This window comes from Odontesthes bonariensis, chromosome 3 (assembly GCF_027942865.1).
Source record: "Odontesthes bonariensis isolate fOdoBon6 chromosome 3, fOdoBon6.hap1, whole genome shotgun sequence".
NCBI lineage: Eukaryota > Metazoa > Chordata > Actinopteri > Atheriniformes > Atherinopsidae > Odontesthes > Odontesthes bonariensis.
The window spans coordinates 41,683,736-41,737,703 of record NC_134508.1 but is presented as its reverse complement, the minus strand read 5'-3'; the positions used below and the strand labels follow the sequence as shown (position 1 = coordinate 41,737,703).

The window sequence follows — 53,968 nt, the reverse complement described above, 5'->3', positions numbered from 1 at the left end:
TAGATAGATAGATAGATAGATAGAGTCCTGACAGAAATAATTACACTTTTTTTTTAATTTTGTCTTTATTTAGGATCGTTACATGTCAATCATACTATTTATCACAGGTTACATCCTTACATCCATTTTTTTTAATAATTAGAACAGAACATGATATGATAAAAATATATAATATATATAATAATATATAATATAATATATAAAAAATAAAACCACAAAGGGAAAAAACAAACAAACAAAAAAAACTTTTGGCTGCATTTTAGACACCTACTGGGATGCAGCACAGCTTATTTACTCCGTGCTCTGTGACAGTCGGCTAACTTCACACGGAGTTTGCTACTGATAGTTTTGTGCAACATGCAAGGAAATTTATCAGATTTTGACGACGTGGACGACAACTTTGAGAACGATGGACGTCCTTACCGGAGTGAATGAGCTGTGCTGCCAATAATGTCAATGAAGTCATCCAAGTAGCTGCGTGTGTAGAAAGCCCCCTATAACAACAACACGGCAGCTATGAACTAACAGTGCAATAGTACACGTTCATTCATTCATTCATCTTAAAGTATTGGTGAAATAAAGACAGATAATGCCTTATTTAGAGGCTGTATTGTCAATGCCCTGTTCTCTCCCGTTATATGGATATATGCGGATGTCGTGTGATCTACATATCTTCCGAAAGACTCCGACTTTCACAAAACTGTTAAGGGTGAGTAGATGAACGTATTTTATGCCAGAAATAAGGTCCAGGTTTAAAAAAAAAAAGAACTTCTCCTTTAAAGCTGCAGTCGGCAGGTTTTCAAAATTGCGAGTCTAAAGTCGGAAAATTCGAACTGATACAACTTTCAGGTCCCTCCCCCAACCTCTAACAAGCTCCGAATCGCCCCCCAAACCCCTCCCCCTCTGTGGACGAGGTTGTGCACGTGAGTTCACACCAGTGTGAGCCACACAAGCTGGGGCAGACTCACGCTCAGCAGCGTGTGCACAAGCTGTGATTGACAGGTAGGATTCCTCCACCCTAACTTGATTGGTTAAAAACAGCCGGGAGCGCTCGGTTTTTGCAAGCATGATTACAGGCTTCAGAGGGAGCTACAGATTTCGTTATTTTTCCTAAACAGCCTATTTAATATTCTACTTCCAGAATCCCATGACAGTTCAAGCTAATATGACTAAAAAAAAGTTGCCGACCGCAGCTTTAAACAGTGAAAACAAAAAAGGTTGACTTTTACCAGTAATTCTATTAATATAATTTAAGGGTAAAATAAAACAAGCTGCATATTGCTCATTTAAAATAAATGTAAGAAGTCATTTAAATGAATAAAACAACAACAAATAAAAAAACAAAAATCTAAATATCCACCAAATGATATCTCATTACAAGTTTGATTTTTTTTTCTTCTTTCTGCAATAAAGACAAAACTGCAATGTTCCAAACAAACAAATATAATTTAAAATGTAAAACATGTATTGGGTGCTTAGATAAGTTGACTGGAAAACATTTTTGTCTAATGACAACGAAAAAAAAGAAATAGAAAAAACACTTGCTGGCTATTAGCGGTAGCAGCCAAATAATCTTCAATCAAATTTGCAAAGCTGGCGATACCTTGTCTTGAGTCAGCAGCTCGTGCCTGAAGCGCCTTAATGCTTTCTGCTGAGATGTTGGGACATAGAAGTTGTGCTATTGTGAAACACTAGCTCAGCCTATCAGTGTGCGCATTGTACTTTTTTTCGTACAATGCATTATTCATTTCAGCCCTAGAAGGGTGCTGTATGAGCAACTCTCAAAACAGCCATTTACTGTGAATCTGATGTACATCACTGAGAAGGAGATCGAGGTAATGGACAGTCTCTTTCTGATTTCCTTCAACTATCCAAGTCACGATGCAGATACATCAGGTCATTTTCACCACATCCAGATCATTTCTTTTTTTTATGAGAAGATTGTTTTATTTGTGTAAAACATTTACGTTTAGCTTCCTCCCACTGTCCAAAATCAAGGATGTTAGGTTAATTGGAACCCCTTGAGCATTACTCAAGGGGTTGATGTGGTGTTTTTCAAAATGAGACATCCAGTTCAGAGTCTATGGACAATTATCCCCAAGTGTACATGTACATTTAGGCTATGGAAAAATGTTCGGTTTACTCGTCGGCCTCCACAGGTCCAGCAGGGGCCTGGATGCGTACATGGGTACAGTCTAGTGCACTGATAACATTGGGGAAGCCTGAGGGAGATGATGAACTTAAAGGTGCCATGGCATAAAAATAAATGGAGGCTTTTATATATTTTTATAGGCTTTAGTGGTCCCCTAATACTGTATCTGAGTTTTTTTCACCAAAATTCTGCCTTGGTGCAGAATTACAGCCAGTCCCAAAAATGAGTTTTCCTTAGGATCCTCAGAATTAGCTGTTTAGGGTCTGCAGCTTTAAATGCAAATTAGGAGGAGAAAGACGGGGCAAAGCGGAGGGGTGGGGGTGTGGCCTTACTTACGCCCTTGGTCCCATGCGCAAATGTTTTGTGAATCGCTATGGCACGTAGAACAGCAGTCGTTCACTTACTTACTCAACAGCCACAAGCTAGACACTAACAAGCCATTATATCATCGAGATCTCTGCCATCATACCTTTTTATTTTGTTTATATCCACCTACATTTTTTAGATAGGTGCCATTGTGGAAAATGTGCAACTATGCCCACAGAAGTGGAGACTATTTGCTGCCTTGAGATACCACAGGTAACATTCTCACCACCTCACTGGAAAATAATTTGTCTCTTCTTTAGGTAACTAATTTTGCTAAGAAATGGCACTTACCGTTTCTAATTCTAAAAAGGTTACTAAACGACTTCGGGAGGTCGAAGAACAGCTCCCATGCATGGTAGACCATCCTGGATTGGAGCCTGTCTGCCTAAATGTCTACTCACTTCAAAATGCCAGCCAAATATACAGAGCAGACTATGGTCCTCTACAGTTCAGAGAATAACACCGGTAAATTTTGCATTGTTAGATAAGTTAATAACAGAAGTTTAGAATTTTGACTTTTTATTCCAATAATTTATTTTTTTACAGCGGGGGGTGGGGTGGGGGGGACACAAAACAGACCGGATATGATCCATTGGTGCATAGAATAATTTTTTCACACACAATGATACATTCAGAATTTAATATCTAAAATATCTGAATCAATTGTTCAGTCGCTACAGGTATCTCTCCTGTCGCAGTTTTGTGAGCTGGTGGTGGGGATTCTTGGGACGCAGAATCCGGGTTGTAATTCCAGCCTGTGTGGTCCTGCGCATCCGCTCGGAGTTTCCTGATGAGGAAGGCCACTACGTAGGGTTTAAACGGCCCCCTGTTTGAACCTTGAAACAAACCTGTCAATGACCTCCTCCTTGTCCGGCCTCTCATACTGCGCTGATAGGTCTTCTGGGACAGAGATGGCCAACAGCGCATCGTTGTATGGCGTAGGGTTCAAAAAGACTTCATCAAAGATTAGGTCCATCATGTCAGAAACATAACCTGTATCATAAAGCACAAGCAGTAGAGTTTTGTTTTTACTGGGCATTTCGTGTATTTGTATGTAATCCATTTTTCTTCGAGAGAAATAAATGTTCAAATTCCAAACAATGTGTTGTTTTAATTGATTTGAACCATTACCAAAGGTCGCCTTTGTCTTTACTGGTTTAGCCCTGCACTCTCCCTTCCGAGACTTTGGAAAGGAGAGTTTAAAGAGGGGTACACCTTCCTCCGTTTCGGCCTGTGGTCGAGCCGCATTTTCATTGTAATGCATAGCAGCCAGGTAGAGTCTGGAAGTAAAAGATAAAAATATTTGTTCATATTGACAGATATTTTAAACTACAATTCCTAAAAGTATTGAATAAATATTTGTTTTACCTGCACATCATTCCAATAAAGGGAAACAACATTTTTGGGAGCAAAACGAAGGATGACTGCATGGAAAGCCTCCAAAGATGACGTTTGGTGGTGGGGGCTCAGTTTTTCCACATCCTTCAGCGTTCTTTTCTTTGTCAGCAGAGACTCCAACTTGTAGAAAGCTGGAGTTGCTGCAAACAATAACAAAATATCTTATTAGAAAACAATACAGTAACAAATATCACAGCAATGACCTCAATGTTTGCTTGTCTGTTTGCCGTTTTAACATTTTGCCTGCATATTGGTGAGATACCTGCTTGGAGCCATTTCTTTTTGTCTGTTGTTGTGCGGATTGCATGCTCACACTTGGGGTAAAGAGGATTCTCATGCGTGTGGATATCTTGCACACGGTTGAGGATCGCGTTCCACTTGGCAATTCTCTCTGGCCCTGAGGTTGAATTAGCTGCAGTCCAGTATATGTGGTTGTTGATGCTTTTCATCCACTTCTTCAGTTTCTCAGTCTTTCATCTTATTGAGGACTTCCAGTTTCTTTGAAATTCCTAAAAGGAAAGCAAACAACATTCCACTTATTAAAGAGTAAGAGTGACAACTATGCTGTAGCAATTCAAAAACAATTTCAAAGTATTTGATAATATTGACTCATAGTGTCAGCATTTGACTGTCCAACATCATTGCTGTCAATTTTTCTGATGACACGCAGTAGTTGACCTAATTTCTAAGAACAATGAGCAGGCTTACTTGAATGAGGTAGATAGACTTTCAAACTGGTGCCAAGACAACAACCTACTCCTATTGTTACCAAGACTAAGGAGATATATATAGATTTCAGGCAATATCAGCAGAAAGTATACCAACCAGTCCAGATTAACGACTGAGGTGGAAAGAGTAGATCTTGGTGCTGATATTTCTGAACATCTGACTTTGACCAAACATGTTGATTCACTAGTGAACGCCAGCGTCTTTTCCACCTCAGATGCCATAAGTACTTTAGGTTACCTGAAAATCTGAAAAGTTACCTTTTGCGAAGTGCCACACATCGTAGTACTGGGTGATGTTTCTCTCCCTGAAGAACTTCTGCACTTGAGGATGACGATCGGTGACAATGCAATCCAGGTTGACGTCACGCGACTCCAGCAAGGCCAGACTCCTCGTCAGGCCCTCTTTCTCCATATAGCAGCTACCACCAACCTCGTTGCTCTGTCACCACAGAAAAAAAACATTAGTAGACAGTGTATTATGGACCTTGATTTTTAAATTGCAACCAATAACCCCTTTACAGAGTCAATTTCAACAACTCACCTGGACCAACTGAATGTCCACAACGGTGTTAGTTTGGAGAATCCATCATTGTGTAACTCCCATATATAATGACCTGTTAAAAATTGGGTTTAAATAATGACATTTGGAATCCCTATTCAATACATATTATGTATTCTTAGATTTAGGTGCAATTCATAACTTCACATAACAACACACTGCTTAGAGCCATCAGACCTGGTCCCTGGCTTTTGTGTGTCTCAGAGCCAGCACTATTACACTCTGATTGCTGGCCTTTGACTACCGATAGTTGGAGCCAAACACCTTGATAAAACCACCCCCTGCCTGCTGTCATTCCTTTGAACTTCAAACAATATCACTGTACAAAATACAATCCTTCAGTCAAGTAACAATACCTGGAGAATCAGCCCTCATGTCACCACCGAGTATGACTTTTTCCTCCCGAGTAAGCCGCTGCAGATTCACATGCTGTGAGACTTTCCAGTGGTGAATAACTGCAGGTTCAATGAAGGCTCTGGAATGCCGGCGAAATGTTTCATACCGAAACAACTCCAGCTTCATTGCCTTGAAGACCTGGGTGTGGAGGGGAGAAATAATACATGTCATTTGATATAAATACAAGTAATTCAGTTACGGTATCTACAGTTGCACATACTTTACCTTTTCTATTTGTATGAAAGATGCACCACTCAGGTACACGGTGGCAGAAAGGTGCAGGTTTCCAGCTGGCGTGCTACCCAGGATAGGCTGGCTATTCCATTGTCTTCTAAATGTGCAGTGGGGACACCGCTGCTTTACAGACAGGAATGTCCCCAGCCTTTGAGTCCTCACATCACATGCCCGTGTGCAGACCGGACATGCATTAAACAACTGCATGATGCAGTTCTCGTACACTATGTACTTTTTGATGTGTGTGGAAGTGGATGAGTCCTCTCTATATCAAACCACAAAGAAAGCAAAACACATTTTGAGTCAATCAGATTGAGCTTTCATCTGGACAGTACTTTAAACCAGCACACTCCTTGAAGCCGGATGAATAATCTGTATGCACATAAATAATCCTAAAAGTAATGCTATAAACAATAACAGTCTCGCTGAGACCAATCCTTTATGTTGGAATGCCATACAATTAAAAAAAAATTATGAAAGTTCTCACAATCCCCACATTTTCTTCACACTCACACACAGATGATGATAACTTACAGCCTCAGTGTAGAGTTTCCGACGCTGTGACAGAGTCTGCAGGATCATAAGTGGAATCCTGTCCCTTTGGGGTATCCACTAAAGAGTTTCCCTCCAATGTATCATCTTCCTGCTCCTCCTCAAGATCCAATCAAGGTCTTTTGAATGGTCTCTTTACTGGTGTTGATGACAGGAACAAAGGGTCTACATTGGACGTCCCAACACCAAAGTCTTTGCAGGAGACAGTTGCCTGGACACCTGCAACAAATATCACCATTGTACCGTCAGGATGTATGTTTGTTTGATATGTCAAGTCATACATGTATGACATATGATGTATTCATACAGTGACAGCACTCTTCCAACCCGAGACCAATTTCACATGTGGGACAATAAAGTAAATCTCATCTTATTGAAGGTGGCTAGAACATACCTTCACTTCTGATGTGGGCCTTCAAAGTCCTAAAGGATAGCTGTGTGGCTACAGTATGCGTTTCCAGTTGGTCTGTCTGGCAGGCAACATCCCTTGAGAGAGGCAGGTGAATAAAAGCACTTGATGTGATGGCCTGTGTAGATACAAGAAGGTCAAATTAGTACAAGTTATTACTTTGTATATCTTCCAAATGCAAGTTTGAAGACGTAGGAGAAAAACATTTTTAGCAAAATAGATCATATATTTGTATATTTCCTAAAAGTTCTAACAATTCACCTCATTACGATTACGGCTCATCACCAAGCTCTAGAGAAACCGGCAACCCTATGCTAATCGCTAATCGCAAATAGCTAATCGCGATTTTGACATTCTCATCTGATTGCTCTGGTTTGCAAAGACGCACGTAGCGCTAGTCATTTCAATCAGGGGAAAGGCAGATATCAGAGCAAATGTTATGCTTTCGATCAGCCATGGTGTGTTAGATATCCTACGCAGAAAAATCAAGATGGCGTCGCACAGACTTTCAACTGATTTTATAATGAGCTGGCCAAAGAGCTGTGGGCGGGGAAAGGCAGTTTATTGGCTCTGGGGGGAAACAACCTCGACTTAATAAGAGGCGCCACGTCATAAGCGGCAGCTTTCCCGATCAGGCCATCTGCATGGTCACATTTCCAAAGGCGGAGAATAATTTCCATTGCATGGTTTAGGTCTATCGTCATTTTTAGCCACTGGGGGACCGCAGGCAGGCTAGGGGAACTCATATTAATGTTAAAAAACCTTAAAAAGTGAACATTTCATGCCATGGCACCTTTAATGCAAATACTTCAGCCAGTAGGTTGCTTTACATTATCGGCTATTGTAAATGTGGAGCAGCAGCCTGAAAGGACCTGTCCCCCATTTTTCTGAGTCTGGTCCTGGGTGGGTGTTGGTCGGGTGTTTGTGAAATGTGGGACGGAGATGTAGGTATCAGTTAGTTTTAATGAATACCATGTTCTTTTTATTTAATTTCATGTTCACTACTTGTATAGTTGCGTTTTTTTAGTTGCACTGACTGATTGATATTGATTTTCAGAGACAGTGAAAGTGGTGATATGATAATATATGCTACTTCTCCTACTACTCCCTCTACTCCTACTAACTTTAACTTTTTTTTAAGTTCCCGGATGCATACTAGATTCGCCGAAATGTTGGGTATGCATCATGAGGTTACTACTCATACTCAAACTACCCAGGATGCAACGTAACGTGACGTTGCTGATCGTCATTTCCTGTCAAAACGGCAGTTTCAAGGTAGCTACAAGCTTGAAAGCTAGCTACAAGCTAGCTACAGGGTAGGTTCACTTCCTGTTTTCAAAACAAAAGCGCCAATTGTATCGTAATGGCTTTCCCTATGATAAAAGGCAACAGGTTTTTGTGAAAATAACCGGAAGTGCGTTACTCACTGCGGCTAGCTTTAGTTGCACCAAATTTGTGGGAACAAAATTGTAAATAGCCGGTATTTTGTCAGATTTTCAACACGTTGGGGGTCTAAACGAATACTTTCTCGCCTGAAAATGTTTCAAATGCTGCTAAAGTTATATATTTACAGAGTTTATAGCTTAAGCGAAATCAGCTTCAGGCCGGCTGATCCTGCCGGCTCGGGCAGGAGCGAAGTGCACTGTGTGTAAACGCTCTGCATACTGTCTGATCGAATGAGTATGCCGTTTGCAAGTATGTAGTATGTAGTAGGCGGTTTCGAACACAGCCTTAGATAAGCCAGAACTATCGAGAAAAGTTAGGCTTTCCGCTAATCCAGCTTCGTGGAACACCCCTCTTGTTGCTCCGCTACAAATATAATCACGGTAAACTAACTAAGCAAACAAATATAACATAAATAATGAAAATAAACCTCTACAACGTAATTGCCAAGGAAGTGGAACATTTGCTTTTACACTGATATTTACTGAAAGAATGATTAATTTATTCAATCTACAAATTACATTACCTATTTTTTTAAACAAAAGTTTAAGAAAACACAGTTTATATGGAAGTTTTTCTGTGCCATCAGAGTTTGAATGCGAATTTCTAGTATGGAATTTTTACAGCATCAAAATCAGACTTTGAATTTGAAAACCAACAGTGGAAAAAAAATTCAGTGGAAAAAAATTAAACTTCCAAAAATTCAGTGGAAAAAGAACCAGACTTAACATCCGGGTAAACAGGGAGAAGCAATCGATCCCTGTCTCAGCCAATCAAGTTACGCTACATTGGACAGATCAGCCATGTCCACCAACGTGGATGATGGTGCTTCGGTGAGTGAGTTTACTTTATTTGCCATTTGTGTTAATAAAATTGAGTGATAGATATTACTCAATATCTATTGAGCTGATCTGATGAATTGAGACAGGGATCGATTGCTTCTCCCTGTTTACCCGGATGTTGAGTCTGGTTCTTTTTCCACTGAATTTTTTTAAGTTGAATTTTTTTACACTGAATTATTTTTTTTACACTGTTGGTTTTTTCTTCAAAGTCTGATTTTTTTCTGTTTTTTTCTTCAAAGTCTGATTTTGATGCTGTAAAAATTCGATATTAGAAATTCGTATTCAAACTCTGATGGCACAGAAAAACTTCCATAAGTTTATCAAATACACAGGTGCAGTGTTGTATAGTAACGAAGTAAAAATACTTCACTACTGTACTTAAGTATATTTTGGAATACTTTGTACTTTCCTCGAGTTTAAAATATTTTGAAAACTTTTACTTTTACTTCACTATATTTCCGAACTTAATTGCATACTTTTACTCCAATACATTTTCATTGTTTGGTTTAGTTACTCGTTACAAAAAAAAGAGAGAGAGAGAAAAGAAACGCAACAGTGTTTTGACCCCATGCATGTTATGCCTGCCAAAAGACGTAGAAATTCTATCTTACAGAAACTCCCCTTTTTTAGGTTTTAAGGTAGTTTTACAAAAAAGGTCTTCCTCTTCAGATGCCAGATAAGCTGCAGTTCCCTCCCAATTCTTTATTTCTTTTGTAATGACCGGTTGTGTGTGCACCTCCTATAGCTTGTGAAGTACAGTAATCGTAACAGCTTTTTTTCTTGATGTTGGCCGCATTTTCTGTACTGAGTTATTTTATTTATTTTTTAGAAAGGTTTACAAAAGGGGTTTCAAACTGGACTCCCTCTTCAGATGCCAGATAAGCTTCAGTTTTCTCCTATTTTTTTCTTTAAATTTTGTTTATAATGATGGCAATAACAGTAGCAGCCTCTTTTGTTTCATTTTTTTCTTAATGGTGTAATGTACGCCTCATTTTCAGCACTGACCTTACTTGAAGAAGAAAAACTTAAAGGTTCACAAAGTTTGTATTTTCTGTCTAAACCTGGTCTAAATTTTGCCTGCACTTGGTTGTGTGTAGATTTTAAGTGAATTTGACCTTCAAAGTTTACCAAAATATAAAAAATGTTTACTTTTTACTTATACTTTTCATTACATTACTTAAGTACATCTATTTTTACAGTAATTCTCATACTTAAGTACAAGACGTTTCGGATACTTTAAGACTTTAACTCAAGTAACATTTCAGTCAGTGACTTGGACTTTTACCAAAGTCATATTTTGGAGGGGTACCTATACTTTTACTTGAGTGTGAGATTTCAGTACTTTATACAACACTGCACAGGTGGGATAAAAGTAGTTCATGTAATCAACCTGGGATTTCCATGAAGACCCTGAAAGCGGCACTTGGCCTGCTTGTGGCTACTTGGATCATAACCAGCTACTAGGGCGGGCCTTTCAGTTACTGCTACAGGGATACCAAGATGGAAATTCAGGGGCTTTCTGATGGGCAAAACATCCACTCTCAACATGGCGCCCTACACAGAACGGCTTCATCTCCGCTTCGATCAATGTCAGAGTCGTTAACTCGTTTTGTTTCAACTGAGAATGAAGCTGACCGACAACTGGAGACGCCGGAGTCTGAGAGTGACAACAACAACAACACTAGGCCGAAGATATCGTCCTTTCGCCTGCTGTCGGAAAATGGCAGCGATACCGCACGTTCGCCTGTCAACAAACCACAGACAACCATCAACACCAATTCACCGGAAGACAGATCGGTTCTGGGACGTCATAACGTAAACACGGAGAAAGAAAATGATCTTAACACACTGTTAGGTTCACATGAGTTTTTTAGAGCTGCCTGGATGTACGAAGAGAGCGGGGACTCTGTAATGCAAATGGCGCTGCCTCTGTTTGAAGGGGCAGAGGAACCTATTCCGCAGCGGCAGCTAACGCTGCCTTTCTCCGTTTTACAGCAGCAGCGTGAGCACGGTGCCTTCAAGCAGCATTCTATAGACAACCACAGCACCAGTGCGCCGTGGAGCTTGAACAGGACTGACAAACAAACACAGGAATTGTATGTCGTTTTTAATGTCGTCCAAGATAATGGGACCGCCGATGCGAGCAAACACCGACCGGATGTGTCATCTGACAACGGGGATAAAATTAAAGGTAAAAAAGTAGAGTGCTCTACAGCAAGTCAAAGTGGATCTATGGAGGTTGGAAACAGTAGTAATATTGCTTTCTGTGAAACTAACGACAACCTGAGGTGTCTTAGCACACAAACGGTGAAGAAAACCGATCACGTTTGCAATTTATTAACCGATCATTCTGCCGTGGTTAATGCTAAACACACCGCCTATCACCACACTGTCGAAGACGTTGTTTTGACTAACAAATATGGCGATAAGATTTGTGGGCAGATCTGTACCGAAAACAACCACGGAAAGCTGGGCAGGGAACTGTCGCTGCAGAGCAGAATTGACGAGAGCACTACATTAATTTCGGAGACTGCGGGTATCGTGGAATCCATGGAAACATCGGACTATATTCCCGACGCAAGGGGCCTGCAGGACAGTGCAAACCCGGTTGTCGCATCCACAATTCCCCCTGCTAGTGAAACCTTTTCCGGAACCATCACAATAAACAACCAAAGCATCATAGTGACTATTGAAAATGGGATACTGACTCTCGCTGCCTCACCAGAGGGAAATGTACATAAGGAGGATGACATGGTCAGCTTAAAGGAGCATCTAGGCATGAAAGACCATGAGGATATTGTTCTTCTAAACTATGACAGTGGTACTAAATCCATCGGGAAGATAAGCACTCTTGCAGTAGTCAGCCCCGGCCAGCAGGAGGAGCCTAGACCTGGTTTGTCTGTGAGTGACTCTGAACTAGCTTTGGTGGATGATTGCTCATTGTCAGAATTGGGTACTTCACTAGATTCTTCTCCCATTGTCAAGCAGGAGGCAGGGGCACTGTGTGCTGTGACAGAAGCCGATCTAGTCTCACCATCACCCAAAGCTGCTGTGGCAGACTGTGACAATGAGGATTTAAACTCCGTACCACTAATCAGGTCAAAGAAAGACATTGTGACAACTTTTGCCTGCCCAGAACCAGACTGCTCCTGTACGTTTGACTCTCGTCAGAAACTCAAGGTTCACCTCCTGAACCATGCAGAGGACCCACGCCCATTTCAGTGCAGTGTGGAGGGATGTGGCTGGGCCTTTGCCACCTCTTATAAGCTGAAAAGGCATCTTCAGTCCCATGACAAGCAGAGGCCTCATACCTGCCAGTTTGAAGGCTGTGGGCGGCGCTTTACCACTGTCTACAACCTTAAGGCTCATGTCAAAGTTCATGAACAGGATAATACCTTCATCTGCGAGATCTGCAGTGAGAGATTTCGCAGCGCTTCAAGACTTACCAATCATCAAAGGGTCCATTTTGAGCCACAAAGGCCCCACAAGTGTGAATTTCCAGGTAACACAAACCATTTTTTTTATTTTTCTTTCCCAGGATTGATTGTTATTTTGTTATTGTGTATTTACACATGTAGTACATCTGCTGATGGTCTGATATTTTACAATCCCCTAATTTGTGTTTAATATGAAGCAAATTTCCTCAAGTTCTGGCATTTTTAAAATTTCACAAAGCACTTATTAAGGTGATGCCAGGAGATTGCACACACCAGAATTGTTAACATGCTGCGTTAGAGAGATGCTTCATGGGAAAGAATGTAGAAAAATACATATCTGGTCTAATGTTTTCTTCCCACATATTGCCTGCTCTGTCCTGCACAGGCTGTGAGAAAACTTTCATCACCTTCAGTGCCCTGTTCTCCCACAATCGAACTCACTTCAGAGAAACGGGCCACTTCACATGTACTTACCCGGGCTGCGACAAGACATACGACAAGGCTTGTCGCCTCAAAATACACATGCGAAGTCACACTGGTAAGCTGATAATATTTCTGAGTGTTAGTGATATTGAAATAACTTCCCATCAGTGGCTCTATTGCCGTTCATTCCAGCGTAAAGCTGCTGGATCAATCAATAGAGACTCCAAGTATACCTCTCCCAACTTTATAAAACTCTGCCTCGAAGCTTTGTTAAATTCCTATGACGCGCAGGGATCATTGTTCCACACTGACTGTTTTTGAGGAAGCACACCACTAGAGCGTGTTACACATAGACATATAAAGAAAAAAGTTTAAATAAAAATCTTTATTTGTCTATGGGCTTTGAGTGTAGTTGACGCTGCTTCTGCATCTTTGCGCATTTTCTGGCTATCTTCATACTTTGGTTTTTCCTTGTGTTTGAGGTGGTGTTACCTTCCCTTGTAGGCACTATTTGTTTGCAAAACTTGCACGTTGTGAATTGCTACTCCGCATCAGACTTTTTAAACCCAAACCAGTTCCAGATAATGGAGCTGGAGTTTCGTTTAGAAACAACCTCCTCGTCGCCCGGCGTATCTGCTCCGCTTTTAGTGTGGGATAACATTTTCTTCCCGTGGGGAATGTTTTTGACGATATATTGTAAACGATGACTTATCGCACATTGCTACTTGTGATACATGTTATTGTCCTCTGAACAAGTAAATACTTCCAGTGTTCTTTTTGTAGGTGAGAGACCATTTGTCTGTGACTCGGAGGGTTGTGGCTGGTCCTTTACCAGCATGTCAAAGTTGCTCCGACATAAAAGGTAACTTTTATTACTAAAACTGTTTTCTAGTCAGTGTATGAATTATAAATGGCCCACATTTAATAGTGCCTTTTTAACCATGTTGAGGTTCTACATGTGTTTTTCATTCACCAATTTACACAACCATAAAAGTCTTATGATTAGATATATGGAGTGGACAGAGCAACAGTAATGGTGTGATGCAAGTTATTCAAAGTAAAATTCTTTGTTATCATGCAATGTTCTGAACTTGCTGTTTTTGATGAATGAGTTTTTTCGTTTGTGTGTGTCTGTTTCACAGGAAACATGACGACGACCGTCGCTTTGTCTGCACAGAGGAGGGTTGTGGGAAGTCCTTCACAAGGGCTGAGCACCTCAAAGGCCACAGCATCACCCATTTGGGCACAAAGCCCTTTCAGTGCCATGCAGAAGGTAAACAAAAAATTTTAAAAAATGGGCATGAGCATGTAGTAGCACTTGCGCAGTAAGTTACTTAGCAGTAACGGTTTTCTCAAAGAAGGTGGACAATTTTTTTTAGATGATATTTTTAGAGATGCTTCTTATTTATTTGTTTATTTTTTTCCTTTGCACACCTTCTATTTTCCAGTATTGTTGTGGTTTACATCAAATACTTAATGAATTTGCCTGATAGGTGATTGCTTAAGTGATGTTTGTGTCATTACGCTCCTCAGGCTGTAATGCCAAATTTTCAGCACGTAGCAGCTTATACATACACTCCAAAAAGCATAAGCAGGATGCCAGCACCCTGAGGACCCGTTGTCCTGTGGCCAACTGCTCCAAGCACTTCTCCTCCCGCAGCAGCCTTAAGAGCCACATGCTCAAACACCACCACCTCAGTCCAGGTTAGTAACAAACAATGTTGCCTCTTGACCCAGAAATAATAAATTGTATCTTTTAAAATTAGGCCTAATGTATTTGTTGGGCTTTTGTTAAGTACTACTTTTACACAGCATAACAGATTGAGACACATTCATGTATGACCCACTTTTGTCGTGGTGCAGTGAAGTTTGTGACACGTAAGTACAAAAAAGATCGATCTCCAAAATATCATATTCCAAGTAAACAGCAAATTTTATGATTGTATTTATAAGGTTTTACTCCTGCTATTAAAGACTATTCTAGCGTCCCCAGTGTCGCCCGGCTTGAAATTTCCACACAGTTGTACTTATGTTGGATGACAACAGTTGGTTTCAGCTCTTTCAAGTAAAACTCTTCCTCTCCTCTCTCACAGATGCTCTTAGCCAGATGGAGACCACACCCTCCCTGACCCCCAGCAGCGAGCTCATCAGCTCCGCCCCGACGACGGTTGCAGGGCCTGGTATTGCCGGGGCTGACCAGCTGACTAACTTGGACCTCAGCTCCCTGTTCTCTGCTGTGCCTGGAGGCACTGCACCCACTGCTGGCATAGGAGTGCAAATTCCTGTGGCTGGAAGCAGCTCCAATGGCCCCTTTGCAATGGACCTCTCTCTGGTCAGCTCAGGCATTCTGACCATTGACCCTTCCTCAGTTGGCACTACACTGGTTACCAGCAATAGCGCCACATTGGCCAAGGCTTTGGACCCACTTATCATGACAACCAGCACTGACATGGCCCCTCAACGTGGTCTGGAGGGAACAGTGGGTGATGTTCTGCCCCCACAAGGTACCCTCAACCTCGATGATGTGCAGACAGTTACCCCTGAGGCCCTAGGAACACTCACAGCTGGTGCTTTCGTGGATCCCACTCTGCAGCACCCACTTAGTTCCTCCAGTGTCATGAGTGTTGAGCCTTCAGCTTCCTTGGCTGCTGCCCCTGTTGCTGAGCTGCTGGCCTCACCATCTAAGGGGGTTGAGGTGGGTGGCCAAAGAGGTGCAGGGCCTTTACTGGGCTGTGTGGAGGTGCTGGGCCCTCAAGAGGGGGGAAAAGTCCTCACACAGTTTGTTTTTCCCAGCCATAGCAACAGCTTCAGCCCACAGAAAGAACCGGAACTCAGCGCTGTATCACCCAGCAGCTTCTTGGTATGCAGCCACACAGTTAGTTCTTTATCATATTTAAAATTTCAGATGAAATACGCAAGTTAAACAGTTTGGAGGGGAATGCAGGATTCCTTTCGTTGTCATTAGCATTAGACCCCTCTGGGGGTTAAAGAGGCTGCCAGCTAGGGCACCCCCTGACTTATGGTTCAATATGGCAGTCATTAGCCGCATTCGCAGTTCCTATAACCTTTTAAGGAACGGGGCCGTCTTCTCCCTCATTCGCACATACAGGAACTTGTGACCATCGCCCTCAGTTCCTATAACCCTTTCAGCTCCTTCTCCGAGGCTGGGTCTTTTCTGGGATCTATAGGAACACATCTGACGGAGGTGTTTGGTGGTCGGTAGCTACGCCCCTTGTCATGTTGTCACGGCTGAAATGTTTACTCATACGACACGGACACAACCGGCGCGTGTTTAATAAGTTAAACTTACACGTGGTCTCCTTTGTCTGTGGCGCTCTGCTCTCCTTTCTTCATGAAACCAAGAAGTATCGCCTGCGCTCCATCCTTCGTCACCTGACTCTCTGTGAGCTCTTCCAGCCTCGATATTAGACGCCTGATGTGATCGTCCATGATTATTATCACCATCATGCAGACCATGAACACGGTGGCCTCCCCGCTCTCCATGTTAGCTTCTTGGCGGTGTTTTTTTCTTCTCTCCTTACTTTTACCGGGTTTTGTTTTGTTTTGTTGTTGAATTTGGCGCTAAAATAACACGTCACAGACGCAGACGGCTGCGCACGGCGCATCAGTCCCGACCTGGTCCCGACTCATGTGCGAATGCAGACTGAAACAGTTCCGCTGGGGAAGGACAGTTATCAGAACGAAATTCTAGGAGGACCGTTCTTAGAACTGCTCTGTCCGAATGCGGCTAATATTTGCGAGTAGACGTATTCATATGGGTTTTTAAAAAGTTAATTTATCAGATAATAAGATATTTGTTCAGATGGTATTTTTTGTGAGTGCTACCAAAGTCCCTAAAAACATGTTTGACATTTAAATCTTAGTTGTTTCCTATTAAATTTGAATCCGTTTCTGGATATTAATTCAGATCAGTCAATTTAAGAAATCCCCTTTCTATAATAATCTGACCAGCACTCTTTCCATGTTTTTCTAATGTTCATTTGAGCTCACACTGCTGATGATTAAATTAACATCCAGCATTTATGTACTGCATGTCATAAATGAAATGAGCCTCAAGTCCCAAAAGAAAGCCAAGGTACACTTTTTGGGTGAAAGAAAGAGTCTTTCTGTGTTTTCTGTTCACTTCTGTGTCCCACATATCGGGTACTATGGAGGATCTGCATTTAGGGTGAAAATTAGGGATGTCCCGATCAGGTTTTTTTCCTCCAAGACATTTGATTTTGAGTATATGCCGATACCGAGTCCCGATCCGATACTTCTACAGTACATTAAAAAAATGAAAAACGGCGAAGAAACAGATCCAGGATGTCCCTAACTTTTTATTTTATTCACTCATTTTATCAATTAACACATATAAACAGAGCACTTCTGTGAGGTAGCTTGAACAAAAAAAGTAATCAAGTAATAAACAAATTCTTCACATTGCAGTTTAGTGCAACAATGTCTAATATAAAAACGAGCTGCAGCTAAACTTGAAACTACTCCTAATTCTTCCTCTCCTCCTCTGGCTTCACAGAAGGAAATGTACATTTTTCTTGATGAAAACCAACATCTCGACCTTGTCAGGTTTGAGCCTGTTCCTGTTCTCATCAAGGATGTTAGCGATGTCCTCGCCACCTCTTTAAATCCCAAGTTTGCATATTTTACAGTTTGCAATCGCAACGTTTTTGTCCTCCACTTTAAAATACCTCCACACCGCAGACATTCGGCCCCCAGCAGAACAAGGTGCTGCCGTGTTCTGCTTCGCTTTACGGCAGCAAAGTGACGTCATGCCGCTGCGTTGCTGTGAGTAGTTGAGACCAAAAATTCGGGGAGTTATGATTATTGTAGTTGGGGATATACATCTTCCTCAGTCGAAATAACTGTAATGTGGGGGCATTGGAGACCCATCCAAGATGGCAGCCGCGCTGATACGTCAGTTCCAATAGGCAGCGTATATTATGTCTATGGTTGAGACAGTCTGACTCTGTACCACCACATAACAGTAAATACTAAGCTGCTATTTTTTTCCCATTTGTTTTGAAATATTCTAGTTCTGATAAAAAAAGATATAAATAAAATTAATGAGAATAAATATACATATTAGATAGGCTATATATCCGATCCCTGATCGGGATGTAACGTCTGATTTCGATCAAGTCTGAAACCACGTGATCGGCTCCGATTTCCGATCACGTGATCGGATCGGGACATCCCTAGTGAAAATACTATTCAAAATCACAGAAGAATGATTCTATTTTTCAAAATGTTTGTATTCCACATCTCAAAGATGCTTGAATAACAATTTTTGGCACAAATGTTACCTCCTGTCTCTAAGGTGTCATTCACATTCTTCTGTGATGGTAAAATAGATATTGAGCTTTTGGCTTGTTGGTCAGTCAAGAGATTTTTCGATATTTGCTTACATTGTATTGATGAATGGGTAATTTAAATTGTATCAGTAGATCAACTGGGGGGGGGAGAGAAGTAATTGTAACCTTAATGTTCACCCATTTTGTTCATTAGGAGAGTGGAGGCTCAGCCAGGACTGACTACAGAGCCATCCAACTGGCCAAGAAGAAAAAGCAAAAAGGCTCTTTAGCCACACCAGGTAATAAATGTGTATTAACTCTTCGTCCATTTAACGCTTCAATTTGATGCTTTCACTCAGCCTCCACAAAGACTACAGACTAAAGTGACCATTTGAATAATAATGGATTACTCTTTCTGCTATCCAGGGACTTCAGGCTCATGCCAGAGAAAATCTAAAGGGTTGAAAGTTGCTACAACACTGGTGCCACTCGCTTCCTCTAGTGCTCGTTATAGTGATGGAGCTGTAGCTGCCAATGGGGGCCTCACTCTACGTGACCCTGTCACTGGGGCTCAATATGTCCAGATCCAGCTGCTGCAGGTGAGATTTGTAAACACCAGGCTACCGTACACCATTGTTTTTAAATGACCTCTGCTTAAGGCATAAAAGCTGTGATAAATAACTAAAAAGCATTGGGACATCCACAGACTGGAAGCTCATTAATGTGATGTTTCACAAAGTTTGCACAGGGTCGGGGGGGTGTTCACCAATGTACCTCACTGCCTATTCAACACACACTCTCATCAGGTTAACCTTTGAGACTCTAGAAGTTGGGACAGTACTTGATGTCTCCTGTCCTTTTATTTGTGACAATTAAAAGAATAATCAGCTCAAGGCTTTTCAATCATTCTGTTGTTTCTTTGTTTTGATGTAGAATAACCTTTTACAAGCAGTATCGTAACCACTCTGCGATTTTATCTACAGCTATTACTACTACTGGTACTGAACGCTCGTACAGTATTACTGCAATCACTTACCACTGCAACCATACGCCAATACTGAAACTGAGGGTACCTGTGTGAGCAACCACATGGTTTGACTTGCATGTTCATCCTTTTCGCTTTGTTTCTCTTGTTCCTCACTCATTTTGCTGAGTACGTTTTGTAAACAAAACATTGAAGAGCCTGGGAAACTGCGTAAAAACTATCTGTCAGACTTCTGTTGCAGATTTCTCATGGAAAATGACTCATGTTCTGGTATTTTTTTTTTGTGTGGCGCAAAAGTGGAGCAAGACGTGATTTAATTTTCCCCATTCATCATCCAACAGTGACACTGCAATGTGTAAATGTGCAATAGTTAACATTGATGAATTTATATACAGTACCAGCAAACGTTTGGACACACTTTACATGCATTTTTAATGAGTGGATGTGTCCAAACGTTTGACTGGTGGTGTGTTGTAATGTCTAATGACAACTGTGCAGTTATTTTAGGATCAAGTCTGGAATTAAGAGTCAAATTGCCAGAAACTTTTGTTCAGTTCCTCCATCTCACTTTGTAATGCAGTACAGAATGCATTCAATAACAGTATAACATGTTGTTTAAGGAAATGCTGATCATAATGTGTGTGTACATTCAGGATGATCCAACCAATGATGGTGACCTGGCCTTTCAGCTGAGCTCTCAGCCTTCCAGCTCTCACTCTCAGCTCACTGTAGACTTACCTGTCAACATTTTACAGGTGACTTAATTCCTCATTTATCAGTTCTGTTTGTTTGTTTCTGTTGATTCTCCTCCACCATGTTGCATAATACATATACTTGTATTGTTTCCTAAAGTCACCTAAATATAGTCTACCCCAAAAGTATTAGTACTTTGTATTGTATGAAAGCAGGTGCTCACAGTAAAATAGCTATGCATTGAACTTAAAACCTAGAACTTTCCAGTGAATAAACCAAGTGATTTGGCTAAAAAAAGAGGGGATATTAGTCCACATTGCTCCTTTTTCCTTCTTTTGCTTTCCTAGTTTTCAGAGAATACCACAGGCATCTTGAAGGGTTTCAAATTAGGTTTTTTATTTTGGGCTCTCCAGATTCTGCTGCGCAGATGTCATACACAGTTGTACATTTAACCTTAAAAACAGAAAATGTCACACTGTAATTCACAAAGACTGAGAAAAGATAACGTCCTGAGACAACAAAAAACACTCAAAAATTTCATGCAGTTACATTTTTGGTAATCATATCTTTGTTGGACTTTCTCCTCTTCTCTCTCATGACTTTTGAACTCCTGAGCTTCATTTGTTGAATTTTAAGGGGATAACAATGACAAAAATCAAATGAATCAAATGAAAATGGAAGCAACGCCTTGTCAATAGCATATTTGCTTATAAATGACATTTTAGTTTGACAATTTAGAGTTGGTGAACAAATGACACTCCATGGTTATACCTAAAGTAATTGAAACGATGTGAGCAGTATTTGTCTAACTTGTATGTGAAGGCCGAGGAGAACCATCACTTGTGACATGGATACAGAGCTAGAGAATGTTTCTCTGTAATCGTTTTTCTATGTTATAGAGCAGAGTTGGTTTTGTTTTTTCTTCAGGAACCCACAGTGATGACCGAAGACGACAACGGTTCTGACAACTCCCAGTTCACAGGAAGCACAATTAACCTCCAGGACTTGGAGTGACCCCCTCCCCTCCGAGAACCCCCCCCCCCCCCACAAAAACAGGCACTGTAGCCCGTTTACATTTACCAACATGGATATACCCTGAGATGGTCCCATTTTTTACTCATCTTTGCCCAGGACCTTGCTGGCCTTTTTGGATGTGTTTAATGTAGTTTGTTGATGGAGTGGACATGGTTCAACAGATAATGCACCTTGAGATAAGGATTCCAAGTTCCGTGGAATATTGTGTTTATACGTAAAGTCCTGTTCACACCAAAATCAAAGCATTTGATGAGCAGGTCATGTCAGAGACATCAGAGGTTTCTTGATCCTGTGTGTCATGTGTTTGTCAACAATAATGGTGTCTACTCCACTGTGCCACATTGCTACTTGTGCACACACAGTGTGCTGTCTACGTTCCAGTTGCCTTACAAACATCTCATGCTGTGCACACCTTCACTTGCAGGTTATTTGTTTTTATTTTGACTTGTGTTTTATTACTTTTAGATTTATTTTTGGATGCCATCCTAAGTCCATGTTGAAAACATGCCTGTTCATGTGTTTGTATACAGTATGACAAGAGTTACTACCTTCTTGTAATAATTTTGACATTTTATTTATTATTAGCTGTGGGTTTACAGAATGGCAGAGCCAAACACAGATGAATTAAAGAATCAAAGCACAATCAAACAGTGTTGTGAGAGGCCTTAATTTCATTTTGAAATTAAAACAGATTTTTTAAAATTATTTATGTGTGAAAGACTTGTTAACTTCATTGTTAAAAGAGAAAATGTACTTAAAACGAATCGGCATACACAAAAATGACCTGAAGAAATGACCAAAGCTGGAAGAAGCAAGACTAAACATGCTTAACAATGCTACAGCTACACTGCTTGCACCAACAGAGATGGTGAAATTGGTGTAAAATGAAGATAATTACCTCAGATTTCTCACTCAAACACCATGAACTGATGATTTTCACATAACTGGGATTGTAAAAAGAGAACATATTCCCTGTAATTCTGTTGAGTTGATTGAAAAAAAAGAAAAAAATTTATGATAAAATGACCGTAGCAGAGCTGACATTTACTAAAAAAAATACTTGAATGAAAAGTGAAGGACAATAACAAAGTGATGATTGGCAAGTAAAACCACCTTTCATGGAGCCTATCCCATCTAACATCAGCTGAGAGGCATGGTTGCCACCCTGACAGGTTGCCAGTCCATCGCTGGGACACAATGATAAATGTTCCATAGGTAGGGGCTGCCACTGCAAAGGCTAATCGCTTCAAGTTTTAAGCCTTGTTTTAAGTACATTCAGGACCAAGTAGCTGTACGACCTCAGCTCTGTGTGGCTGAATTGTTGAAATGAAGCAGTTCAGAGAGGTAAAGTACCGCTGGAACAATGAGGGACAGGTTTCTGCACCATACACATAAATATGTTCAAAAGAGCAGTACAGAATATGCGATGACATTCTGAAATAGCAAAAATGTGTATGGACTCTGGAAAGCCAAGGCTTTTAATGAAGACATTTTTGACAGTTATTATCAGGGTTCTGACAAAACTTTGAAAATTAAGAAAGTCATACAATTAGAAAGCCTAAATGTCTTGAGTCAGTGAATGCACCAAAGTTGTTAATTACATCAGAACTATCTGGAAATTTCATGTTTTGTAAACATGCTATTACAAATTATTATGCAACACAAATCGCAGATAGTAATCAAGTTTTGGTCTTGTTTTCTCTAAAGTTAGCTACATAACACTAATGAAACTAATGAAAGATTCTTGTGTGGGGATATAAAAATTAAGTTACTTGATAAATCATTAATACTGTACAACTGTACTGTGCAATCCAATTGCTTTGGCAACAGGTTAAAGCTTTTTTCAGTAATCTTTTTTAATTAAACTAAGCATAAAAATCAGAAATCATGTTGAAAAAAAAATATAAATTATAAATTGTTTATTTTGGAATAAACAAGAATTTTTCTACTGTTGTACCAAGTGACTTTTTGCCACAGCTGGGTGCCTAGCCGACTCACAAAAAAGACCCGAGAGCAGACGCAGAACACTGGGAGATTTAGAGTTAGAACAGAGTTGATTTACAGGTGCGTGGAGTTGGGAGCCAGAGGGAGGATCTGGGTATCTGTGGAACTCTGATAGAGGAGGTAGACTGTTAGTGAGGAGACAATAAGGTAATTTGTCCAGACAAAGTTAATCAGTTCTTTGTAGGTCCAGGTGGGAATCCAGAATGGAATGGAACTGGCTGTGGTGCTGTAGTTCTGAGTTGGTGGCAGGGCGAGCAGGCAGGTAGGGGAAACAGGAATACAACAATGAATACTAATTCCTGAGCATGAGAATTCCGAGTGAGGAGAATCGACGACAGAAGAAAAACAAGAAGGAAAGGTAAGTACTACAAAATAATTCTATGGAACGGCGTACTTACCACTGGTGAAGTGAGACGATCTGGCGAAGGCTGGTTGCTCCTGCAGCTCCTTAAGACTGTGTCTTGATGAGGACAAATGAGGAACAGATATGAAGGCAGGAGCAATCCGGACTTCGGCCCGGACTTCCTGGAAACCTGAGGGGTGTTCCACGAAACTGGATTAAGGGAAAGCCTTAAAGAATAGGTAGACTGCAGACGCATCCGAACTGTTTCACATTTTTAATAATAGATAGCCTTCCTGTGGCGTTTCTGTGTCTACAGACAGTTTCGTCGTTGAATGGCTGAGATGTGCTGGGGCCATCAAACTGCAAACGGAGAAACACTGCAGTTATTGAAGTAGGAGATCACAGGGATGCATGAGATGCATAGTATTTCCATCAAAAGAAAATGAAATTGAATACAACTATTCACACATGGGTTAGGGATGTCCTCTGTGGTCTGGGGATCAAGCAGGCAGATGGTGTCTCCCACCACTGACAGATATAGGCACACCATCAGTTATTATAATTGAGAGACTGACAATTTGAAGGAAAGTGATCAATAGCTTCTACATACTGATCCCGCAAACCTTTGGGAATATATCCTGAGGAGGTCCCTCCCTCTATTCCTTCCAACAGTGGCCGCCCTCGATTGTTGGTTAGAGCAAGTTCCTCTGCTGGTGTGAGATTTTTGGGTGGAGGACCTCCACTAGTGGCAGAGGCCTCTTGTCTTTTTTTTTGGTAGCTACAGCGCAACATATTTACAGCTCAACACATTTTTGGACAAACACATTTCTTCAAAGGCTACTTACCACTCTGAAATATGTTCCTGTACTTTACTTTCACCTGCTGCCAGGTACGCTTTTGGCTGTTGAGATTGCTCCTGTTGAGATTTAACAGTGAAGACTTAATATGTGTATATTAGTATGATGATGCGTGTTGATTATTGGGTTATTAATAAACTGAGCAGGGCCAGTATATTTGTGCTGTACATCTCAGAGAGACAATTCAGCATGCTTTATGTAAACAAATTATAAGAAAAAGAGGAGAGCATAAATACATGAGGACAGTGAAATAAACATGTAACAATTGACGATGGTATGGAACTTTCATAACTTACACATTTAGTCTGTCGGCAGTTGTTTGCCATGCCGTTTCCCTCGCTTTGTTGATCACAGCTGTATTAACTGTTCTGGTGATGAGACTTTTAAAATCCTCATACACCTCCATAAGCATTATTTGTTCAGGTGCCGAAAAATAACAGCTATTGACTTGCTCTCCTTTTCTGCCATCTCCGTTTTTCCACCATCCACTCGTCAGGGCTTCCTACGTTCCTCGGGCACTCGCTTAGATGCAGCTGAAATGTCTTAGTGGAATGACTTGAGGCTTAATTAGGAGATGGCGTTAGTTTAAGAGAGGCTTTCCCGATAGAGCCTGGCTTTCTTTAGCTACGTCCGTGGAACACCCCTCTGCTCAGCCCCTCCTGACCCTAACCCACCTAAAGGCCCAGAAACTACAACAACAACACAACCAAGCATGATTGTGACACTTTTACATTCTTCAACATTAAACATCGTAAAGATTTCACTAAGCCTGAATATTTTAAGCCAAAAATTTAAGTTTTAAGACTTCTACTAACTTCACAATTAATTTTCAATTTACAACCAACAGATTGTGCTCAGACCTAAGCTGTCAAGAAAGTGTTGGGGTTAGACCATTTCAGGCACTCCTACAAAATGCTGAGCACCACCCTAAGATGTATAACTCATTGCGAAAAATATGTAACACACAGTGCAGAGATCTGACACTCCTTTTCACTGAGGATGTTTAGCACCTTCGCCAGCAGCCTACAAATACCGAATACAAATTCAGCATTTTGACGTATAATCCATCATCACAAGCCTATGGGGAGCTTTGCAGAGAAACTGCAAAAAAAAAAAAAGGTTAAACTTAAGATGAGGTGGAGAAAAGATGTAATTGAAAGGCGTCGTTGAGGGGGTTACAGCCATGCTACATAAGGATGTTCCAGTCAGTGTCATAATGTTTGAGCAAAATCTGTGCAAACATCTCAGCTGGGTTAAAATTAGAAGTAAAAGGAATAGAAAACTTGCTGTACTGTTCTCGCCAGACTTAGTTGAAACCTCAAAATGACTCATGAGCAGAAGTTTGCCAATTGATGGTTATTATGGGTGCCAATGCCGAAGGCATTAGACACACATCTTACTCCTGTGCCAGACACTTATTATTCTCCCGTTTCCGCCCTAAAGTTAGGCGCGTAACTAGTCTGGCAGCGATGGTCCGACCGACATAAAAAGCACACCGTTGCGTGCGTATCGATCGGAAATGGTGTGCAAAGACTTTTGGCTCTCATTAGTCAAAAGGAATTCCGGCAAAATGGGAAAATGTCGGAAAAATTAGAATGGGAAACCGCATCAAAAGTTTTAAAAAATGGCCATTTTGGGCCTTAACGAGCTTGAAAAAGGCATTTTCAGAGGCCTTATAACTCAGCCATACAGCATAGCACAGACCTCATTCAAAGTTTGTAAGTGACACGAGACTCTCGGCTTTAACTGAATTGAAGGGTTTGGATATATATTACATGGCTTTTACACAACGGCAGTTTACGTTTGAGGGTGCCAAAATATCAGGTCCTGCGTCTCTCGCACCCAAGCCCTCACTCTAAATTTCATTCTTAACGGATTCGTCAAACAAATCTCTCTCATGTCTGAAATATCTGGCCGATCTGGACAAATTTTATCACAAAACGTAGGTATTTTTGTCCTCTTTCACACAATGTCACACTCATTGACCTCTGCCACACAGATTTATCACAAATTGCGTCTGAGCGAAGAGTGGTGTCCCTCCAACTGACGTTCCGTCCATTATAAATGGCTAAAATCCTAAAATCAGTGTTTAAATATGATTTTAAAACTGCCATTACAAACGAGCCCGACTTGGTAGCCCAATGAAAATCACACCGTTAATAATAATAATAATAATAATAAATTTTATTTATAACGCACTTTACATTTACAATAAAATCTCAAAGTGCTACAGTGGGATAAAAGACAGATATTAGGTTCAAAAGCAGGGACAGTAAAATGCAAATAAAATACACAAATAAAAGTAGTGAGTCCTTTAAATGCTAAAACGAAATAAATACAGGACAGAGCATTCAAAGGGAGATCATTAAAAACATTGGGTAAAAAGAAAGGTTTTCAGGCCTGTTTTAAAGTGTTCCACAGTCTCTGGAGCCCTCAGATGTGGAGGGAGAGCGTTCCACAGCCGAGGGGCAGCGCAGGAAAACGCCTGGTCTCCCATGGTGCGGGAGCCAGTTCTGGGAGTGTGAAGAAGGTTGGTGTTGGAGGAACGGAGAGAGCGTGAAGGACAGTGAAGGGTGAGAAGGTCTTTTAAGTAAGATGGAGTATTACCATGCAGGCAGTGGAAGGTGAGCAGAGAGATTTTGTAAGTGATCCGGGCAGAAACAGGAAGCCAGTGAAGAGATTGGAGAACAGGGGTGATATGTTCATGTTTACGCACTCTCATCAGGATCCTGGCAGCACAGTTCTGAACATACTGTAATCTCTGTATGTTCTTGCCAGGAATCCCAACGAGAAGTGCGTTGCAACAGTCAAGTCTGTTGGCTTCTGCCGTCCCTTGGGGCGCTCACGGTACAAAAATGATTCAGATACGACATTTACTTTTCGAGCTGTGACCTTTCTGAACCTAAATAAAAATAAAACTGAGATTCTGGTGTTCGGACAAAGTAATCCCCTGCATGGACATGACAGTGTGATTGGCCCTCTGTCCTCCTACTGCCGTCCTTTTGTTAGGAATCTGGGTGTGATGGTTGACCCTCTGTTTAAATTTGATAAGCACATCAGCGCTGTCATCAAGGCCAGCTTCTTCCAGCTGAGGACTCTTGCAAAGATTAAATTTTATCTTCCTCAGGCTGATTTTGAAAGAGCAATCCACGCATTTATAACATCGCGTTTGGATTATTGTAATTCTTTATAGGGTTGGACCAGGGTTCTCTGCAGCGTCTACAGGGCGTCCAAAACGCTGCAGCCCGCCTGCTGACCAAAACAAAGAGGCGCGAATCCATCACCCCAGTCTTGTGCACCCTTCATTGGCTCCCTGTCGACTTTCGGGTGAAATTTAAGTTTTTATTGATTGTTTTTAAGCGTTTAAACTCCATGGGCCCGTCTTATTTAAGTGAGCTGCTGCAGCCCTACACTCCACTCAGAGCATTGAGGTCAGCTGACCAGCTCCTGTTGGCTGTTCCCAAAGCCAGGCTAAAGACCAGAGGTGATAGAGCCTCTGGTCTTTAGCCTGAGGCTCTATCGCAGAGGGCCAAAATTCAATGGAAAACGAGCCAAAAATGCCAAACAAATTCCCTGTTTTGGAGGCCTCATAACTCAGCCATACGACATCACAGAGACCTCATTCAAACTTTATATGTGAAAGAAGTTTCTCATATTTATAGGTTTCTTCCAGGCATATGCATCAGGATTAAAACTCATGGTCATAAGGACAGAAAAAAAAGGCACTTTTGCCTCAAATGCCAGAAACTGCCCTATTTTGGAGTTGCCATAACTCAGCCATACGACATCGCAGAGACCTTATTCAAAGTTTATATGTGACAGGAGACTCTCTACTTTAACTGAACATTAACTAACTTATCGATTGGGCGGGCAGTAGATTGGCACCCATCAAAATTTCTTCAGAAATGTTCTAGTTATGTTTACCATATTACTGCTATAGTTTGAGTTTTTTATGTTTACTTATCTATTCACATATTTTGTTACAGCTAGAGAAGGCAAATAACCAGGTAAGGACAAAACATTTTTAACAACCAAGCCATTTTTTAAACTTTTTTATCAAACAGACAATAATTTATCTGGTCCCCTCGGTCAGTCTGGACCTCATGAATAATCTAAGTTAAAAAATACTCCAAAATTGTTGTTTAGTTGTATCAGTAGTAAATGTAGAATTAAGAGACAAAGATGAAGAAAAAAATGTCTTCTGTCAACGGCAACATGCAAGCAAAGTGCATTTATTTAGCCAACGTCCAAAATACAGGTCAAACATGCAATGAGACAACTCCAGAGTTGACTGACTAGCTTCCTTGGGGCTTTGCCATTAATTCTCTATGTTATTACTATTCTTTCCCCAGTCTCCACCCTCTCTCCTTATTGTTTTTTGACTGCCCACGACCTTATACACCATTATAAATCAACCTTAAACGTTAACAGTGTATTGTTCCATCCAGCTTGCATATCTTTTTAAAAGGTGCTAGCCTTGCCCACTAGCTTCATGGCTCTTTATTAAGCCCACTATATAGATATATATAGTGGGCTTATATAGTGGGCTATAGAGTGGGCTTAATCAAATCAACTTTTGGTTTTCAACACAAACATATTACAGAGTTGGAAACGTCTCTTTCCCTCCACAGTGACAGTTACTGACTTGTTACTGACTTGTTCTTTAGATGAACTAGAAAATTAATCTTGACAATCAAATGTAAAAATTTCACCAATTCCCGAGTAAATGGAAGGAGCACACCCACTAGCATTTATTACTCTTTTTCAGCAGCATTTTAAGAGTAGGTCCATTCTCCACACCACTTTGTATGGGCAGGGCACACTGATTCAGCAGAATGACTTAAGATGGAGGAAATAACAACGGACCTACAGCTTTTTATTTTTGCATTGCTATTATGATACATACGTTTTACATACGCTTATACATGTCTGTCAGATTCTGTGTTTTCTGCGTTCTAAGTGTTAGCCTGATTGGAGATGCTTAGCTTTCAATCATGGGAAGAAAAAAAAAATTATTTAGCCTGCCTACACTGCCCAACTTTGAATAGACTTTACACTTACATACAAATACAAAAAGGCAAAACTGAAATAATTTTATTTGGTCAACAAAATCTGCGAGATGGATGTGGCTCCCTTAAGTTTTATTGTCATCCTTTTGCAAGGAACCTTGGCGTTATCCTAGAAAGTAACTTTAGGTTTGATAAACAGATATCCTATATAGTCAAGACAAGCTTCTTTCAACTTAGACTGTTGGCAAAAGCGAAAGCTTATCTCCCAGGAAATGTCCTTGAAAGATTAATTCACACTTTTATTACATCACGTTTAGATTATTGTAATTCCTTGTTTGTTGGGCTTGACCAGACAGCATTGAGCCGTTTGCAGGTCATTCAAAATGCTGCTGCCTGCTTGGTGACTGGAAAGAAAAGGCGTGAGCACATTACCCCTGTCCTTGCCTCTTTAGACTGGCTGCCTGTTAATTTTAGGATTCACTTTAAGGTTTTATTAATTGTTTTTAAATGTGTAAATGGTTTGGCACCACCTTATTTATCAGAGCTTCTACAGCTCCACAATTCTGCTAGGGCACTTCGTTCGTCAAACCAGCTGCTCCTGGCGGTACCTAAGTCCAGGCCGAGCCTTCTCAGTAGCGGCTCCTAACCTGTGGAACAGCCTACCTCTCCATGTTAGAGCTGCCCAGTCTGTTGAACATTTTAAAACACTCCTCAAAACACATCTCTTCTCTTTGGCGTTCACTCCCAGCTGAGCTAGGAATCTTGGCTCTCTCGCCTTCTCTTTATCCCTCTTACTCTCTTTTTATTTTTACTTTTAATCTTAATAGTTTCATATTGAATGATTAGTATCCCTTGTGTTTTTTGTTTTTGTAGTGTTTATGATTATTTTATTATGCTTTTGCTTCTGTACAGCACTTTGATCAACTGAGGTTGTTTTAAATGTGCTCAAAAATAAACTATGACGATGATGATGATGACAAATAAGGCTGATATGTAAAAATGTAATAAAGTAATAATATAGTTGCTCTAGATGACATTTCCTTGGTTTCTAGTACTACAGTGAGGAACCTTGAAGTTACTTTTTACCAGAATTTATCATTTGACTCGCATATAAAACAGGTTTCTAGAACTGCCTTCTTTCACCTTTGTAATATTCCCAAAATCAGGAACATCTTGTCTCAGAGTGATGCAGAAAAACTAGTCCATGCATTTGTTACTTCAAGATTGGACTACTGTAATTCTTTATTATTGGGCTGTCCCACATATTCTCTGAAAAGCCTTCAGTTGATCCAAAATGCTGCAGCCAGAGTTCTGACGAGAACTAACAGGAGAGATCATATTTCTCCAGTTTTAGCTTCTCTTCATTGGCTCCCTGTCAAATTCAGAATAGAATTTAAGATTCTTCTCCTTACATATAAAGCTCTTAATGACCGAGCTCCATCATATCTTAAAGATCTCATTGTAAGATATTTTCCTAACAGAGCACTTCGTTCCCAAACTGCAGGTTTACTTGAGGTTCCCAGAGTTTCTAACAGTAGAATGGGAGACAGAGCTCCCCCCCCCCCCCCCCCCCCCCATATACACGTGTACACCCGTATATTACATGGTGATTTCAGGTGAAAGCACATGGCCTAAAGCTCAGATGTCAGATAATATAGAGAAAAATTCACTGACTCATGACCACAAATTACTCCAGTTGCCAACTAGGGAGTTACGACAACACAAAAACTTAACTTAACACTCTCGAGAAATGCAGTTTTTATGACAACATATGAGATAAATCTTTACATTTTTGCGCCAGAATTTTTACGGCATTAAACAAAGTTTGTGTTGACAGTGAGCATGTCATGATTGATTGTGCCTGTATATTACCCCGTGGATACTCACTCTGGCAGAAGCCACCAGACTGTACTATACTTTCTGCACAAGGCAAAATTTTAACAGTATTAGGATAATGCAGACATTTGTTGTCACAGACAACAGAAAGCCAGTGTTATGCAAGTTAACGCTTCTCAAGAACTAGTTTGAATTTCTCAGATTTAGTTTATACAGATTAAAACTGAATTTGTTCATAGGCTACCATTTGAAATTAATTAACACATTTCAGTCCTAAAAGACAAGATGAGATCAAAGGAGGGATGGCTTTAGATTAAATAGTAAGTTTGCAAACTTTGAATGTATTGTGATGGAACAATTAAGCACCATTAATGTCATATTTAAAGTAAAACTACAGAATTTGACGAATTTGCTCAATGGGGGCTGCACGGTGGTGTGGTGGTTAGCACCGTCACGTCACAGCGATAGGGTTCCAGGCTCAACTCCCGGCTGGGGCCTTTCTGTGTGGAGTTTGCATGTTCTCCACGTGTATGCGTGGGTTCTCTATGGGTACTCCGGCTTCCTCCCACCATCCAAAAACATGCATGTTAGCTTACTGTCGTAAGCACCCTGGCTTACTGTCCAGGATGTACCCCGCCTCTTGCCCGATGACCACTGGGATAGGCTCCAGTCCCCCTGCGACCCGACCGATGGATTAAGTGGGTATAGAAAATGGATGGATGCTCATTGTCTCCCCCTACAGTAGGAAGCAACAACACTGTCAAAAATACAAATGTTTGAGCCCTGGAAATGTGCAGCTAACACATAAATATGTTGTTTTGTTGGAGAAGACACAGAAGCCCACAGAAATGTCAAGTGACTTTGAAGCAAAATGGTGTGGTGCAGGGCTGAAAACTAAAGTCAATAACTGCGATATCATGCCCTCCGGTCGCTCTAGGGCAGTTTCAGGCCCAGGAATGTGTGTAATAAAAGTCATTGTACTTCTAAACGAGTCCGAAGTACATGTTTATAGTTCACAAATTTCTTTAGAACTGCTTTAATTTGACAGAAGCAGAATTTGTGATTTGTGTGATGAGAATTAAATGATGACTGGGACATCTAAAGGCAGTTATTGTATTTAAACCTGCAAAATTGACTGTCAGAGCCCAGACGCACTCTTAAATTCCATAAAGTAGTGTATTCACCAAAAGTTAGGGGCCCATGTTCCAGTACTTCATAGCGCTGTACCATACTATCATATAAAGATAATTCACAGAAGATTAAAAAAAGAGAGCAATGTATATGAATAAATTAATTTTAGGACTGTGAACCTATTTCATAATATCATGTGAGGAACTAATGAAGTTTCAGTCTGTATGAAATTAACTTTGAACTTGCTCTGGTGAAGTGTGACAGGTATATCTGAGTAAAGCTGTGGGGAATGCAAATGTGACCAATGAATACCTTCATTAATGTTACATAACTCATGTCTGAAAATGCATAAACACAGCTAGTTAAATGTACTATATATGTTGCAGATTCAGCCATGCCCCTTTCGTCCAATACTATTTTAAACCACAAGATGGAGTCAAAGTTAAAGCATTACCCTGATTTCATGTAACATCACTTTCAATCTTGTCTTTGTAAGCAGTAGCAGCATGCTGAGAAGATTTTTTTAAACTGCCAGTGTAAGATGTACAAATTCAATTAAATTCAACTCATATAGCACCAAATCTTATATAGCAACTTATATAGCACCAAATCACAACAAATGTCATCTCAAGTCACTTTGATGATACAGTTCAATTCAAGCCAATTAGAGTCCAATTAATTAAATTCAAAATTAGTCCAATTCATACGTACCAGTCCCATTAAAAAAACAATTTCCTAGCTAAGACAGATTGCACCGAAACTTCTCTTCCGTCCAATCTCCCGTCCTGAGCATGCATGAGGCGACTGTGGAGAGAAACAACTTCCTTTTAACAGGAAGAAACCTCTGGCAGAACCAGAACCAGACTCAGGAAGGGTGACCTTCTGCCTCGACCAGCTGGGGTCTGCAAGTATGCCAGACTTGGCCATTCAACTACAGACTCACTTTGTCCACCGCAGAGACTGCACAAATGCCTCGGTGAGAAAAAGGTAGCGATGTGTGTGTTTCCATTAACAACAGCTGGTGTATGGAAGTTCTGGTGGTAGAGAAACGTTGTGTGGACGAGTGCTGACAGGGAAGTGCAAACCTTTTTATTTATAGATTGAGTTCAGGGCAGTGCTTGTGCTAGCTGTTTATAACCAGCCACGGGTCGATCAGACCACAGCAATAGGACGACTGCAAGACATCATCAATAGACACGAGACCGCATAACTGGATACCATGCTTGTTGCTGCTGTGTATGTTAACCTATGCAACCCCAGGACTGACCCTCAAAGTTCCATCAACACTTTCCGATGATGGACCACATCAACCCAATCCAATCTAGCTTTATTTAAAGAGTACTTAACATTACCACAAGGACTAAAGTCCTGCACAGAAAACTTACTTTAAAACACATGTAACCAGCACACACAAATGCAGCGAAGTCCACAGACCAGAAGCCGTTTGTAAATCAAGTTATATTTGTGTGTGCATCAGAAATACATTTGTGAATCGTCCTGTGCATTTGTAAATCATCCTGTGGATTTGTAAATCGTCCTGTGCATTTGTGAATCGTCCTGTGCATTTGTAAATCATCCTGTGGATTTGTGAATCGTCCTGTGCATTTGTAAATCATCCTGTGGATTTGTGAATCGTCCTGTGCATTTGTAAATCGTCCTGTGCATTTGTAAATCGTCCTGCACACATGTGAATCGTTCTGTACATTTGTGAAAATTGAGACTGATTTAGCTCCATACTTACAAACTAGTCTTACAGTTCCTGCGTTCTGTAGTATCTGGAGTAGAAGGATGTTTTATGGGAATATGGGCTCTGTTGCTGCAATCGCTGACTCCTTGAAAGTCTCTACAAGTAAATGGAACTTAGCCCAGAGTAATGTCGATTTACAAACAGCTGTACAGACTGTGAACAACTTTATATTGGCCTATTGTTGGTTTCCTAACACCACAAGATACCGTCAAGTTTTCAGGGCAGAAGCTCATCTCAGATGAAGAGAAAGACATTGGTGTTCTGTGTTCAGATGAGATGTTCTGGGGTCAGATAAGTTTCAGCTGCTTTTGGGAAAAACAGATGTCGGGTTCTACATGTCAATATTGAAAAAAGACCACTAGCCACCTAGCGATAGCTGCACCTGTTACGGTGTTTGCTGCTTGGAAGCAGGGGAGTACTCGGTCTGCTCTTCGGTCTGCACAGTTTACATTGGACACATTGATATCAAGGGAGGCAAAAATAGCGCCAAGCGATGTGAGGTCTGACTTTTTCCTGGACAACGATTTTGTGATGCAAATGTATTACTCTTTTGAACACATATTTTTTTGAGAAGCAAGATGCTTTATTTTTCAAGCCCCACCCAACTAGCCGGACTACCTTCGTGCACGCCAAAACTCAGCTGGAACTCGGCTCACAGGACGCAGCAGGGGGTAAGTCAATGTTCATAAATGATATTGCTAATATGGGATGTCATACAGCTTCATGTCAAAAGAGGCGAACTATCCCTTTAAGGCGCAATACAGGTGAAGAGGCCACAGATATACCCAACAACCTCAGAGTCATCTGAGTATTTCTGGAGATGACTCTGCATTTATTGGGACTCTGAGTTGTACTGGAAGTCTAAGGTGTGCAGAGTGAATTCTTGTGAGGACACTCCAGTGACACAACAAATGTCCAAGTCCTTGTGCATAAACTTAACTTAAATGACTGAATATTCAACCCTACACCTAACTATCTACCCCTATCTGTAAAACCAAGTTTTAACTCTCAAATTCACTTTAGATACTTGGGGACTTCAGTTAGGTCCTCATATTTAAATGTACCTATCAGTTGGTGACTCTGATAGTGACAAAATATACAGCCTACTATGTATGTATATGCACAGTGCTAAACAATGTATATCCTGATACACTGAGTCAGGTGCAGAAGTGCTTCACTAGGATACATTCCTGAATCCTGCTGCCTCACTTCGGCTAACCCTCCCCCTTGTTATTTTTCATGATAACAAGTAACCACTCTGCTCCCTTCCTGCATCAGAGTCCCGCATGTTGGTCCACGCAGCAGAGTCTGAGTGACAGAACAGACGGCCCGCCTCTAACTCTGCCACACCGGGCCAATAAGGATGCGGAGCGGGGACGAGCCTTCAGCAGGAGAAGCCTCTTATTTTTCACTACAGTGGGCCTGTAAAGCACACTTGCAGTCATGTGACACTCATATAGTACAACTCCGACAGCACAGAGACCAGACAGTAAGCTGCTACTGCCGCTACGCTTCATGGAGAGTCTCAAGGGCAAAACCTGCGCTGGCAAAAATTGCTCCGTCAGATGCAACGACTACAAGGAATCCTCTCCGTGCCTTTTGGAGCTGGATTAAATATTTCTTTAAACTAACAAGGTAAGATTTTTTGTTTCTTTCCTTCGAGGTTTGCAGGGCGCGCGAGGCTCTGATCAGTGCCATATGCTGCTGCTGCAGACTGGACGAAAACATGTTTACGTTGACAGCGGAGACGCGCGCCATACTCATGCTTTATGCATCGCGATGGGGACGGCAGGGAAAGATGGCACACAGACACAGTTTTGTAGGATTGTTTGATTTGAGCCACTTTAAAGACAGAATGACAGATGAATTGACTTTGATTGAGTTTTCCACAGTTCGTATTTCTAAGTTATTTGGTCAGTCCTGCCAACAAAACCTACCGCATGAAAATAATTCTGAAAGGTTTTAAATCGCGTCGTTATGCAAATAGAAATATCAATTCATGCATGGTTTCGCTTATCAATGCAAGACGTTGGAGAATGCACAACTCAGTCATTGTCTTTGTCTCGGTTTCCATTTGAAATAAACAAAAATATAATGCAGCCTGCATAACAATCACATAGAGTCAGTAACATGACTACTGCTCTTTAACTGTCCCGTGAACAAGTGTGACAGGTGAAACAGGATAAGCTACACATGCACAGGGGAATGTGGAGGAGCGCGAGCAACTCCCTGCTGCCCCACGCGGGTTTTTTTTTCCCCCGGTAATGTTATTCTCCTCTCTCTCTGGCCGAGTTTACTCTCGGTCACTCGGACCACTGAGGGGCCCCTAGAAAGGGAAGATGGATGGAGGTGGGAGGAAGGGGGAGTATGTCCAATGCTCCCTGTTCCTGGAAAATAACCTATTTATGAAGCCAACAGTAGGACATTATGAAAATAAGATAAAGTACAGCCACAGTGCACACCATCCATGGCGTTCTTGACACTAGAGAGACAGTACTGCTCAGTACAAAACACATCTTGAACTGACCCAATTGTAGATTAATGCTACTGAACTGTAACCTTATTAGAATGCATAGGCCTAAAGAAAATAAACAAACACCCTAACAAATGGATTTTTTTAAAATTAATTTAGTCAGATTTGGACTTAGAACAGTGATAATGAGATCACACATATTTGAGCTAAAAGCCTTTGATTTATATCAAACTTTATCTTACAGTTCAGAATTTCATTTTTAGGCAAAATACGAATATTTTTTTTGAAAAAAATTCCACCTCAGAAACTGAACTATTAGAAGAAACTCTTCTGGGTTAACTCCTGATAGCTTATTGATTTCTGTGATCAGAGTCACAAGTAGGCATTTGCCCTAAACCACGATAACATGCAATGAAGCAGGTATTAGAGGATCAGGAACCCAAATAATGCATTTTTCAATGTCATACCCTAAAAATCATCTAATATTGTCTCAGGTCAAATATGCTGTTGATTTTGTGGGATTAACATTAACAGATATGTTTTGCTCTGTTTATTTCTGTTCAGATATACATCATCCTGGCTGGAGACCTTGGATTGTTTCTGGGACGATTACTTTTTCCACACCAGGTGTTTAATTATCTCACCAGAGTGGGAAGTGTGGCTTTGGTGACCTCGGTTTATTTGGTCTAACTTCCCACGTCCAAGGAATTGTTCTCTTGCAAATCATCCTAAACACAGACTCTGAGTCCAGCAAGAACCAGTGGTTTGGCAGTAGCCAGGGATGGTAGATAATTCTCCAGTAAGTGAGGAGTCTTTCCTTCCGTACAGTGACTCTCCACAGTGTTGTCAGCTGTCTGACATGGTCACAGATTTGGGCTCCTACCACATGATGCCCTCACCATTTTCAGAGGATGACTTGAGTGAGTCCTCTAGCCCTCGATCCTGCTCCAGCCCAGACTCCCAGGTGCTCAGTTCCAGCTACGGCAGCAACTCTAGTGCTGAAAGTCACGACAGCCTCCTAGATTACCTGCTGTCCCAGGCATCTTTAGGAGGTGCCAGCAGTGCGTCTGTAGGATCTGCGGCACCTGTACCACTATCCACTTTTCTGCGGAACTCACAGAGAGATGAGCCCTCCAAACGTGAGCCAATAAAAGAGGAAAATTTTGACTTCCTCACCTGGTCCCATGTGGAGACAGTGGAACAGCGTAGAGGGTCATTCCAGCCTACACTGGAAGAAATTGAGGAATTTCTGGAGGAGAATATGGAGATGGTGACAATGAAGCATGAGATCCAAGAGGGTTGCCCGGGATTAGAAGTTGGAGCAGAAGCTGGTCTAGAGTGGTGCAGCGCGGCCTCTCCTGAGCCTAAGTTGAAACCAGAGGCCAAATATTCAGACCACACTGTTCCCACTGCCAGTACTTCTAGTCTGATCAGTGCTGCCTCTGGTGAGACCAAAACAGAGTTAGTTAACCACACACATGAATCTAACACAGGGGCCAAGAAAGGATCAACCAACAGACCTTCATCAGCAGACAGTAGAACAAATGCTAACGGGAGGCCCGTCGTCCTACAGATTCAGCGAGTTCAGGTGAAGCAAGAGCCGACAGTAGCACCACTTACCCCAGTTGCCCAGCACTCAAAGCCTTCCCCAGCCTCAGACATGAAAATTGCACAGCTACTGGTCAACATCCAAGGTCAGACTTTTGCCCTGGTGCCCCACATATTGCCCTCCCCCGGCCTTAATGTGTCCTCCAAGTTTGTACGCATTGCTCCAGTCCCAATTGCAGCCAAACCTCTTGGACTTGGGGATAGCTTGGCCAGCCAGGGATCAGGGATTCTTGTTGGAAGTCAAAAGTTCCAGAAGAATCCAGTGGCTGATCTTATCAAAATGCACAAATGCACTTTTCCTGGCTGCACTAAGATGTACACAAAGAGCAGTCACCTGAAGGCCCACCTGAGGAGACACACAGGGGAAAAGCCTTTTGCCTGCAACTGGCAGGGCTGTGGATGGAGGTGGGTTTTGGAGAGGAAACTGAATGAATTTATGTGTTTCTGTTTGCAGTGCACTCATACATACTGGCTGTCAACATCAAACTTTAGCCTCACACACATTATATCTGCCCGTGCAAAGCTGTTATGATCACAAGCTGTATGTTTTAGGTTTATGTTTTTGTTATCTTAGCAGGTCAGACTGAGAATCTAGGTGATATTTATAACTGGTTATATAAAGTCTGTGTCAAAGTTTGTTTCTGTTCACAGAACTATTTGATAACACAGACTCTAGCATGTTACAGATATCAGATTTCATTCAGATTTATGACTACAGAAGAAGTAATATAAATCAGGGAAATGTGAGTCGCTGTTGTTGTCATGCTGCTTTGATGGAACCAAGTATGGTGTGGAATTTTAGTGACACTCACTGTTCACTATCAGTGTTAGTGTCTATCACTATCACTATCACTGCTCATTCAGCAAAGATCTGGGGACCTTAAGGGGTCAAATCCGTGGTAGGCACCCAAACTTCCAAGCAAATGAGAGGAGCAACTCAATAAAATGTCCTTTTTTTAGACTACCAATGTATCCAGGCTTTGCTGTCTTTCTTTTTGTGACATGCTAGCACAATTTTTCAGTTATCAGCTGGGTCCCTCACTGTTACCTGATGATCAATAACAAATAAGCAAAGAAAAACTATCCTCTTGTTTTCTTATCTAAGTCTTGCACCTGAAGACCTCTTGATGGTTGTTGTGCAGCCTTGAAATAGTTAATTGGAATGATGTGAGGTGGTGGCAATACAAATGGGTTTCGCCTACACAATTCAACTGACAGTGAGATATCTGGGATGTACAAGAATAGCTAGGATGTCTTTTTTTGTGGATGTAAACTTAATCTGGGACAGAGCATGTGGGCTGAAATCACATGACCACAACATGGGCATCTCCTGTTGAGACTCGACAGCTGTGCAGTTGCTTTGGCAGTATATATATGTGGATATTTGTGTATGCCAACTATAAAACAAGTAATTTCAAGCCTGCTGTTTGTAACGGCAGAGAGAGAACGTGGATGCCTTCATCAGTGAGGAAATTTTATTACTCAATAAAGTGAATTTTTTTTTTTTTTTTAAACATATATCAGTGTGAAAGCGTATATGTGGGTTTTGTGTGTAAGCATGACAGAGTGGGACTTTTGTCCACAGATGAAAGAGTTCTGGCTGGTTTCCTGAGCACATTAGGACAGTTGTTGTGGCTTGAAAAAAACTGGTGAAGAGTGCAACATTTAATATTGACTTTTCCCAAAAAACTTTTAACAGATAAATTCAGTATTGCCTACCAAATTATCTAGGATTTTATTTAATGTACTCTACTGTTTCAGTTTTTTGGCGCACCAACTCCTAGAAAAAGGTTTCTAATAGAGACTATGGTCCCTATTAACCTTCATATAAATCAAGGCCCCATACAGTTTTGACAAATGAGGAAAAATACTCTTATTAAAACTATTTATTCCAACTACCCATCACAGAACATAATTTTGACAGTTATGTTGATAGAATTCAACCTTATATCTGTGTAATTTATTTTGTTATTTATTAGTACAACAGTTGCCCTTCAATACGGAATTCTTGTTTCGTCTGACATCCAGAAAAGTGAGATTTGATCCACCCTACAAAGTTATTTTGTTAGCTCATGTCAGTCTTTTAACTGGGTACGAGGACCAGCATATCAAATACTAGTCAAATACTTGTATAGTGCATGTTTTTTTCATGTAATAAGCATGGGTGCATGGGTATGGAATGAACTGTCAAAACTACCCCAACCAATAAGTTATTATGTAATCGTGCCTGCTACTGCTTGCAGAGACCAATCTTTGAGAAACCTTGTTTTAAACATTTACCAATGATTTTCTATTTTACATGCAAGTATTGAGCAAACAACAATACAAGCTTTGTGCTCATTCCAACCAGGCAATCAGCCCCTAGTCATGCTGCATATGTGTGTTCTGATAGATGGGGGGAGTTGCAGAAATTTGTGCAGTTTAATCTAGACAGTACGTTCCAGCTAACAAAGGGCTCTTGTCTATGTATAAAAGGCATGATCTAGTTTGGCTGAAAATGTGTGTGTGTGTGAGAGAGAGAGAGAGAGAGAGAGAGAGAGAGAGAGAGAGAGAGAGAGAGAGAGAGAGAAAGAAAGAGAGCCAGTGTAAATGTAATCCACAGTGTGATGGTATAAAGGAGGGGGCACCCAATAAAAAAAAAAAAAACTTAGTTAAATTGTAAGAGAACCAGCTAATCAAAATTAAGTAAGCAGGATTTATTGAAGGCAGCAGACAAGAGCAAAAATGTTGTTGGTTGCTGTTAAGATGCAGTCCAGAGAGGCGGTTTGAGGGAGAGAAAGAGGTCTGTCTCAGTTTTGCACACAATCACTTGAAGAGAGCAGCAGTGAGGAAGTGGATGGAACAAAGAATAAGTATTGAATAGTTACCATGACTGTGGGTTAGGAACGTCTAGGCTGCCTCACTGCATGAAAGGGAAGAGAGGGATCAGGCGAGGTTCCTCGTATAGACTCATCTCATAGAGGCTGGTAGGGATCTGAGACACTGGATGCTAAAATGCATAGAATTTAGTATTTCAATGTACAGCAATGTAACTAAAGATACAACTTTAATAGTGTACAGTCTTTTCTACTTTGACTAGTGTACATTCATTTCAAATTGGGCATTATTATAAATGCAATACTGGTAGCATTACAACATACAAATAGAATCTAGATTATTATTAACCCACAACAGCTATGGTCTGGTAGCAGGTCCCAGGACAACTGTAGCTGTCACCATGCATACCATGTTTACAGCTACTAAAACTTGAATTAGATGACCATTGACGTGATCCCTTCTCGTTATCATAGGTATATTGACAGTTGAGTTTAGGTTCTCACTTATACCATAATAAGGTTGGACCCCAGTAACCATCTTTCCAGACAAATATATAACTTGGTCTGAATGTGGCATGATGTAGACCTCTATAAACTGACCAATCAGCTCTAATCAGTAGCACTGATTACAGTTATACTTCGATTGTGTATTTACAAGTTGCTAAATGTTATAACTATCCAATGAAGTGGATGTCCCTATTACTTATTATTCATTTGGGCCAGAGACACTGAGCCAAGTCTGAAATGACCAAAAACATAAAACAAAAAAAAAAATCATTGCTGGAAAAATTGTCCACAGTGGCTCCATGGATGTCGTTGGTCTTGTTTTCTGGGGAACGTTTGAACAGTTTTTCAATAACTTGGCATGCTTAATTTTATCCGGCGGTGTTGTTTAATTCTTTTAGATTGAGAATGAAGTTGGGCTACTGGGAGTTTAGTGCCTGCACATGAGGAGAATGCTTAATTTCCACTTAGACTCAGTGGATGCAGTGCAAGCTTCTCTTTCAAGGTCAAAGGAAAAGGGCTACATGGTTCTGCTTTTATTCTTGCCTCCTCTTTGAAATTTCATTCTACTCATTGGAATTCCCATAATGCTGTGGGCACTCCAGTTCCAGTCTCTGGTTAGGCAATGTACTAGTCAAAAATGGATAATTTTCAACGGTATTTTCTGCGGTATTTTCAACATTAAGCCTCTTTTCTGAGTCGTCTGCAATGTTTTAGAACCCCCCTCACCGCTTTTTTTATGTTTACTGCTGTCTCCGGTATTTGCCTAATTTTGATTCTTCTCAACCTGCTTCAGAATGGCAAGTCATGTGCATGTCCAAAAAGGTCCGTAAAAGCACCATAAACGTCCGTTTTCAAAATCATCAACTCATCGGAGTGGTTACTGGTGTGCACTGGTAATCCATATCAAATTTCGTTGCGAAAAGTTGCTTCTGTCGTGTTTTATTTGACATTTTGTACTGGATGTTCGTTGATATTACTCCGCCACCGCTAAGAAAATAGTTCGAGCATGAACGAGCTGCCAAATAAAACACGACAGAAGCAACTTTTCGCAACGAAATTTGATATGGATTACCAGTGCACACCAGTAACCACTCCGGTGAGTTGTTTATTTTGAAAACGGACGTTTATTGTGCTTTTACGGACCTTTTTGGACATGCGCATGACTTGCCGTTCTGAAGCAGGTTAAGATGAATCAAAATTAGGCAAATACCGGAGACAGCAGTAAACATCAAAAAAGCGGTGAGGGGGGTTCTAAAACATTGCAGACGACTCAGAAAAGAGGCTTAATGTTGAAAATACCGCAGTTCTCTTTTAAGTCACTGTGTGGAAATAGGCCACGTTTTTTTCAGTGGATTCTTCCCAATGTAGATTTTTTTTTTTTGCACTCTGTTTGAATGGTTTTATTAGCAGTGTCCCACCATATAAGATGCTCTCATAATTAAACTTCATTATGTTACTGCCGCATCATTTCCACAAGTCTAGATTTTGTGTCCACATATGGCAGAGAGTACACTGGGTTTTAAGTTTAGCTTCTTGTTGCTTCTTAATTAGAGGGTGCTATTGCATCAATCATCATCTTGTCAGGTCAGAAAAGTAACATCTGGGATGCAGAGCCCAGCTGGATGCAGTCAGTTACAGAGAACTAGGTTGCTGGGAAGAAGCCCTGGAGCTGTTATCCCTGTGGCTACAGCCAAGTAGCATTTTCCTTGCATGCAAATTCCGCTGTGATGCTATGCTTGTCCAAATAAGCCACAGGCAAATGAGTTATAGCATAAACATGTGAGGCACTTTTAGTCTGTGACACATAATTATGCTGTTAAATCTGTGAGAACTGGGTGAGAAAAGTAGTGCAGCCACTTAAAAAAATAGGAAGTTGATAGACCTAAATTGTTAAAGTGCAGTCGCGTCGTCATTCACTAAGTCTCTTGTTAAGTTTGGCACTGAGAAATACTGTTACAATCACAAAAAACCTACTCTGTATTATTGGACTCTTTGCTTTCAGCTTCATTCAAATTGGGACAAAGTCAGGAGCTAGATTTACATTAAATCACAGTATCACAAAGTTTCACTAATTTGGCAAAAGAAAATTGTGATTAATGTCTATATCCTTCCCCATAAGATGACACTAATTCCCCAGTCAGATTCCAATAAGATTCATCATGAGAAGACAGTATTTGAAAAGAGGCCACCCAGACCTCAGAGATGTCTGAAAATCTGATGTCTGATTATTTTTCGACTCTTGGTTATTTCACTTGAGAAAACTCATCCTCTAATAGCATTTGAGCCACTCATGTATTGATTGTTTATTTCAAAAGTAATGTTTTGCCCATTACAGGCTCATTTAAAACAATGGGATGATGGCTTGTACGAGTTATCGCAGCTTTGTGATTTAGTAAAGTCAAAGGCTATCAGAATTGTAACTTAAATCCGCACATTTCCATTTTTCTATTTGTCTTCACTGAATTTAAAACATCCTTTTTCTTCTTTCTTTCAGGTTTTCTCGGTCTGATGAGCTGTCTCGTCACAGGCGGTCTCATTCAGGGGTCAAGCCCTACCAATGTCTTGTATGTGAGAAGAAGTTTGCACGGAGTGACCACCTGTCAAAACACATCAAAGTCCATCGTTTTCCACGTAGCAGCCGGACAGTTCGCTCAGCAAACTGATACTCTACTGCAATTACTGGAATTACCACGATCACTGGGAATGCTGGGATCAACCTCATAGAGATAAGCCACAGGAGCAAGATGTGAGCGTATGGGTGTGTGCATACTTTTTTGTGCCAACAAGTCAGTTTGAATATATGAGTGAGAGCACACCTTACTTTGTGTTTGAGTGGTCTATGATTGTTCTAATTTATTATAAACCAATACGGTTATCTTCCCGTTTGTAATCAGTTAAATGGGTTGTTGTTGCTGTTGGTACTTCGGCATATTTTTCCCCTTTTGTTTGTTCTGTCCTTATCCCCAGCCTCAGCAGAAGATAAGATAAGCTTACTTTCATTCAGTCTGGATTATGTGATACCTTAGGTAATAGCCTTGCGTGTCAAATCTGCCTGAAAGACAGCAACTACCTTTTACCTCCTGAAAGCTGCCAATTTCTTGGACATTCCAGATCTTATGCAATCTTTAGGAAGTTCAATTGATTTTCATGTGGATCCCCATTACTATTAATAGTGTGGTAGTATTCTTACTTGGGTCCACAGTGGTTTCTGTTGAGGTACTGTCCTTGTTATTGCTGCCTCGTGACACAGTTCATTCTCAGAGGGTAGACATCTGTCATTTAACTTGCTCTTAATGTACAGGGAGATAACTATAATACTTTCATGGAGAGAACTACTGATTGCATAAGAAATTAGGGGATCTCTCACAATAAGCTACCAACTCCTCAAATTTACAGTCGTTGTAAAGTAGTGTAGACATAAGGAGGAGAATGACAGAGCAACACAAGAAATGCAAAAATCAAACCCAACTTAAAGGTTAAGCGCACAGTGATTTTTAAATCAGCTTGCTCAGTGTTAAATGTATTTTTATTTTATTTTTTAAATCATTGTTTTGATTATTATTACTATGAAGCCAAGTCAGAGATTTTCAGAGTGTGAGGGGGGCCTCCTGGGTAGGGCTCCAAACAGTTTTTTTTCCAAACTTTATCTGAGAGGCTTACTGTCTCAGACTTTGAAAAGTCCTTTGCCAAGTGTGTGTAGCATCAAGCAGAATAACCTGCTTGATGCTCTTCTGTTTGTATCAGTTTTTAAGCCTTACTGTACAACACATCCTTGTTGGAGAGTAATATTTCATTGGAAATCATGCATTCTGATGATATTAACTTTAACAATGTTTTAAGTGTCTCTTCATGTTATGGCCCTCTCATTTCATACCCACCCATAGGACTGAATGACTCAATCTGCTTTAATTTGAACTATTGTTTTACTAATGACTTAACACAAAATCTGCCTCAACGCTGCATTATTTGTTCCTGGAAACGCCCTAATGGCCTTTCACCTGTGCTGGCAGCAAGGTTATGCTGAGGTGATACCAGTGGTCACACTACATGGTGCTGAAGTACCAGGAGGATGAGCTTCCCGGGAATGTAATTACAACATCCCTTTTAAGTCATTCTTACAAAACTGAATGCCCGTATTGCTCTCAAACATGTCAGATGCCCCAATCTGAATATGTAGGGGTATGACTATGCTGTCCATGTATATTTTATTCATGTAAAGCAATATCAAGTGAAGGTACATAACATTGTACATCATTCCTTTCATTCAAGTTTTGAATTTTTACTGCTTAGAACAGGTGTTTGCATCCTATGAATGTATGTAAATATGTAGGAGTGTAGCGTGCTGCATCCAGGAAACACACAGAGACTATTGTGATACCATTATCTCACAACAAATCAGGGGTTATGAATATCTCTTGTGTAAACCTTATGTGTACATAACTTAACGTTTCAGTACATATAAATATATCTATTTTTCTTTGTTCTACCCATTTACAAATAAATAAAATAAATGTCTTGGTGTTTCTTTTTTTTGTATTCAGTGTTTTCAGAATAATGGCAAAACTAAGTTGTGTCATTATTGTACATTTTTGTGAACAAGAAAAACTTTTCAGTGACATGAAATGGGGCTTTGAGAAATGCTAATATTATAAAGGGCTCCCCCCTTTTGATATTCTTTACTGCTATTAGGAATGAATTAGGAATACATACATTTACACACAAATAAATGTACCCTGACATGTATTACATATAGAGGAAGCTATATATCAATGCACATTGATATGCACAGAAAAAAAAAATATATATTTAGCAAGAAAAAAAAACAGATTTCTCTGAAAAACTGCAACAATTAGTATCCTAGGCTCCCAAACAATAAAGTTTAAAACTAAGTAGAACTAGAAGGAAGAATGATATAACACTCTGGTAAACATAAACTATATTGCCAAAAGTATTTGCTCATTTGCCTTTACATGCTAATCCACATTTGCCCTAATCCATAATATGATGTCAGCCCACCCTTTGCAGCTATAACAGCTTTAAGTCTTCTGTGCAAGCTTTTCACAAGGTTTAGGGGTGTTTTTAATGGGAATTTTTCCCTATTCTTCAAGATGCGCATTTGTGAGGTCAGACACTGATGTTGAACGAGAAGGCCTCCGGTCTAATTCATCCCAAAGGTGTTCTATCAGGTATAGGTCAGGACTCTGTGCAGGCCAGTCAAGTTCTTCCACACCAAAGTCGCTCATCCATGTCTTTATGGACCTTGCTTTGTGCACTGTTCATCTTTTGTTGTTCAACAATGTTCATTGTTTATTTTTTGGCAAAGTAACCTTAAGTATCTCAAACTGCACACACACACCAATCGTCCACAGGAAAAAAAAAATCCTGTTTGAAACAACAACAAATATTGAAACAATGGTTCTGCTCATACTTCTATTCTTTTTTAAGACATTGCTTCCTCCTCATTTATATAATGCACTAATAGTTTATGGAAAATGCAGATATTTGACCAAAGATAAAACAAAGTAAGTAAACAGCCCATGGGTACTGTGACTGCCAAAAAAGCTATCATAGGTTTAGTTGGGTTTGTAACTTCTAGAATTATGGAACAAATACAAAGCAAAAGTTTTGGAAAATGCTGTATATATCTTTGTTGTTAATATGTATATCAGGGCTCCCTGGGGCTACAACTCCCTATATCTGAATCCAATTAAGCATCCACAGGATGTTCAAGAGCAAGCCTTGACCACCACAGAGACCCCAGTCCGTGGCTCACAAGACCTGAAAAATCCACTGTAACATCCTGAACATGCTTTATAAATCTGCTTCACATATGATAAAAAAAGAAATGTAAAAAAGCTGAGACAAAACAAACAGGAAAAAAATAGAGCTAGTTTGTAGTGAGGTCTCAATTCTTGCTTTACTGATCATCGAATGTCTGTACAGTCTGTAAACAGACTTTACACATGCTGCCCAAATGCCCCAGAGTTGTACAGTACCAACATTACGTACATTACGGTCATTTTGTGCAAATGACCGTGCAAGTGCGAAAAAGAGCCAAAATTCACAACACTTTGTACCTGAAGACACATTAAGAAGTTTAAAACTAAAGGGGTTAGCAAAGTGTATGCGCACCGTGCACAATCAGTGCTTTTGTGTTGTTCATGAGGTAAAAGATTGCTTAAAAAACTAGGACACAGGGTAAACTTATTAAACATTAACAGCTGCTCTTGTGGTCATTTGATTGCTTAGAGGATATGTACCTCAGCGTTTTAAGGTTGCTGTAATTAAACCTTTACTTAAAAAACTTTGATCAGACTCTTGATTCAGAAGTGTTAGCTAATTATCGACCTATATCCAATCTCCCTTTTATGTCTAAAGTTCTTGAAAAAATAGTTGCAGCTCAGCTTTGTGATCATTTGCATAGAAATAATCTGTTTAAAGAGTTTCAGTCAGGATTCAGAGTGCATCATAGCACAGAAACTGCACTGCTGAAAGTTACCAATGATCTCCTCTTAGCCTCTGATAGCGGACTTTTGTCTGTGCTTGTCCTGTTGGATCTCAGTGCTGCATTTGATACGATCAATCACAGTGTTTTATAAAAGAGACTTGAACATGTTATTGGGATTAAAGGAACTGCATTAGGCTGGTTTAAGTGATTTATCTGATAGATTTCAGTTTGTTCTTGTAAATGTAGAATCTTCCTCACACACCAGAGTAAGTCATGGAGTTCCTCAGGGTTCTGTGCTTGGACCGATTCTTTTCACTTTATACATGCTTCCATTAGGTAACATTATTAGACAGCATGGCATAAATTTCCATTGCTATGCTGATGATACTCAGCTGTACTTATCTATAAAACCAGATGAACCCAATAGGTTGGTCAGACTACAAGCATGTCTTAAAGACATAAAGACCTGGATGACTCAGAACTGTCTGCTTCTAAATTCAGACAAAACTGAAGTTTTGAAAGAAGGCAGTTTCTAGGACTGGAATTGATCTGGAATTTATCATTTGACTCTCATATAAAACAGGTTTCTAGGACTGCCTTCTTTCATCTTCGTAATATTGTTAAAATCAGGAACATCCTGTCTCAGAGTGATGCAGAAAAACTAATTCATGCATTTGTTACTTCAAGATTGGACTACTGTAATTCATTATTATTGGGCTGTCCCACATATTGTCTGAAAAGCCTTCAGCTGATCCGAAATGCTGCAGCCAGAGTTCTGATGAGAACTAACAGGAAAGATCATATTTCTCCAGTTTTAGCTTCTCTTCATTGGCTCCCTGTTAAATTCAGAATAGAATTTAAGATTCTTCTTCTCACATATAAAGCTCTTAATGACCGAGCTCCATCATATATTAAAGATCTCATTATAAGATATTTATCTAACAGAGCACTTCGCTCCCAAACTGCAGGTCTACTTGTGGTCCCAGAGTTTCTAAAAGTAGAATGGGAGGCTAATCTTGTCTTTTATTGGTCTCTCACCTTCCCTTTGATGTCCCACTCTTCCATGAGGAGATGTTTGGCCTCAGCCAAGTGAGCTGCAGTGTGGGTTTGGGGAAACTTTTGAACCCCCAAGACCAGAGGACAGCTCCACCTACAATGTGCAAAATCAGAGTGAGAGACATGAACCACAGCAATACACAAAGCAGCAGGTACTTTACTCCTCAGTGATAAAATAGCAGGTTACAGCCAAATAGGTGTCCCATGTTAATGGACGTCCACATGTCAGCTGTCAGGCTGACAGCAGAGGCCCTGCTCACCAGAGCTAAGGCCTTCTGCTTCGTCGCCTTGTACTTGTCCTCCACCATTGTCCTCAAGGCCTTCCTAATAGGAATTATGTAGGTGGGGTCCAAAAGGTTGACAAAGGCCTAAGGGTGACATTAAATGAAATACAGCTCATTAGGTAAACATGCATTGATTCTCTAAATGCTATAGAACTACTAGCCACCGTACCTTGAAACCTTTATTTTCCACAATGGAAAATGGTTGCGCATCCATTAGATCATATCCACCAATGCAGAATCAAGCTTTTGCTTCCTTGACATTACAAAAATTAAATTCAGCATATCAAGAAAATAAACACAGGGCAAACTTGTAAAATGCTGGATTCAAACTCATAACCTTCGGATGCAAAAGTCACTAAGATAATCATTGAGCTCTCTGTTATGTGACTGTTTGCACCCACCATCCACATCATACAATAAATAATTACCGGCAGAAGGAGGATTGAAGGTTTGGTTTGTTGTCCGAGGGGTTTCAACATGATGGATGGACCGGAGGTGTCCCATCATGGAGGATGTCCATCCATCCATCTATTATCTTCCGCTTGTCCGGGGATCGGGTCACGGGGGCAGCAGCTTGAGCAGAGAAACCCAGATGTCCCTGTCCCCGGCCACTTCTTCCAGCTCTTCTGGGGGGACCCCGAGGCGTTCCCAGGCCAGCCGAGAGACATAGTCTCTCCAATGTGTCCTGGGTCTTCCCCGGGGTCTCTCCTCCCAGTGGGACGGGCCCGGAACACCTCACCAGGGAGGCGTCCAGGAGGCATCCAAACCAGATGCCCGAACCACCTCATCTGACTCCTCTCGATGCGGAGGAGCAGCGGTTCTACTCCGAGCCCCTCCCGGATGACCGAGCTTCTCACCCTATCTCTAAGGGAGAGCCCAGACACCCTGTGGAGGAAACTCATTTTGGCCGCTTGTATTCGCAATCTCGTTCTTTCGGTCACTACCCACAGCTCGTGACCATAGGTTAGGGTAGGAGCATAGATTGACCGGTAAATCGAGAGCTTCGCCTTCTGGCTCAGCTCCTTCTTCACCACGACGGGCTGGTGCAGAGCCCGCATCACTGCAGACGCCGCACCAATCCGTCTGTCAATCTCCTGGTCCATTCGTCCCTCACTCATGAACAAGACCCCGAGATACTTGAAGTCCTCCACTTGGAGAAGGATCTCATTCCCGACCCGGAGGATGTGTTTTCATGAAATACCAGTTCTTGTGAGCAAATAAAACATCGCACCTTCAACAGACAGAAAAGAAAGAGATAAACAATTACTTTTTAAAATTAAGGACAAACCTACTTCAATTTAAATACATCAATAGCTAAGAATAATAGTACACTTTAGTTGTTTTAAATAATACACTTTGCGTAATAAACACACCTTTCTGTCAGAACACAGACAGAGAGGCAAACGCTGTATCCCGTGTACCAAACACACAGGATACAGCTGTGTAGTTCCCATACAGTTCCCATGGCCACACCATGGGAACTGCGGTCAGTCATAGTACTTAAAATTAATTTCACAGGATCAGATGATTATTCTTTTATAATCTGACACATAAAAGCTCAGAGCAGAAAGAGGGTGTAGTTTCTTATTCACATGACTATCGTGCTGAAAAAAAACTTTTTTATCTGAAATTACAATTCGACTTCTGGCACTTTCAATAAAATCTAATTGTCACTATATTTATTTTCATGTGACACATTATTTACAGTTTTAGGACAGTTTGTGTAATAAACACACCTTTCTGTCAGAACACAGACAGAGAGGCAAACACTGTAACACACGGGATACAGCTGTGTAATAATGGCCATAAGGGCTTTGTTTGTGATATGCGCTAAATAAACAAGTCCAAAATTAATGTATTGTCCAACATAACTTAGATTCTCAAATGTGCTGCTCCCTTATTTTAAGAAGAGAACTATATCAGCATGCATACCCATAATAATAATAATAAAGAATATATTTACACTTGAAAAAAACAAAAACAAGCAAACATCTTACATCACACAATAGTATATTGTACAATAGCATTACCTTATTAGGAGAAACCAAGGTGAAGAGATTCAAATTCAATTCAATTCAATTCAAATTCAATTAAAAAATACTTTATTTATCCCAGAGGGAAATTAAATGTTGATGTAACTCAATTAAATCAAGGAGTTATTATAGATGCTGATGGCTGTGGGCAGGAAAGATTTCCTGTAGCGGTCCGTTTTGCATCCAAACTGAAGTAGCCTTTGACTGAAGAGACTCTGTTTTCAGATAACAGTCTCATGGAGAGGATGTTCAGGGTTGTCCATAATTCTTTTGATTTTATGCAAAATCCTTCTTTGCATTATTGTCTTCAGAGGTTCCACAGTCGTCCCCAGAACAGAACCAGCCTTCCTTATCAGGTTGTTGAGTCTTTTTAGGTCCCTGGTTCTGATGCTGCTGCCCCAACAGATGACGCCAGAGGAAATGACGCTCTCAACAACAGACTTGTGGAAGACCTGCAACATCTTGCTGCAAACCTTGAAGGACCTTAGCTTCCTCAAGAAGTACAGTCTGCTCTGTCCTTTCTTGTAGATGGCTTCACTGTTGTGTCTCCAGTCCAGTCTGTTGTCCAGATGAACACCAAGGTATTTATATTCCTCAACCACCTCCACTTCTTCTCCCATGATGGAAACAGGAGCCCCTTTCACACTGAGGAATAACCCGCGTTTAATCCGCGAATTTAGCGTGTCCGCTGTTGCGTTCACACTGCCGACCCGGGCTGCCGCGTCAACTCGACTCGCCTTTCGACCCGCGTCGGACCCTAGTCTTTTTGTGGAGCCGAGTTTGGTGTGAACGCAATCGACGCGGGTCGGACGTGGGCGTGGCGTGACGTGAGGAGTTTAAAAGACAGAATGGACAGCTGATTCAGAACAACAGCGACAGGTGAGGACAAGTTTCACTCTGTTTTAGCCTACATCAAGTTCGAGACATTTTTTAATATGGCCAACTGGGGAGACAAGGAGGTCCGCGAGCTCCTCAGCCTCCGAGCAGAGGACGTTATTTACCGCCACATTTCAGGGATTATAGTGCTCTTGTATTCTCCGCATATGTTCTTCGGGGGCATCCCACGTTGTAACCATCCACACCCCGTAAAATAACATCTCCATGAACTGCATATACAATTGCAAAAACGAGTCCTCAAGGTGTATTTAACCCTACCTCCGACGCATGGCTTGTGCCTACGTCATTGTACACGCCCAGCATTTTATGTGTTCGTGTGACGCTCTGCCACTAGGCAATGCCCCCTGAACTCGGCTTCAGGCGACATGGGTCACCTAACACGCCAAGCTTTCACATTGCTCGACGCGGGTCGAAGGTGCAATTTGGACCCGCTAAGGTAGCGAGTCGCAGTGTGAAAGGGGCTAGGGTTTAATCTGACCCCGTTTCTCCTGAAATCTACAATCATCTCCTTTGTTTTGTTAACATTCAAGATGAGATGATTGTTCCCACACCATGCCACAAAGCGGTCCACCAGCTCTCTGTACTCAGCTTCTTGTCCATCTCTGATACACCCGACAACTGCAGAGTCATCTGAATATTTCTGTAGATGACAGGAGTCTGACTTGTACTGGAAGTCTGAAGTGTACAGAGTGAAAAGGAATGGTGAGAGTACAGTCCCCTGTGGTGCTCCTGTGCTGCTGATCACCTGGTTAGACACACAATTCTTCAGTCTGACAAACTGTGGTCTGTTTGTCAGGTAGTCATTAATCCAGGTGATTGTTGAGGCCTCCACCTGAGTCTTCTGGAGTTTCAGACGAAGCAGATCAGGCTGAATTGTGTTAAATGCACTGGAGAAATCAAAGAACATGATCCTCACAGTGCTGCCTGCTTTGTCCAGATGACAGTGGGTTTGTTGAAGCAGGTGTATGATAGCGTCTTCAACTCCAACTCCATGGCGATAAGCAAACTGCAGGGGGTCCTGATATGTGCTGGTTTGCTTACACAGGTGGGTCAACAGGAGTCTCTCCAGGACCTTCATGATGTGGGATGTCAGGGCAACAGGTCTGTAGTCATTGATGACTGAAGGGTGGGTTTTCTTTGGTACCGGAACCAGACAGGATGTCTTCCACAACAGTGGTACCTTCTCTTGGGTCAAGCTAAGGTTGAAAAGGTGTTGCAGAATCCCACAGAGCTGCTCTGCGCAGGCCTTCAGGACTCGGGGGCTGACACCATCTGGACCTGCAGCCTTGTTCCGGTTCAGTCTCTCCAACTGCCTCTTCACCTGACTTCTAGAAACAGAAAAGTGGGAGGGGGAGGCAAAGGGGACAGCAGCATCTCCTGATTTGGTTGAAGACAAACTAGTGGAAGCAGAAGAATCCATGACTGAGGTGGAGGTGGAGATGTTACAGAAAAGCTGTGGGTCAGAGGAGGGTGGGATCAATGGCGATTTTAGGTAGTGGCCAAGGGTGGCCAGGGCCACCACTGAAATGTCATTGGTCACCCCGATGGCCACCCTAGATCTGATAGGTAATTGATCAAGTTCGTCCACACAACAAACAAGAGAAACGCTGTCAGTCAATGGTGATGGCTGGCTGACGGATCAGTTTTACATTTTGAACTAACACAATAATGGTCGGACTGATGCTGCAGAGAGCTGATTTCTGATCAGTTTTTCGAGTGACCATGCAGGTCTGGGCGGCTATGACTTATTTCGTTCAACATCTGGCAACCCTGCTCAGTAGAGCCAACGCGAGATGAACACTGCCTGTCACCTGCAGCTCCCGCGAAACAGGATCAGAGAGACCGCATCCATTAACTGGATTTATCGGATTCATACAATAAGGTATGGTAATATAATGATTTATGTCGTAATTTGCTCTGAGTGTGCACGGGAACTTTATTAGCAAACTTTATGT

The 53,968-nt window shown here is 41.1% G+C and overlaps 2 protein-coding genes across 3 annotated transcripts; both read left to right on the top strand.

The window, feature by feature from the left end:
• Positions 1 to 10,535: 10,535 nt before the first annotated feature.
• Positions 10,536 to 21,669, top strand: LOC142377588 (zinc finger protein ZXDC). Of its 2 annotated transcripts, none has more exons than XM_075461842.1 (10): positions 10,536 to 12,581; positions 12,902 to 13,054; positions 13,723 to 13,801; positions 14,082 to 14,212; positions 14,473 to 14,643; positions 15,033 to 15,634; positions 18,466 to 18,550; positions 18,678 to 18,850; positions 19,890 to 19,991; positions 20,857 to 21,669. In XM_075461842.1, the coding sequence occupies exons 1-10, from the start codon at positions 10,580 to 10,582 to the stop codon at positions 20,941 to 20,943; spliced, it is 3,585 nt and encodes a 1,194-aa protein (XP_075317957.1). In that variant the 5' UTR covers positions 10,536 to 10,579; the 3' UTR covers positions 20,944 to 21,669. The 2 variants fall into 2 exon arrangements, with proteins under 2 accessions (XP_075317957.1, XP_075317956.1); XM_075461841.1 differs by having other exon boundaries at positions 15,033 to 15,799.
• Positions 21,670 to 35,247: 13,578 nt separating this feature from the next.
• Positions 35,248 to 45,810, top strand: LOC142377587 (Krueppel-like factor 15). Its single transcript, XM_075461840.1, has 3 exons — positions 35,248 to 35,526; positions 36,929 to 38,377; positions 43,790 to 45,810. Exons 2-3 carry the CDS (start codon positions 37,146 to 37,148, stop codon positions 43,956 to 43,958), a joined length of 1,401 nt encoding a protein of 466 aa, XP_075317955.1. The 5' UTR covers positions 35,248 to 35,526; positions 36,929 to 37,145; the 3' UTR covers positions 43,959 to 45,810.
• The last annotated feature ends 8,158 nt before the right edge of the window (positions 45,811 to 53,968 follow it).

Bases quoted from the DNA above. Each gene is read 5' to 3' on its own strand.
- LOC142377588 (XM_075461841.1), top strand. From the start codon at position 10,580: ATGGAAATTCAGGGGCTTTCTGATGGGCAAAACATCCACTCTCAACAT. The intron at 14,213-14,472 runs GTAAACAAAAAA...TACGCTCCTCAG, and splicing joins CTTTCAGTGCCATGCAGAAG to GCTGTAATGCCAAATTTTCA. The intron at 15,800-18,465 runs GTATGCAGCCAC...TTTGTTCATTAG, and splicing joins TATCACCCAGCAGCTTCTTG to GAGAGTGGAGGCTCAGCCAG.
- LOC142377587 (XM_075461840.1), top strand. From the start codon at position 37,146: ATGGTAGATAATTCTCCAGTAAGTGAGGAGTCTTTCCTTCCGTACAGT. The intron at 38,378-43,789 runs GTGGGTTTTGGA...TCTTTCTTTCAG, and splicing joins TGGCAGGGCTGTGGATGGAG to GTTTTCTCGGTCTGATGAGC.